This window comes from Ambystoma mexicanum, chromosome 6p (assembly GCF_040938575.1).
Source record: "Ambystoma mexicanum isolate Mex_15411 chromosome 6p, UKY_AmexF1_1, whole genome shotgun sequence".
NCBI classification, from domain to species: Eukaryota; Metazoa; Chordata; class Amphibia; order Caudata; family Ambystomatidae; genus Ambystoma; species Ambystoma mexicanum.
In genome coordinates, this window is record NC_090935.1 from 987714589 (window position 1) to 987786677 (window position 72089).

At 45.0% G+C, this 72089-nt stretch overlaps 1 long non-coding RNA gene across 1 annotated transcript; it reads left to right on the plus strand.

Annotated features, from left to right (window-relative positions):
* Positions 1 to 20625: 20625 nt before the first annotated feature.
* Positions 20626 to 47167, plus strand: LOC138510999 (uncharacterized). Its single transcript, XR_011280525.1, has 3 exons — positions 20626 to 20865; positions 31817 to 31995; positions 46362 to 47167. It is a non-coding gene; the product is annotated as an uncharacterized lncRNA (long non-coding RNA).
* The last annotated feature ends 24922 nt before the right edge of the window (positions 47168 to 72089 follow it).

The following is a 72089-nucleotide window of genomic DNA, read 5'->3' on the forward strand; positions in this document are numbered from 1 at the left end:
GTGGCGTAGAGGATTCCTTACAGAAGACGGATCCCCGGTACAGCATGCTGAGTTACTAAAAGAGTTTATAGAGGCACTAAAGGAACCTACAGTTGTGGCCATAGTGAAATCCTAGGCACATACAAACAACAATGACATCAACTCTTTAGGAAACGCAGCAGCCGACGCTGACGCCAAAGAAGCATCATATTTAGTTAAGGAAACATATTGCCGAAACATGTGGAAGAGGATCGCCCTGATGGATATAATTCCATGCCCATTTCCCAGATATTTGAATTGCAACAAGAAGCGACTGTTGAGGAGAAGGAATTGTGGTAAAAAAAGAGGGTGTAGCCAGTCATCCACTGACCTCCTATGGTGTCAAAACAATACAGGTAAAGTAGTAAAGCCCTATAAACTACTAGAAATAACGTTCCAACAGCTTCACTTCCCAGCTCATAATACCAAACCACACGTTGCATCAAAGATACAGGAAAATTGGTTTGCACAGGGGTTGCAGGAGCAAATATCAAAAATGGCCATGGAATGGACAACAGGTCAGATATATAATTCAGAGATGATACTAAGAACACTGCGAGGAACACTGCCAAAACCAACTGGCCCATTCAGAGAGTTGCACATAGATTACGCCGGCACGGGCGAAAGATCCAATGGATCACGCTACATGATAGTGGTGGTTTGCCCATTCTCAAGATGGGTGGAGGCAGGCCCCTGTGCCCACCCGGACGCGAAGTGCACAGCAAAGTTCCTAGTGCAGGAAGTTTTTCCCCGCTGGGGAAACTGCGATGTAATATGGTCAGATAACGGGACACATTTTGTAAATGATCTGTTCAAAGAAGTAACAGCAATGCTGGGAGTAAAACATAAATTGTGTATGATTTATCATCCACAATCGAACGGCATGGTTGAGAAAATAGACGGCCTCCTGAAGGGGAGACCCTCAAAATTATGTTACTCCCTAAAGAAAAATTGTGTATACTGTTTACCACTGGCCTTGTTTGAACTGAGAAATCAACCCAGCAAGCACCATCATTTGTCCCCCACGAGATTGTGACAGGAAGACGCATGCATAGAGCACACTCCCCACTCTGCAGACACTCAGATGCTCACATAAGTGCAACAGTACTAGGAGAAGAATTCAATGAATACTTAACAAAGCTCACTAAAGCAGCCTGTATGATTGCCAGGCAGTTAGCACCCCCATTCACACAAGAAGCAACAAGTGACACAATTACACCAGCAGCACACAGTCCGACAGGTCAGCTCATGCCAGGGGAGATGGTATATGTGAGAAGTTTCGTACGTCGGTGGAACTCTCCAAGATTTTATGGCCCATATGAAGTTGTGTATTGTACACCCACCACGGTGAAAGTAAAAGGGCTGAGATACTGGATACAGTTGACGGACGTACAAAAAGCTTATTATAGCGTAAACCAGGAAACAGAAATGGGAATGGCAGAAGAGGTAACACAAACATCGACGGGGAAAAGTGGAAGTTAAGAAGTACAAGTGTGAGACAAAGAGGAAACATTAAAAGAGAAAGCAAAATAATGCTATGATAAAGTTAATGTGAAGAAGAAAAATTGCTCTCTCTTTCTCTCTTCCTTTTTCCCTCTCTCTCTCTCTCTCTCTCTCCCTCTCTTAAAAATAATTAGAAAATGTCATAATATGCTAACAAAAAAACGGTAACGATAAATGCACAAAAAGAAGAAGAATGTAAGTAAGAGAAATTGTTATGAGTATGAGTTGCTTAATACACTTTTATGTTTCATCATGTAGGAGAAACCATGGCAACGGAGGGGGCCCCCGATGTAAACAGCATTAGAATAGATAGGAATGGCAATAGAAATGTTGACTTGAGTAGATATAGTTATGAATGTAGTTTGTTTATGTGTGCCGTGATATTCTTTTTCAATGATGTTTGGACTGGTAATATATTGAGCAATAGCATTTATATCAATAGATATAAATGAAGGAGAGGCAATGGGACATGCGGAATGGGTTTAAACTAATATGGGGACACGGGACAAATAACGGTGGCACACGACATACAAACAGTACAAGTGATATACGTGCCCCATACAATGCCTCTGAATATATTTACGAATTAAATGATCACAGTTTTTCTGAATTACCCTGGTTATATGATGACACAAAGCCAACTGCGACACAACTATCTGAAACCACTATAGGGAAACCATCCCCATAAGTGTGGAAAAAGAAAATGCAAAGCCGGCTGAAAGGTCTATTGCACTCTCCAATGAGTGGGAAAGGGGGGCGGGAGGATACCCTTAACCCATCATGAAGCAGGGAAAGGAAGAAAACATCCTAAAGGCAATAAAAGATGGAGAAGGGGGCGGGGAGGAGAAAGTATGATGAATATTCCAGGTTAGGACTAAACACAATAGAAGATCCACAACACCCGCACCAGTCCAATAAATGGTACACAGACATGAGCTCCACTGCAAAGCAAACAACTTATGACAGCTGTTATGTGTGCTCTCTAATCCCCCATGCCTCGGGTACCTCCAAGGTACTCCTGCCACAAGAATCACCTTTTGCAGATGCCCAATGTCTCCTTCATCTTGCATTATGCAGAATAAAGAACATCTTCCAGGCACACACTGTCTCTTTTGAAATGCTACAGAACGAAAAAACATGCCACTCAAGACCCAAAGGAGTGGTGTGCCTGAAGGAACCATTTTTAGTGATTAAAGGAACATTGTATTCAGATAATAAATGGAAAGACAAGCAAATCACATGCAAGGCAGAGGCACAACGAGGGTTGGCAGTCGAAAAGTTGCAGCGGATCGAGAAAACTTGTGCTCCGATATCGGCCCAACCATCACAAAGCTCACTTGTGTAACAGCCCTGGAAAAGCCCTTCAAACTGCAAAAAGAAATTACGTAAAGACTGTGTTTTCCCGGGGAAGGAAAAATAAACATGGGCACAAACAAGAACTGAAACAAAACGCTCATCATCCCAGACATGAAGAAAGGTACAGCAGCATTAATGGAACAAACTGGGTTTGCGGTAAGCAGGCATACTTTCACCTCCCGCAGTCATGGAGGGGCACATGCTCCCTGGCAATGCTGCATTCCGCCCTGATGGTGGTCCCTGAAAGTCATATTCAAGATGGGGAAGGGCTGTCAGCTGTCCAAGAACCAGCGGCTCACCAACCAACCGATGAGGCCCCAGTGTATGCCCTATCGGCGGAGAACATGCAAAGCTCATTATCCAGAACATTTGGTGCAAATTCCAGACAGGTTCAAGTTGTTCAATTCCGCGGAAACATTTTTTGCCGCCCTCATCCCAAGTATCCAAGCACGAGCCAATGCAAAATGGCTCCAAATTACACACTAGGAGCTGATCCAACTGGCCAACGACACAGAAGAAGGATTCAATGTAATAAAGGTGGAGCTAAGGGCCCTACTTCTCATGACAATGCAGAACAGGTACATCCTAGACCTGTTGACGGCCATGGATGGAGGTGTGTGCCGAAAAATTGGGAGCGCATGTTGCACTTTCGTACCTTCTGCAGACGCAGACAATGGAACTCTGTTGCACGTCATTGCAGACGTGCACAACCTTGGTGAACGGATGAAGGAAGAAGGAGGGGTGCAGCCCTGCTCATGGCTCCATGAACTTTTTTCGTGGGTACCTTCCTGGCTCGGGATGGCCATTAAACTATTGGTACCTATCATCGTTTTCTTGCTTCTGATTTTTTGTGTGTGCCAGTTGGGCCTTCGGTGCTGCACAGACGCAGTACCCACAAGTGCCATGATGATGGTGACAATGGGCAATGCTAAGGTAGCGATGCAGATGACAGACGAGGCACAGGTACAAACAGGAGAGGACCCGGGACCTAAATATAGAATGGTACCACTGTACTATGATGGGTACATAGTAGACAGATTATATCACACTACAATAAAGGAACCCTGCACACCAGAGTGGTATAAGGAAGAATGGGTGGACTTGGAGGGAGATGGGGGGTGTATATATATATGACCTGCACTCCTGATTAATATGCTAGAGCTGGACAGAGCCACCGGGGAGTGTGCAGGGCCTGGATGCCACGAAAGGGAACACCTACATGGGACCAAGCGGTGGCTGAGGAGGAAGAATGAAAGAGGTTGAGTGAACTACAGTATGTTTAACTTAAGTAATGTAAGGGGGGAATGTATGGAAGGAAGGGCCTTCAAGACCCTCCTCCCCTTCATTCTCTTCAACGTTCAGACTATGACTCGTCCAGCAGCCACCAATGCGCCTGTGGCCAAGGATGCGGGATGGCTGCAGGTTGACACATGTGGCTGCAACACTCAGCCAGCAGCATGGTACCAGACTCCATTTTGTGGCACACTCAGACTCCATTTTCAATATAATAATTTAGGCCTCACAAACACAAATGGTCTGCAGAGCTGCAGCTCTCCTCTCCTGATCGCACACAGCGAGTCAGGCATTTCCCTCGTCCTTCTCCCCTAAGGCGTCCTTTCTGCAGGCCTGTTCTCACGGAAGACAAGGCGCGAACAAGTTACATGACAAACACTGTATCTTTCACCTTCCCCAGTCCATCGATGACCTGCAGATGACCGGGCCGAAGCTGGGGTTTGAGAAAAACAAGCTATCTCCATAAAACTTGCCCGGTTCCCTCGCAGACCCCACATGTATGACATATGCTGTGGATAACCCCCAACCGTGTTCCCAGTTTGAAGTGCCAGATACATATACATAGCCTGTGTGCCACCCTGTTTCACCCATACAGCTAATCCCTCGGAAGGGACTATAAATTCACTTCCGTTGTTGTATGCTGTAAGATTGATTGTATAAATTGAAATAAGGTGAACCTCACCCATCCCAGATTGCACGCAGAGCCATTAATTATATGTTTAAGCCTTACATCACCAAACAAGGATTATTGGTTGTTACAGAATGCACAAAGCAATGTGTGATATCAATATATACTCAATGATTTTCTAAAAATGTACGTTTTCGAATATATTTAATTAGTATCGAAATATGTATGGTTTATTATGATGTGTCGACTGTATAATAGAGTGTCCTTTGTAGCATATGTATAACCCCTGAGCATTGAATCATGCACCCCATATTGTGAGCCGAACTTTGCACACCTTTTTAATGTACCAATACACACACTAACCTAGTTCTACCTCGTTTGTATGCTCCATGTGTGCCCCCTGCAACATAAACAATATACGGCCCAACAGGCTACATAGCCTTTTCTCCCCCCTCACGTAACACTGCATGCTCAGCCCTCCACTTCCCTCCCCGTCTGGCCAGGCTGAGATGTAAAGTCATTTGCCCTACGGATTATGTGATGTTATAATTGTAACCCCTCGCCCTTCCCTTGTGCCTGCACCTTGCGATCACCAGCCTAAGCCCCAAGACTCGGATGGAAAGAAATATGGGCGACAAGCCTCTCATCCCACCACCTCTTGGTGTACCGGTTAAGTGCCCTCTGACCCGATAGTATCGCAGTTCACCCTAACCCCGACTGACCATAGAGGCCATATATTTTCTTTTGTATTAACATACTCTAAAGGTGTCCCCCACTAGATCTAACACAGTGGAATGATAGATGTATCCCTGCCTGTGCCCCCTGATAAGCCGCCTAAACCCATGAAAGCTGCTCACCTATTGCTCACCCCGTGTATAGTATTTTCTTTGGAATGATGAAATACTCACACCTAGAGTTATGTGTTATATTTCTTGTGATGTTAGAATAACGATTTGTAGGATTTACAGGGCATCATGAATTACAATTAACACTGAATGGGTATGTGTGGCCACAAGGGCAAATGTTAGTGTAGTCAACATGTATCAAACAACCATCATCTGACCAGAGCTCCACCCTGATGAGTCCAGCGGACCTGCAAGCATCACTATGACACCTCAAGGAACCTCGCCAATCCTGAAGCTTCACCCCATACATCCATATGTGCCCTTCCCCACTGCCCAGTCTCATCGATTCATGTATCCCCTAGCTCCCACGTCATAGGTGACGTGGTTTTGTAACAAAATGGGAATGTTTGCTGATGTTTGGCAGAGCGCTCTCGGAGTTTGCAGAGTTCTCTGCTTGCCCTATATTGCTTTGGATAAACGTTTACTTTTTGACTTCACTCGCACTTGGTCTTGGTCTCACTCCCATCCGGGGTGTGTCCATCATTGACTCTCATTGAGGAATTATAAGTGCCTTTTTGCGGGATGCTCACTTTCGGGCTCCTGGTTATGGCCAAATGCCATGCCTACACAAGTCAGCACTGACCACAGCCACAGCCCTGCTGCTCACTCCAAGGGGTGTTGGGTGTCCTGACCCACGTTTAAGCTACCCTGCTACAACATTTGGTGCTGTGGGCTTAGAAAATTCAAGATGGCGGAAAACCCACATGTGCGCTGAAATCCAGGAAAGCTGCGCAGTTTGTGCGCCCACCAAAATGGTTGCCTCACTTGCCACCCACCAGTGCGAGAATGAAAGGCCGGGTTGCCATGAGGGAAATGGGTTGCCAAAGGAAAAACAGTAGCGCCGGTTAGCTTCAAAGCGCTTTAAAACCACCATTGGACTACCCGCACAGTAGTCTGAAACCATTGGGAATGGCAATGCTGATTGCCAAATGCAACCTAGAATTGTGGGGAATTCATTTCTTAAATCCCAAAAATGGGTGCAGTACCAGTACTCACCACTATCCAAAAGCCGGCGTTTTAAAACCACTCTGTGTGTTTTTCTGAAGGCAAGCAAAATGCCTATTTCAAACCTTGCAACATGTGCAAAATATTTACTGAACACCAGCAGACATTTGGCAGAATGGAGTTTTGTGTGCCTACAAAATCTGGGAAATGAAGAGCCCAAAAACAATGCTTATAACAAAAATGCTATGGAGTCAGCAGCTTAAGCCTAACTGCAACTGGATTTAAAGACACTAAAATCGAAAATGTTAAATTAAATGAGTGACCTATGTTTGGTGTCACATGCCTTTGTAACTGTTGAAATGTCATAGTTTTGCACTTAGAATCAGCATTCTAGCTGCAGGTGTAAAATTACAAGTTATTTTAAAAGCAACAAAAAGTTAGCTGAAGGTCTGGCTTAAGGAACTTGATTTGCCTAGCAACGGACCCCCATCAGCAGTGAAACTTGAGTCACCACTGTGTTCCCAGGCCAACCTTCCTTTTGCTGCCCACAAGAAGGATATGCCATCTATCTGATAATTGAATTAGCTGTGCTCTGCCAGAGAGTGAACAAAGCCCTCTCCACTCAGGCAAAGGTTTTTTATTACAGACGTCGTAAAAAGTGGCTTCCTCCTGGAGAAGCTGGGAGGAGCACTGCCTGTGAGAGCAAGCTGGCTTGGCAGAACTGGAAAGAACCAGAAATTCAACCTTGTGCTGAGGGTAAACCACACCCCTTTGGAGCCAGAACATAACTTTAAAAAGATGAATAACTCATAGAGCGGACATGTGAAAATTTTATAAATGATACCATAATTCTTGTGATTTTTCTGCCCACAGTTTAAGACGTGGTAGGAACCGGTGGTATGTTCAGGGGGGTTTTAGCGGAAAAGTGGATATTACTCTAAATGTGTGCATGTTAAAAATCTGAAACTTCATCAGTTAATGTCCCTACCCCCTGCACACATGTATGTAAAGTTGGGTCCATGTCGGAAATTGAAAAAGCAGTTAAAAAGTGAAATATGTGCCAGTTCTGAATGCAAGCTCCCAGGAAGAGCAGAGTTTGAACAGGGGATACCTCCTGTAATGCATGATGGGTGCATATGATTTTAAAACAATATGTACCTCTGCAAATATGTATTTGTTTCAAATCTAGATTTGTGTGTAAGTTGACAGGAGGAGTGGACTTTCTGCAGGCTGTAAAATGACATCAATCTGACTCACAGTTCAGTTTGCCAATCAAGCGGAGGAATGGAAGTTTGACCAATTAGAAGCTGAGAGAGAGGTAGGGTCAGTGATGCTAGAACACACCCACATTCTAAACACATAAAAGCAGACAGACAGGACAGATAGGGGCTTCAAAATCCATCTGCCGCTGGAAGCCCTGCCGGAAAAATCCATACTTACCTCCATCAAACTCCAGAAAGCCAAACTAGAGACTTCAATCTATCCAGAGCAGAGAGACCCAAAGAACCGGTGCCTAGCAGAGACCAGACCCCTGTGAGCAGTTCCAGAGGCCAGGCGCTGTGAGCAGAACCCGGAAAGACCTGACCAGACTGAAGTCCGTGACCAAGTCGCTTTCCTGTTCAAAATCTCTTGTGAGTACTTAGCAAAACTCAGAACACATCTCTTAGTTTAAATTCATCTAATTCAATCTATTTAACCTAAGTAGAACTGCCTCCTAGCTGTCACCTGTCATTCTAGCTGCAAAAATTTGTCACTTGTCATTTTGAAAAAGTGTGCGTTTAAAATTTACAAAACCAAAAACGACCTTTACTAAATTACTCATATCTCCGCAACCGTTTGGGCTAGAGACTTGCAATAACTTTCATTTGGAAGCTGAGATCCCAGGCTTTTCTAGGACCCCAAAACGGTAGAGATAGTCCTTGCGGTTCCTTTGTAATAGCGCTCGGCGCATCCGCGAATTTTACCGCGATTTGCAATTTCTTCACATGTAAAAACTGCTGCTGTTTGCTTTCCATTGGCCAGAAATTCGTTTAACCTGCTAACTATCCCTGCATCATTGCTAGTGTGAGCCTGGACTAATATTAACTAGATACCACTCACCCTGAACCTCTATAAGGGAATTAAAAGCAAATTTAGCATATTTCTCATTCATTGCCAGCACATATCCAAGCATTGCCTGTGTTTTCAAAACTCCTATCTGTTTTCTGTAAGCTTGCTGGGATTGAACTGAATCACATTTGATTGCATTTCTGAGAACTGTGTGTTTCCTTCCATTTCCTTGCCTTGCATTAAGGGGGGGGAGGGAATTACCAGAGAAAAGTGATTACATTGTTTTGTTGAAATCATATTGAGTATTTCTATACGGCATTTCATTCATTCAACCTTGCCTCCATTTGAACTCTATAAAGCATTTTGTACCACCTTCTTCTTTTGTTCCTATTTACCAGTGTGCTACCTTATCCATTTCATCTCAACTCCTTATTGATTATAGAGAAGCGTGTTAGTGCCAGATTCTCCGTTGTTGATTTTTATCATATCAGATTAAGTGTGCTATTCAATTATTAATTTATTATAAAGTGTCATATATATATCTATTGTTTAAATTGTCAAATAAACCTTTTAAACTTGCAAAACAGAACTACTTCTTGGCTCAGTGGGGTCAGGGGGATTCCAAGAGAGGGGTGTTATATAGGGGTAGTCATCCAGAACGCATGAACTGGACCTAAAGATATATCAATAAGGGTTTTCATTCAGTATTATAGACTAGGCGTTGACTTAGCTGTAGTGTTGAATTGAATCCTCTTACAAATTGGGGGCTCGAGCCGAGACGTTGGGTTAGATTTACCACTTGTGCAGCTTAATACAGTGTGCTAACTGACGGGATACATATATCCGGTCGGATCACCACGCTGCATTACGCTGTGAAGCATTCCTCAAAAGGGACACTCCAAGAAAAGTTCTGTTCTGCAAAAAAAAAAAATAAATTACTAACTTCTGTAAGTCAGGACAGAGACCAATCTCTAGAATGACGACCTTAGTAGACATGAAAATAGCCAGAGAGCACCTCTTGCATAAGCTATTTGTGAGAGGTGAATGGACCGAACAGGGCCAGGATGTGTGGTTGCAGGCCATCACACAACAGGTCACTGAAACAGGGTCAGATATATATAGAGATCAGGGTCCCTTACATGTGGCCCTGAGTGAACTATATATGGCTCCTAAAGCCAAAGAGGAACACAATAAGATCGCCAGGATAGCAGCATACCTGTACCTATATATGGGAGACGTGCAGGATAGATGTGCTGAAAGCCAAAATCTGGCAAATAGGCAACAGATGGCATTACAGAAGGTCCAATCTGATCTGGACTCTTCTGAGCAGAGGCTGCAGAGGAGCCAGGAGTCAGAAAATGACAGCAGACTGTACATTACTAAAATAAAGGAGGATATGGATGTGCTGCAAAAGGAAAAGTCAGAACAGGATACCAGATTTCTGGCCCTGCAGAAGGAGCACCAAGACAGTTTGGACTCCTTACTGCAGAGCCAGAAAAAGCTGGAGCAACAGTTAGACTTTAACAGGGCATGCACGGAGCAGGTAGCCACCCTGCAAAGTCATCTAGATAGAGTGAAGGTAGAGAGCAACAAGCTGATCTTGAAAGACCTGGATACCCAGGCAGAGTTTGATGAGGAGCGCCAAAAAGCTGGTGCCCTTCAACGGCAAAGGGACGACCTGGCGGCACAAATGCAGGCTCTTAGTCAGGAAAGAGACGCCTTAGGCCAGGAAGTCTGCCATTTAAAAAGGAAAATGGAAGAAAATCACCTGGCCCACCAGGGGCTGGGTGACCTCCAAAAAGAAAACCAGAACTTGGTAGAGCACACCAGAAGGGTGGAGGATGCTCTAGCAAGAAAGGAGCAGGCCAATAGGGACACAGCTCAGGAGGTAACCCTCCTGCAGCAAAGACTGGCCCAGTTCTCCAGGACCAACCAGGAAGCACAGAGGGAAAATGAGGCCCTCTGTCAACACAATGATAGGCTCCAGCAACAGGTAGCGATGCAGGAGAAACTGATAGAGTCGAGTAAGGCCTTAACAGAGGAACTGAAAGCACAAATGCAGGCTCTTGCATTGCAACAGGGAGCAGGGGCGGATAGAGATGAGGTCCGCTGGGAAAGAGAGACTCCTGACCATAACCGCAGGAGCCCTAACACCAGGGGCCTTCATCTTCCCCAGTCCCTGGACTCTACCACCCCCGTGTCCCCTGGCGCACATGAGCACAGGGCCACAGGGATGGCAGATTACTATCCAGCTAAGAGTATGGGGCTCATAGGCCAGTACCATCCAGGAATGGAGGGGTGGGCATCCGGGTATGGGCACCCAAGTACAATACAGTTCAGTGGGGAACCCCAGGAGAGTAGGCCCATTAAGGGCATCCTGAAAACCTCTGCCCAGTTAGGTCAGTGGAGGGGGTACCCATCAAATCCTGACAGCAAGGAGGAATCTGAAGACTCCTCTGAACTGCGCAGGACACAGGAGACCAGGTCCCCACATTCTGCCAGCCATTCCCAGGCTCGCAGAATCCGGGAAAACCTGGAAGAACAGACGGGAACCTCTGGGAGCAGTGCCTCTGAGTCCGACGAAGAATGGACAAGGGTTACCCGAACCAAAAAGGCCAATAAGGCAAAAAGGGCCTTGCTCAAGGACCCCTTAAAGCAGATTAAGGCGATCAGGAGCGTCATCACGCCTTACCATAAGAACGCTAAGTATTCTGTTTGGGAGCACTTAGAGTTGTTTGAACAAATGATGGAGACTTTCCATTTGAAGGACAGCCAAAGCTGCATTCAATATGTAAAGTGGACCTTCTCCCCGGAATACTCCAGTTTCTTGGCGGGGCTGGAGGACCAAAATCATTTAAGATGGTCCACCTATAAGGCGGCCATCCTGAAACATTTTTCTGTTCACAGAAATCCTCAAGAGGCTCGCAAGGCAGCCTACAATTTGCAATGTGGGGAGGATCAGGCCCCACAAGAATTTGTGCAGGAGTTAAAGCGGGCTTTTGCACAGACCACAAGAAGGGTGCGCACGGATAGCCGTGAATTTATAAACACGTTTTTCCATGCCTTGCCCAAATATATCATGACCCAGCTCGTGAGGGATTTTCACGAGAAAAGATCTTTAGACTGGGTCATTGAACAGGCTACCCGCATCTATGAGGTGCAGAAGCCCATAGAAAATAAAAGCAATGCCCAGAAAAACCCCAAAGCCAACAGCACCCCTGCTGCTGCCAAGGTGGCAGAGGTAAAGGTCACCCCCGTTTTGGATTTGGAGATGGGGGGGCCTAAAAACCTACCTGCACCTAATAATGCTAGGCCCAGAAGGTCCTCGGGCCAGTCGCAGACAGGGAGCCAGGGAGGCAGCCCCACAAATGGGGTCCCTCGCTCTCCTGACTATGTAAGTCCTCGCTACAAAGGTAATCGACCCATCCTGGGTTATGTGTGGACTCCTCCAGCCCAAGGGGGGGGATCCAGACAAGCACCTAACCCAGGGAACTTCCCTCCAAACTTCCCACAGGAGGGCAGAAATTTACCAAACCCTGGGCAGAACTTTTTCCCCAGATATCCACCCGACTTCCAACCCCAAAATCATCCATCCTTCTTTCCTCAATTCCCTGAGCCCAGACCACTGAATCCGGGAGAGGGGAGGCCAAGGGTGGAGGGGTACTAAAATCTTCCCAACCAGGGGTACTACCAGAGGAGGGACAGCTACCCTTCCCGGGATCAGCCCAGGGGAGAAAACAGGGCCCCGTATCAGCCTGAGCGGGTTTCCCAGTTAGAGCGCCAGGTTCAAAACATGGCGCGGGATATGGGTCATATACTGAGGGCACAGCAGAACCCTCAGATCAGCATGCCGGCGCAGAACGCACCCAACTCTGGACCTGGTGCTCCAGAACAATGACGGGGGCAGCACCCCGATAAATCACCGGTTCCCAGGGAGGAGGCACAAAGGGAAGGGGGGTGTAAAGCCTTGGAGGAAGCTTCCTTCCTCACTTGTAAACAGCCCCTGGAAACCCAGGAACCGGAAACAAAATCTCTTGCCCCTGAAAGTCTGCCTCCTAAGGAGCAGAGGGGGGGTAGGAGAAACAAAAGACCCAAACAGACTCAGTTTGAGGAGGAGGTACCGATCTTCCAATTTGAGGGAGAGGGATCCTCAGAGGATCCTGGGAAAAGGATCTTCTCCTTCAGAGAGGGGGGAACTCCTCCCAAAGAAAAATGGGTCCCTAGGGATGCAAATCCAGACTGGGGAGATGTGGGGACTGAGCTACCGCCGCCCACCATCTCATCCCAGAACCAACCGCAAGAAAATCCCCTGGTTCAAACCCATCCTGGGGACTGCCTCCAAAAAGGGGGGGGCAGCCCAGAACCGGAACCAGGGGAACCCACAATGGCTCTGATCTCCAGTTGCCAACTTTTTCTTTCAGATTCCCAAGACTCTCCACAGAATTCTGCCCAAATCTCCTCGCTAGCGATGTCCAAAACCAGAAAATTAGCCCACCAGTTGTCCAAAAATGTACATTATCTGTGCCCCCTTGAGGAGAAGGAGGGAAGATATTATGCCCCGGTACAAGTACAGGGGCAGGGTACAATCTCAGCACTGGTGGACACTGGATCCCAAGCTACCCTTCTGTCCAGAAGGGCCTTTGACGAACTGAATGCAGGAAGGGGAGAGAATTACCAAATTCCTCTCACCTCTCTTCCTGGACAACTGCAGAACTTTGACGGGAAGGAAATTCCCGTCGAGGGGACGGCAGACTTGGACATTAAGATCGGGCGACACAAGTTGAAACACCCGGTCATAGTTGTGACCCCAGAGGGCACCCCTTGTTTACTAGGGAATGACCTCCTGAGAAGGTTGTCACCCCTAATAGATTGCGTAAACAAGGTCCTCTGGACCCAGACTAGCCGACCAATAAAATTAAAACAGAGTGCCAACCATGTTAGTTTAAACGGCACATGCCACATGGTTGAACAAAAATCTGACCAAGTAGAATTTCACTTCCAGAACAACCAGATTCCAGACGTGACAGTAATAGCAGTAGGACAACAGACTGGTGATGGGGGGTCCTCTCTATTTCTGAAAATCAACCTTCCTTCCAGTCTAAAGTGGTATTCCACGCTGGAAGGAAACACTCTGAAATTCTATACTAATCCACAATCAGAAACCCCCACTCCTATAGTCCAGAAAGATGTGAAATCAGCTCAGAGCCTGGCTGAGATTCAGCATATTGGAGAGCAGTTGTTCATCCCTGTTCAGTTAAATGATGGGAAGGACTCTGTTCTCGCTCGAGTGTGTGTGAACAACGGTAAGAGCTTCATCAGCGAAGCCATGTTCCGCCAACTCCCAAAAGATCCAGCCATTCCCACCTTCAAACTGATAGACAAGTGGGAAATGGACCTGGAAGCACCCAATTCAAAACATCTCCTGCCAAGCAGGTGTATGCTCCAAATCTCCATTGGCAACAAGAGCATAGTCCATAATTGTTGGGTCGTGCGAGACGTCACTGCCGCCTTTTACTTAGGCAGTGACATTCTCAATCGCTTTGCCATTAGTTTGGACCTAATAAACTTCAAAGCTTGGTCCCGATTAGCGGATAATCCCATGGGCTTTGATGATCCAGAAAAAGCATTTAGGTCAGCTCAATTGCTACCTTATGCAGTTGAAATTCAGGTTAAAGAGGAAGTCACCATCCCAGAAAGGACCCGACAATTCTCCCTGGAAGTGAAAGTTAAAAGGGGACAAGAGTTGAAAAACCCTGATGCTTACATACATCTAAATGCTTCTCTCCAACAGCAAGGGTTGGGGGTAAACCCGACTCCATTAGTCAACATAGAACATGACCCCATTCTAATAGAGGTGGATAACAGCGACTTAAAGAGTATTACTCTAGCCGCAGGCACCATTATTGGAATGGCGGTTGATGACCGACATTTCTCCATTGATCTTGTAAATGAACTGTTAGGACCCATCCCCAAGGACTGTTTTGACAGTGACAGTGATGACAACGCAACACCAGACAGGATTTTTACCCGGCATGGGGGGAACTTCCTGGTGTACACTTCCTGCCCCTATGGTAAGGAAGATGTGACTTGTGACTTCAGGAGGGATGAGGTGATTTTCCAGGTACATGAGGGCTGCCTTTCCCACCTGAAGCCTCCGGTCCAAATCAGCACTCTGACCAGGGACTTCTCCACCCAGTTGGAGGAGGCCGCTGAGATAGCCAAACCAGAAGTCTTTCCAGGCTTCAGGCAGATGGTGGAAGAGAGAGTCAACCTCGCTGATGCCTGTGTGACTCTGGAACAAAAGCAAAAGTTGAAACAAGTTTTCTTGGATTTCCAAGATCTCTTTGCGGTAGACTCATATGACTGTGGTCGCACTGACATCCACACAACAACAATCCCCACGGACCCTGGCATGACTCCTGTGTTTGTGAAGCAATATCGTTTGCCTCTCGCATCCATGGAGTCCCTTACTGAAATAATTAAGAACCTTGAGTCCCGGGGAATAATCCGTCCCGTCCACAGCACCTTCAATAATCCGGTGCTGGGAATATTGAAGCCAAACGGCCAGTGGAGACTCTGTGCCGACCTCAGGGAGCTCAACAAACGGGTCCATACTTCCCGATGGCCTCTGCCCTACATTGACCAAGGGCTGGCCCAGATCCAGGGGTCACAGGTATTCACTGCAATAGACCTGACCAATGGATACTGGACTGTGCCTGTCAGCAGGGAGGACCAATACAAACTGGCTTTTACCTTTGGGGGCCAGCAGTACACATGGACCCGGACTCCCTTCGGATACCTCAACTCCGGCAATGAATTCAACATTTTTCTACACAAGGCCATGCCCGACTTGGGTGCAAGGGGTAACCTGGCTTATGTAGATGATGTCCTCATCAAAAGTTCATCTGTGGAGGAACACATAGCGGAGATCCGTTATGTTCTGACACAGTTGAGGGCCGCCGGAGCAAAACTTTCCTTTCAGAAAGCACAGTGGTGTAGAACCCGTGTTAATTTCTTGGGGCATGAGATTACTCCGCAGGGTCTTTGTCCCCAGGAAAAGAAAGTGGAAGCACTTCAGAAACTGAAAGACCCCACAACTCTGCGGGAACTAAGGAGCCTCCTTGGACTGACTAATTACAGCAGAAAGTTCATTGAGGGCTACGCAGAGATCACCAGACCCCTGATTCATCTCCTGAAGGGGGGGGTCAAGTGGGAATGGGGTCCAGAACAAGCCGAGGCAGTAAAACAACTCAAAAGAAGCCTCTCACAAGCGCCTTGCCTAGCTTACCCTGTCAGAAACAAGGAGTTCTTCCTGGAGACGGGGTTCTCTAATACGTGCTTGACGGCAGTATTATATCAAAAGCATGACAAGGTCAATAAAGTAATCTCCTATGCGAGCAAAACTTTATCCTCTGTGGAGGAAAAATTCAACGATTGTGAGAAGGCACTCCTGGCAACGGTGTGGGCATTGAAGAATTACCGCCCGTTTATCCAGGGGGAACACATCATAGTGGAGACTCCACACCAGCCTCTGCAATATCTCCAAAGTGACAGAATCCGGGCCGGAAATGTGAGTAATTCCCGAATTACTTCCTGGATTCTGTCAATGCAAGGCTTTCCTGTGGAGGTCAGATATGGCCAAAACAAGAAGAGTCCCCTCGCGCAAGGTCTGGCTGACTTGCATGATTGTGCCAGAGAAAACTGTCTCGAGGACGAAAGTCTAAAAATAAAGGACAACATGGAGGCATACCTTAAATCCCCCCACAAAGTCTTTGAAGAAGACAAGTGTGAGGGAATGCCCACTGTCTATGTGGATGGATGCTCTTACCATGTTGACAACGACGGGGAGAAAGAACTGGTGGCTGGCGTAGGGAATGCATGGGTGAATGAGTCCCCAGAACCCTCCGCTGGATACAAAATTGGTCCCCGAAGTAGTCAGGTGGCAGAATTGATGGCTGTGCATCAGGCCATCCTCACTGCTGTCCAGCATCAACTCCACGAACTGGTCATAATCACAGATTCGGATTATGTACGGAACGGGTTCGTGGAGCACCTGGTTCATTGGAAAACCAGAGGCATGTTATGTGCTAACAACAAACCCTTGAAACATGGGAAGTTGATCCAAAACATTGATGATCTGGTCACCTCGAATGGGATGACCATCTATTGGAAGAAGATCAAGGGTCATTCCAAAGTAGAGGGACCAGACAAAACTGGAAATGACTTAGCTGATCAGCTGGCCAAAACCGGGGCCATCCAAGGGGATCTAATTGAGATTGAGTCCCTGTTGGGGGAAATCCAGGTCACTGCTATCACTAGGTCCCAGACCAATGCTCACAACGACCTTTCAATTGCACAATGGAGTAAGGAGACCCCTGATGCTGATTTGATTACTGCTCAGAAGGGGGATCCAATAATTGGTAAATTTTACCAGCACCTTGAGGACCCTGAGAACTTTCCCCTGACGGATACCGATTACATTGGGAAAGAGGACCTAAGAGTGTTGATGAAATGTCCCAAAATGTTCCGGATCCAAGACGGTTTGTTGGTAAGGAAATCCAAAGCTGGCCACGATCAGTGGGTGGTTCCTACCTCATTCCGAAGCCTGATGTTAAGTCACGCCCATGATGCGGCCACTGCCGGTCATAGGGGGTTTCACACAACATTGGAAATTTTAAGAGAGGTTGCATACTGGCCACACATGGGGCAGGACCTCGACCAGTACCTGAAGGGTTGCCTTGTGTGTGCACAATTTCAGCCATCATCCCTCACACACCGGGCGCCTTTACAAAAGAGGGGAATGACCCTGCCATGGTCAGATTTACAAATCGACTTTGTAGGCCCTGTGATTCGCTCGGCTAGGGGGAATAAGTACATGTTGACTGTGACATGCTTGTTTACCAAGTGGGTGGAATGTCTCCCAGCCCCAAATTGCAAGGCAGAAACTGCAGCTGCCTTGATGATTAACCACATCTTTTCCCGTTTTGGTCTACCTCAAAGGATTGAGTCAGACAGAGGTAGCCACTTCACCAGTGAGGTAATGACAAAGATGTGGGAGATACTGGGGGTCAAGAGAAAGCTGCATATTGCTTACCGGCCAGCTTCTTCTGGGGCAGTAGAGAGATATAACCGGACAATTGTGAGCATATTAAAGAAGTTTGTGGCAGATTCTGGGCCAAGTTGGGATATCCGATTACCTCTGGTCCTAATGGCCATCAGATCTACCCCTTCATCTGCAACCAAAATGTCACCATTTGAGTTGATGACTGGGCGCAAGATGGTGCTTCCTCAGCATTTGCTCTATAGGACCCAAGAGCAGACACTGATAAATGCCTCCACTACTCATGAGTATGTAGAGAATTTAAGGAAACACCTTCAACATGCTTTTGCTTATGCTCAGCGGAATCTAGAAAGATCGGCTGATAGCATGAAGACCCATTATGACCTGAAAACTTCCAGGAAGGAATATCAGGTGGGAGACCGGGTCTATCTATACAACTTCCAAAGGAACCAGGCCAAGCAGCGCAAATTTTTGCCTACATGGAAGGGACCCTTTGAGATCGTCGATAAGATCTCCCCTGTGGCCTACAAGATCCGCATCCCCAAAGGCGGTTCGGCAGAGGGGGAAGACAAGTGGGTCCACATAAACCAGTTGAAATGTTGCCATCCCAGGCACACTCTGCAACAACTGGAGGAATCCTCTGGAATCCTAGCAGGCACTGTCTCAGACTAATTCAGTTCCAACCATAAAACATACCACATCTAGTCTCTAAAATATTGTGATTTGCATGAAACTGTCTCTTAGTTATACTGTTTTTTTTTTCTCAAAATAAGAATGTAATGTTTCGTTATGATAAAATGCATATGCTGCCCCACTACCTCAACAGTGGTGGAAAAACGTCTATGAGTAGATATTGCCGCTTTTGCTTTATCATCCTAGGAGAGATGAAACCATGAAGGATGACAAAGAAGAACGATCCGGAGACCGGGAGCAGAGACGCAACGGGCCCGGGGTACCGCCCAATCTTCCCATCAGGACCGGCGAGGAGAACCGATCGATCAGTACCGGATGGAGAAGAAAACGCTGAACTGTGTCATCTACAGAAGAGGAAGAAGATTATGCGGACAGACCGGTGCATGGGTCAAAACCCTTGTGCACGCGACTCCCCATCGACTCAAATTCAAAGTGCAGTCGCGTGGGGGGGACTTGTTGGGTGTCCTGACCCACGTTTAAGCTACCCTGCTACAACATTTGGTGCTGTGGGCTTAGAAAATTCAAGATGGCGGAAAACCCACATGTGCGCTGAAATCCAGGAAAGCTGCGCAGTTTGTGCGCCCACCAAAATGGTTGCCTCACTTGCCACCCACCAGTGCGAGAATGAAAGGCCGGGTTGCCATGAGGGAAATGGGTTGCCAAAGGAAAAACAGTAGCGCCGGTTAGCTTCAAAGCGCTTTAAAACCACCATTGGACTACCCGCACAGTAGTCTGAAACCATTGGGAATGGCAATGCTGATTGCCAAATGCAACCTAGAATTGTGGGGAATTCATTTCTTAAATCCCAAAAATGGGTGCAGTACCAGTACTCACCACTATCCAAAAGCCGGCGTTTTAAAACCACTCTGTGTGTTTTTCTGAAGGCAAGCAAAATGCCTATTTCAAACCTTGCAACATGTGCAAAATATTTACTGAACACCAGCAGACATTTGGCAGAATGGAGTTTTGTGTGCCTACAAAATCTGGGAAATGAAGAGCCCAAAAACAATGCTTATAACAAAAATGCTATGGAGTCAGCAGCTTAAGCCTAACTGCAACTGGATTTAAAGACACTAAAATCGAAAATGTTAAATTAAATGAGTGACCTATGTTTGGTGTCACATGCCTTTGTAACTGTTGAAATGTCATAGTTTTGCACTTAGAATCAGCATTCTAGCTGCAGGTGTAAAATTACAAGTTATTTTAAAAGCAACAAAAAGTTAGCTGAAGGTCTGGCTTAAGGAACTTGATTTGCCTAGCAACGGACCCCCATCAGCAGTGAAACTTGAGTCACCACTGTGTTCCCAGGCCAACCTTCCTTTTGCTGCCCACAAGAAGGATATGCCATCTATCTGATAATTGAATTAGCTGTGCTCTGCCAGAGAGTGAACAAAGCCCTCTCCACTCAGGCAAAGGTTTTTTATTACAGACGTCGTAAAAAGTGGCTTCCTCCTGGAGAAGCTGGGAGGAGCACTGCCTGTGAGAGCAAGCTGGCTTGGCAGAACTGGAAAGAACCAGAAATTCAACCTTGTGCTGAGGGTAAACCACACCCCTTTGGAGCCAGAACATAACTTTAAAAAGATGAATAACTCATAGAGCGGACATGTGAAAATTTTATAAATGATACCATAATTCTTGTGATTTTTCTGCCCACAGTTTAAGACGTGGTAGGAACCGGTGGTATGTTCAGGGGGGTTTTAGCGGAAAAGTGGATATTACTCTAAATGTGTGCATGTTAAAAATCTGAAACTTCATCAGTTAATGTCCCTACCCCCTGCACACATGTATGTAAAGTTGGGTCCATGTCGGAAATTGAAAAAGCAGTTAAAAAGTGAAATATGTGCCAGTTCTGAATGCAAGCTCCCAGGAAGAGCAGAGTTTGAACAGGGGATACCTCCTGTAATGCATGATGGGTGCATATGATTTTAAAACAATATGTACCTCTGCAAATATGTATTTGTTTCAAATCTAGATTTGTGTGTAAGTTGACAGGAGGAGTGGACTTTCTGCAGGCTGTAAAATGACATCAATCTGACTCACAGTTCAGTTTGCCAATCAAGCGGAGGAATGGAAGTTTGACCAATTAGAAGCTGAGAGAGAGGTAGGGTCAGTGATGCTACAACACACCCACATTCTAAACACATAAAAGCAGACAGACAGGACAGATAGGGGCTTCAAAATCCATCTGCCGCTGGAAGCCCTGCCGGAAAAATCCATACTTACCTCCATCAAACTCCAGAAAGCCAAACTAGAGACTTCAATCTATCCAGAGCAGAGAGACCCAAAGAACCGGTGCCTAGCAGAGACCAGACCCCTGTGAGCAGTTCCAGAGGCCAGGCGCTGTGAGCAGAACCCGGAAAGACCTGACCAGACTGAAGTCCGTGACCAAGTCGCTTTCCTGTTCAAAATCTCTTGTGAGTACTTAGCAAAACTCAGAACACATCTCTTAGTTTAAATTCATCTAATTCAATCTATTTAACCTAAGTAGAACTGCCTCCTAGCTGTCACCTGTCATTCTAGCTGCAAAAATTTGTCACTTGTCATTTTGAAAAAGTGTGCGTTTAAAATTTACAAAACCAAAAACGACCTTTACTAAATTACTCATATCTCCGCAACCGTTTGGGCTAGAGACTTGCAATAACTTTCATTTGGAAGCTGAGATCCCAGGCTTTTCTAGGACCCCAAAACGGTAGAGATAGTCCTTGCGGTTCCTTTGTAATAGCGCTCGGCGCATCCGCGAATTTTACCGCGATTTGCAATTTCTTCACATGTAAAAACTGCTGCTGTTTGCTTTCCATTGGCCAGAAATTCGTTTAACCTGCTAACTATCCCTGCATCATTGCTAGTGTGAGCCTGGACTAATATTAACTAGATACCACTCACCCTGAACCTCTATAAGGGAATTAAAAGCAAATTTAGCATATTTCTCATTCATTGCCAGCACATATCCAAGCATTGCCTGTGTTTTCAAAACTCCTATCTGTTTTCTGTAAGCTTGCTGGGATTGAACTGAATCACATTTGATTGCATTTCTGAGAACTGTGTGTTTCCTTCCATTTCCTTGCCTTGCATTAAGGGGGGGGAGGGAATTACCAGAGAAAAGTGATTACATTGTTTTGTTGAAATCATATTGAGTATTTCTATACGGCATTTCATTCATTCAACCTTGCCTCCATTTGAACTCTATAAAGCATTTTGTACCACCTTCTTCTTTTGTTCCTATTTACCAGTGTGCTACCTTATCCATTTCATCTCAACTCCTTATTGATTATAGAGAAGCGTGTTAGTGCCAGATTCTCCGTTGTTGATTTTTATCATATCAGATTAAGTGTGCTATTCAATTATTAATTTATTATAAAGTGTCATATATATATCTATTGTTTAAATTGTCAAATAAACCTTTTAAACTTGCAAAACAGAACTACTTCTTGGCTCAGTGGGGTCAGGGGGATTCCAAGAGAGGGGTGTTATATAGGGGTAGTCATCCAGAACGCATGAACTGGACCTAAAGATATATCAATAAGGGTTTTCATTCAGTATTATAGACTAGGCGTTGACTTAGCTGTAGTGTTGAATTGAATCCTCTTACAGGGGCTAGAGGCACTGCCAAAGTGTACAATGGGCATTGCCTGCATGCTCCATATGGTTGGGTTTGAAGAGCTGGGGAAATGGTTGTAGGCTTTATAACACAACCACAACTGTGCCAGCACCATCCCAAAACAACCGTGTCTCAGCCACTCACGTGCACTGCTCATGACAACACATATGCCCATACAAAGGGCAAGCACCCATCAAACTTTTAACTCGACTTCAACAATGCAAAATACCTAAACAAAAAATGTCTCATTTTTTTTTTACTTTTCATGTGAACGGCAACACACACACAAAAAAGCATTCTCACAATGATCACATTGCCCAAAGGGTCATCCGAAGCAGTGCATGCTGGTTGCCAAATTATGGTGGTTGCATGATTGTGGTGGCACAGTTATGGTTGCTGTAGAAACCATAACTTGATATTTTTGAGAGTTTTGTAATTTTGCACTGCAACCAAAACGAGGGAAAGCAACAGAAAAAGAGAACGTTACAGAAAGAGAGAGCTGTATGTACTTCTGTATTTACCCAAACAGATGGTGTCTTGTATACACAGGTGCAGCTGTTTTTTTTTGTTCAAATAAAGTGTCTTCATACTAGATTGTGTACTTATTTCAGAGTCTGGAAAGCTGACTTTACATTGCGTACATCTCGTCCACCCTTACATAACCCATACAGAGGTGCTCATATGTAATTAGTAGCTGCCATTAATGATCATTTCAGTTTACTGCGTTCAATGGGAAAGCATCTGCTACACAATTGATTATTTTCCTAGTTGAAGCATGTCGAATGTTTTATGTTGTAGTAACCCCTCGTACTTCCTCCGACGCTGAAACCATAAAACACAAGAGGACATTGGTTAAAAAGATACTGGGTGCATTCTGCCAATAAATGTGTTTCTAGGGGGTTCTGTGGCTCACTAAATACAACATGGAAGCGGCTGCTGTTTTCGGAAGTGCCACATTTAGCTATGGGCGCGTAAGCTTGTTTTCTGCTGCGCCCATGATCCGGTTTCAAAGTGAATGGATTCATTTTTATCAGCAGCCCCCTGGGGGAAATGCTCAAATGTATTCAACCTTCGCGAGAGAGAACACATCAATACCTTCATAAAGGCACTTTGATATGTATTGACTAAGGCTGTGCGGCTAATTCACGTATATCATTGTTACTTCGTAGTGCTTTTAACACGGCTTTTGATTTACACAAAGACGGATTCTATTTCCTCAAAGCAGCCGTCGTCCGTGACCTCCCGAGCAGGCCGCCCTTTTCATTGCTTTGGTAAAAATTAAAAGAAAAAAAAAAGTCAAATCTTTTGCCACACACATTATCGTCGTGCTTTCTGTCAGGTCGAGTGCTAGGGTGCTTGTGAAGTAGCCCTCGCTGGAAAGGATAATGACTTACCTAAGCACGTTGCTAATGGTGATCACCGAGCCAGTAATTTACGCTGCACAGGGCAGAATTATTCACGCGCCACTTCACAGGGCACAGTCTTCCGGCTGCACCCTAGCAATAAAAGGCCGGCGTGTGATAGTGATATTCGGGGCCTTAGTTAGTCTTTGATGTCTGCTTTGGTTCAGTCACGTTGTTGAAAAGCACCCCCACCCGGAAAAGCACTCAAGAAACGGCATTGGCAAACAAAAGTATTGTGTTTAAAATTATGAAAACGGAATTGGCAAACACAAGCATTGTGTTTAAAATTATGTTAAGTAAAGTTTTAAATGTGCATACTACAAATGAGCAGTAATTGTAAGCAGAGGCATTGCTAGGGGGTGGCTAAGGGGGCTATAGCACCAGATCTTTTGGTTGTATCCCCGGATAGAATCTCAGGAGCTACAACCAAAAGTCTTGCTAGCTTGCTAGCCCCCAGTCCCGACAGTTCTGACATCAGCTTAGCCCCGGGTCTTTTCCAGACCTAGCAACTCCCCTGATTGTAGGTAAACATCCTTTGCTAATGCAGTGGATGACATCGTCAATACAATAAAATGTGTAATCATGCAAATGGTGCACATTGCATTTTTCCCCATGAGGGACATATTTTCAGTCGCATCATATTTGCGTCAGATCATATTTGCTACCAAATATTACCTTTCTTGATTTGATTTTTGATTTTTTAAAACTTTTTTGTGTATTTATAACACGCACCAGATGAAATTAACTGTATATTGGTGCAGATGACACAAGTAGTGGTAGACGAGAAAGATCAAAACAGTGCCCTATTAAAACAAGGGGTCATCTACTTAAACAGGAAGGTCTTCAGTGCCTGGCGAAATTGAGGAAGTGAGCTCATTGTTCTTAGTGGTAGTGGCAGGGAGTTCCACAACCTGGGACCAAGGAGTGAACATCTTCTGTCACCTCCAGATGTATAAACCGAGTGAGGAATAATCAAAAGATGGCTGTCGCTAGAGCACAATTGTCTCGTCGGATGTTATGGCTGAATTAGCTCTTGCAAGTACAGGGAGGCAATGCCGTTTATGCATTTGAAGTCAATACAAGCTGTCTTGAATTTAATGCGATCAGCAATTGAGAGCCAGTGCAACTCTCGACAAAATGGAGACACATGGTCATCTTTTCTTAGCTTGAATATTAATCTAAAAGCCACATGCTGTGCTTTCTGAAGCCGCTTTCCTAACCTTAGCAAACTCACTGTGTCTGTTCCTTCAACATGGGTCAAGGTACATTTAGCGGGTATATTATTTTGTGATGTTTTTGTAAATTTTAGATAAACACTGCTATTTATGATGAAGATTAAAAACATGTTTTGAACAACCGGCATCAGAAGGGAAATGACACGTTATCCTGGCCGGCCTCGAGATTTGGAAAGTGAAGGCCTCAGCCATGCAATGACATATGCCTTTCCATGATTCAGACGGGTTGGGAATGAGCCCTTCTGCTCTGTCCGTTCTGAAATCGTTCTCATATGTGCGCTTGCAAATTATTTCCTTGTGGGTAATTTAATCGCAGAGCTAAATAAACCACAAATAATGAATGTGGCATTGTGAATTAAGGGCCTCGTTAACACAGCAGCAATTTCATGCACCACTGCTGTCCGAAGAGTGCACGGCCCTGAGCTTGTAAACAGCCTACAATATGAGCCTCCTGTATTTCTGCAGCTGGAGCTCGGTGCACGGGTGCATGCAATGCAGTGCCTCTCGAGATCAGTTTCTGCAAGTTACCTGCATAAAAGCAGCATCATTTATACAATAGGGGCAGCCGCATTTTTCCCGCACTTGCTCACAGATTTGCTCGGCCGTAAATACCGTCCTGTTTCTTGAATTGGACTGGATTGTGCAGTTGCATACTGGCATTAGTAAATAGAAACTGTTAACATTGCCTGCTTGCATCCCCTACGTGGGTAAATGTGCCTTGACAAGAAAACTTTTATTTCACAGCAATTCCGCCCAGCTGGAGCGCCTTTAGAGCGTGGACTCTCTGGAGGATGAAATCGCAGGATCTAGAACAAGTGGATTCATCCTGCCGAGTTTTGCTGCCGTTGCACTGCCTCACACTTCGCCATCAAAGGTTGTTTAAGTTCAGATGCGTCACCTGTGAAGGCGCTTCTCATAAGCTGTCTTGGTGTCTTGCTGGGAATTTGTGCGTGTGCAGAGTCTCATGCCAACCGTAGTTTCCCTCTTTCACAGTTGCACATTTTTAGACCCGTGCAGTGTCAAGTTGTTACATATTTTTTAAAGTGTAATTTTGTTTCATAATAAACTTTCCACAAGCAAATAAAATAGCATATTAACAGAAATTGAAAAGGAAGCAACAAGATTCCACATACATGTAGCAATTTTAAATCCACATTCTCTAAAATTTCAATTTCATCAGCTCATATCTTATATTTAATTTCATTTCATTATCATCACCTTTCATTCTGTACAAATAAGCAAGACAAAATAAGCTTAGTATCTTGCTTTTCACACATTATTTCTACTCCTGGGAAGGTAATAGCAATTTAAATTGGCCTCTTATATTCATCCATCTCAGTGATCGAAGTGAGCGGCAACGGTCGGGAGCAGTGTTCCACTAGTTTTTCCCAACTGCATGTTTTGGTAGTCCATGGACTACTGCTCTGTCTCCGGACTTTGCGGACTGCACAGGGGCCTGCACCATTTCATTGGCACTTCTATTTTTAAATTGTGAAAGGTGGCTCTGAAAATAGATGTTTTTTTCAGTGGCGGCTGCTATTATAGGGCGGCCGGGCGTGGCCCCCACAGAAAAGCAGAGAAGCTAAAAAGAAGATGCACATTCCATTGAATCAAATTCGAGATGCATCATGCATTGATGCATTTCCTTTGCCAACAGCGTGGGGGTGCTGTGGCAACTGGCAAGGCAACAATACAGTCCTCAGGCAGTGTGTGGGCCGGCCCCGGCTTTCACAGTGGGGCGCGTCCCGTTTTAAGATTTTTTTCTCAATAATAGAGTGCGTGGAGCTTGCAGCTCCACGCACTCTACGTAAGCCCCTTCAATTAGCAAGCTGGCGGGGTGCCTCAGGGGTGGCCCCGCCAGTATAAAATGTGCGCAAACAGCGCACTAATTCCCTCCCTCGAGTCGAGTCACCTCCTCCTACATGGATACAGTAATGTCATTGGCAGTTTGCCAGCCAATGACAACCCTTGCATTGGCTGGCAAACAACCAATGACATAACTGTATCTATGCAGGTGGTAACTGGTGCAGCAGGGACCCTGACCCTGATTCTTTCGACTTTGGATGACGAGCTGAGCTGCTGCCCTTTCCTCCTAGACCACACCACCAGCCCAGCCCAGCAGATATGACGGCCTGGTCCATGTGACGCGACTCGAGCTTGCCGGCGGACCAGTAAGTGTACCGGCAGAATGATGTTGTTTGGGGCTGGGCCCAGGGAGTCTAACACCATGGCCCGTCAGCACTCACTGAACGACATGTAGGCCAGGGCCTACACATCTTTCAGTGTTGCTGACTATCGTGTATGCTGGGCCTGTGACTGTCCCACTCCCCAGGCCCACTACTACAGGCGGGAGCCCCCTTGCCTGGCCTTTCTTTTTACCCACGGACCGTCCGTAATAAAGCAAGGCCTTGTTTTATTACGGTCCGTGGCCCAAGGCCCTTGGGCCACGGGCCGTGGGTAAAGAAACGCATGCTGCTGCACATAGAATCTCCAAAAAAATGTAGGCCCAATATAAAATGGCACAGTTATTTGGACATTCTATGTACAGCAGCACGCGTTTCTTTAGTAAAGAAACACGTGCTGCTACATAGAATGTCCAAAAAAAGTGCCGTTTTATATTGTGCCTTGTAACACAAGGCCCAATATGTCTGGGTGCGTGTTGGGCAGTCAAACTCAAATGATAAGACAATAACTTACCATCCAAGTTGGGTGGTTAGTTATTGGGCCTCATTACACGGATTGGCGGTGGACCAAGGTGCTATTAGCACCTTGGTCCATGCCGGTAAAATACCGGCACCGCCTTGGTGGAAAGGGGAATTGCCGCCCTATTCCACGGTTGGTGGGGCGGTAATTCCCCCTTCCCCCATTGCCCTTCCCCATTCCCATTTTTGCCCCATAGGGCTCTATGGGAATGGGGAAGGCGCTAATTACGGTACCGCAAATTGCGGTACCGTAATTAGCTCCCTGGTCCCTTTGCGGGTTGGTTTTTAACGCCTGCAAAAAGCAGGCGTTAAATTCCCCAACCTGCAAAGGGACTTCGTAGTAAGGCGGTAAGGGTTTACCGGTACCGGTAAAATACCGGTACCGGTAAACCCTTACCGCCTACCGTGTAATGAGGCCCATTTTTTTATCATTTGAGTTTGACTGCGTGTTGCTATGAAGTGGCGATGTTGTGACGCGACTCGAGCTTGCCGGCGGACTGGTTAGTGTACCGGCAGAATGATTGATGTTGTTTGGGGCTGGGGCTGGGCCTGGGGAGTGTAACACCATGGCCCGTCAACTCAGCACTCACTGAGGCCAGGGCCTACCCGTCTTTCAGTGTTGCTGACTGTGACTGTCCCACTCCCTGGGTCCGCTACTACAGGCGGGAGCCGCCTGGCCTGGCCTTTCTTTTTACCCACGGTCCGTGGTCCAAGGGTCTTGGGCCACGGACCATCCGTAATAAAGCAAGGCCCAGGGCCAGCAGGCATGCAGCACGGCTGCTGGCCGTGGGCCTTGCTTTATTACGGTCCGTGGCGACTGTGGGTAAAGAAACGTGTGCTGCTGCACATAGAATCTCCAAAAAAAGTGCCGTTTATATTGGGCCTTGTGTTTCAGACACAAGGCCCAATATAAAAGGGCACATTTTTTGGGAGATTCTATGTGCAGCAGCACACGTTTCTTTGCTAAAGAAACGTGTGCTGCTCCCCCCCCCCTCATCTCCCCCAGCTCCAGGCACAGTGTTCGGGTCAGTGGGACCAGCAGGGCTACAGGAAAGAGCACTGCTATTATCACTGCCCACTTGTGAAGAGGAAATGTAAGGCAAACATGCTCCTACACATTTGCATTAATTACAGAGTTCAAAGTATTATGAATAACAAGGAGATATGTTTTATCGTTTGCATATATTGATTGCGCACCCTAAAAATCATTTACTGTAACCGTCAAACTTCAAAAAATAGGGAGTCAAATTCACTGTTCTACTACCAGCATGAACTGAGAGGGAGTTAGAAGCATCGGCAGGTTAGCTCAGGGGCAACATGCTCACCTTGGAAGCAAGAGGACACTGAGCACCACAGGTTTGAATCCTCGGGTCCGTGCTTTGAAACCTCTGGGTATTAAGCGCATTATAAATAATCTATCCTATGACAGAAGTGCGCCTGCTGGCCCTGGGCCTTGCTTTATTACGGTCCGTGGCCCAAGGCCCTTGGGCCACAGACCGTGGGTAAAGAAACGCGTGCTGCTGCACATAGAATCTCCCAAAAAATGTGCCCAGAACCTTAAGAAAGTGCCCAGCCTGAAGTGGGCCCCTGCAGCTCTTCGTGATGCCCAGTATGTCGCCCAGCGTCAGTCTGAACATGGGGTTGCCAATGCCATTCACAACAAAAGGGGTGCACCTACTACAATCCGTGGTTCCATGGGCAAATATAAGAAGTTTATAGCAAACAAGGATGGACCAGTAGATAGGGATGACACGGGTATGGTTCAAAACAAAATGTTACACATTTTAATCAATAAACACATCTTTCATTGTTACATGCAATGTTTTAAAAACCATAAATAACAATTCACCATCATATATTTCATCTATACTGCTCTCATTCCCAACTCACACACTCATTCAAAATTTTTTCTTAAAACAAACAAATTTGGCTCTTTCCAGAAAATGTATCATACACTTAATACATATATTTCTACACACAACATTTCAGTGATTGTCTGCCCAGTTTCGCTTTCAGGTGTCGTATTTTTCTTGGTCAAATAATTAACCCAAGTATCTTTTATAGTCGTCGACACGTGTTTCAGTCCAATACAACACTATTTGCTGTTTTTAAATCTCAAGACCTTCTTCAGGACGTGAAGTGCAGACAACTGCGTCTGCGCTTGTGTTTTGGAAACGTATGCGCCAAATGTCAAATCTAAAAAACATACATAAAGTATCGTCAGTATCAAGTGTCATCCCATATTCTTTAAACTTTTGTGACTGTTATTGTCATATGTATAGTATCTCAACACACAGACCTACTCACCACTATGTGTCAATTCACAAATGGGCAACTAGGCATATGGAATCAATTCTTCACAGGGTCAATGGTATAATCCAGACCTGCGAACCAAACAGAGACACGTCTTAGTTCTCTGTACAAGTAAAAAATTACTTACAGAAATAAGTGATTATATGGACATAAAAAGTCTAACTTACAATTCTTCAATGTTAGTCAGCACCTCAGATGAATATTCAATGCTTCAAAAATCCTGGCGGAAAGATGAGAAAAACATTTTTTCTCAACACTTTTACTCCACAGATCTGTGAAAAAGAAACAGATCTGTTGTATATGCTGTCATGAGTTTCTGATGATATTTGCCTAAAATACTAGATTCACAATGGGGGAGATGTGCACTCACCGTGAAGTTTCTACGGGCTGTACAGAAGTTATAAGTGTCAAACAATTCCTCAGCAACCGTCTTCATCGGTTAAATACACGAGGCTGTTGGGAATGGTATATAGTAGTCACAAGAGTATTTCTCTCAGGTTACATAACACACTGTATTAATTACATTCCCTCCATATTCAAGAGTTAACTAAGCACCTATAAGGCTTTTGTGGTTTTTACAGGCTACAAAAGTAGCCATCTCAAGACAACCAACTGTCAATGGCTCAATCGAGTATCTCTCAAAAGAGAGATACCGTCCTGGAACAATGCATTCATAATTCAATACTGCCTGTGCATGTAGAGCATTGCACGGGTAACGCTAATAAGAAACCGGTGAATGGAACACACATTTAAAAAACGCTGTGTCTGCAGCGTCCACATGCAGTGAACCAGCGACAATGCTTCTGAACTGTGCTGAGGATTGTGCAACCTGCATTTATTTCAATTCAAATTGTGTTTCAGACTTTGTAGGTATTTTGTTACATATAGGTATAAGGCCCCTTTCTTCATTTATTTGTTCTCAGTTTTGTATCCTTTACAAAATAAATGTTTTATAAAAAGGGGTAATATCTGTGGATTACCAAATGGTTATGAAGGCACGTAAACATAAATTGTGCTTGTGTAGTTTGTACCCATGAATTGCAGTGTACGTCACTTAAGAATACCACTAAATCTAGACTGAGGTGTCAAAGTGTGTCTATAACCACGTGATTGGGAGGGGGGTCTCTGGTTTCATAACCATCTTATTCTGTTAGCAATGGGAAAATGTAAACAGGGAAAGCACCCAACAAAAACATCAATGTTGGCCCTATTGAAGCCAAACAAGTGCATTAAACAAAGGGGTGGATTTCAGGTGGGACCGGCCCATCATTTCTGCTAAATGAACGTCTTATCCATCCGTGGGAAAAGGCTGCTGAAAAGATAATTACGGGGTTCGGGGGAAATTAAGGGACAAAAAATGCTTTGAGCTCCAAAAAAATCTCAAAGGCAGAGAATGTGCAGCATGTGACAGGTAACGGGTTCTGGAATGAAGGGTGGAAGGCCGGGATGAAAGATACTGGGAGATGAGGGATTGCGGACGCGAGAGGCCGGGGAGTTGAGGAGCACTGCGACGACACCGGAGGGATGGATGAGGGGCTCTAGGGGAGGGAGGCCCATGGGTAGGCTTGTGTAAGCACGGGAAAGGCACTTGCCAGGCACAGCTGTAGCAGAATTAACTACCCATTGTTGTAGAAGCAGAAACATGGTGCAAGTTCCTGGACATCTGATAGCAGTGCCTGGCAGAAGCTTACACTGTATGCACAAGGCCAAAATGTTGGCTTTGTCAATGCTTGTGTTTGAACAGGATCTCAGTGCCTTTGCCAATGATGTTTTTAACAGGACTTCAGCAAAGGACACGCAGAGTGCTTATAAATCGTGTGCCTGAAGGGCTGCAGCAAATTAATTTTGTAATGTGAGCTCCGCAAAGCGCACTTTTAAAGCCCCAGAATGAAAACATTACAAAAATGTATATATTGCAGCGTTATACAACTGATGACTGGCACATGGTGGTAGTTGCTGGTACTTTCTTTATACATTGTACTAATGATTATTCTGGTGCAGCTTCAATGGTACAAGCAGTGAACTCTCTCTCCTTCATGTGTGAAAACCATTTTAATACTACTCTGAACCTATGTTGCCCTTTCTCAGATTAGTCTCTCGCTTTCTCTTTACAGACCATCAGCAACACCTTACATGAACAAATCCAACCAGTCCTGGGTAATTGTGAATAAAAACATCGGACTTCAACCTCCACAGTGCACCTTCTGGATTTGGATTTCCCATAACCTTCCGGGATTTGGATTTCCCATAGCCTGCGAAGGAGTTCATTGCAGTGACCATTCTCCAGAACGAGGTGAGCTAGCATGAGTCTTTTGTAAGGTTTGGTGCTCAGGGCACTCCAACTCTGTTTGTGTTCATCTGTAGTAAAGAAGGCACACAGCTATCTTGTTTACATTTCTTTTAAAAGAAGCCCATGTTTGTGGTGATCAATTAGGTGGGGGGAAATCTGATGAACAGTACAGACTACAGAATGGCATCTATGACTAGCTGAGTGGGTGGCATGTGAAAATGGAAAGTCATACATATAATGCAAAAAGGCCTGCTTATGGTTCAACGGAAGCAAACCTGTCCATTTGGAAAGTGTTTTTCAAAGGATAGGATTGGGTGGTGGTTCCCACTTACCTCATGATGTCCTGGTATCTTCCAGTTGAATGGTATACAGTAATTTGTTTTACCACTGAAAAATCCCACAGTCTTTCAAACATCAGAAAACCTTCTTTCTAATCTTCACCATTGCTCCCACAGTGCTTGGGAGGGGTTGGGTGATGCAGTCAGAAAAATCTCCCTACATTGTAAACAATGTTTTTTTAGAACAGTATTAACAGAACAAATTTGCCTCATTTCTTCATTTGCCAAACAAGTTGCAATACGTGCTGTGTGGCTCGTGTCACATTTGCTAATGGGCATGTGTGTTAACGCATGCATAGATAACATCTGCAATTATACTCAACTGTACTGGTCGATGATAAGTACAGCAGAGTTGCGTATAATTGCAGATGTTATCTGTGTCTAGTACCGACTAATTATACTTATGTGTTATTGAAGAGCATACCTAACAATGACTACATGATCCCATATACATATACATGTACATAATCATTTTGCTTATTGACAGGTGTCACTGTTGCTGAAAATGATTTTAGTGGACCAGTTACTCTCAAAACCATTTTCCAGACTTGCACGCAGTGAAAAACTGGAGGTGAAAAGACTAGGGCCTGATCGGCCAGATTTAAAAATTGAACAGTCCGCAAAAGATAGGGGAAAAGCTTACACACGCACATTTTCCATGGTGTGGTATGAAAAGAAGACATGGCTCACTGGTAGCATTGCTAAGCAGTCTTTGTTCTGCTTCCCTTGCCTAATATTTGCAGGTGAAACGGCCTGGACATAAACAGGAGTCACTGACTTAAAACATTTGTCAGAAAAAAGCAAGAGACATGAATCGTGCAAATCTCATATTGAGAATATATTACAGCTGCGCATGTTGGGAAGTGTAAATATTGCAACACAGTTGGATGATGCCTATCGCCGGATGTGGATCAAAACCGATACATCTTGTCAAAGTTAATCGACTATGTGCGTTTTTGCGGTGCGTTTGAATTAGCTTTACGTGGCCATGATGAAACTGAAGACTCTTTAAATCCTGGTGTATTTAGAGGCCTGGTGGATTTTGTATCCAGCATAGACAGTGCAATGGAACTATACTTAAAAAATGCAACAGTATTCAAGGGCACTTCAAAAACAATTCAGAATGAACTGCTGGACTGCATGCTCACGGTCACCAGAGAGATCATTGTAGAGCAGTTAATATGCACAGATTGGGCCTCATTACAACCTTGGTGCTAAGTGCACCAACTTTACCACCATGGTGTAAACTCCGTTTACACCATGGTGGATGGCGGATTTACCGCCCCATTCCAAGGTGAGTGGGGCGGTAAATCCCCATTTCCCATTTTCCCTTCCCCATTCCCATTTTTGCCCCATAGGGCATAATGGGAGTGGGGAAGGCGCTAATTACGCCGCCGTAAATTACGGCTGCGTAATTAGCACCATGGCAGGTTAGCGCCATGGATTTTAACGCCTGCTAAAAGCAGGCGTTAAAATCAGAATCAGGCGTTAAGGGTTAACGGTGGCGTTAACCCTTAACGCCTGAGTTGTAATGAGGCCCATTATGTGGCTATTCAGGCAGACGATACAACTGATGTTTCCACTAAGACTCAGTCTGTGCTAGTCTATCTCTACATTGATGAACGATACAGAATTGTTGAAAGGTTTTATGGATTGACTCATCTGAAAGACTCTAGTGCGCAGACCATTGCTACTGCCATAATGGAAAAATTGGACAAAGTATTCTCTGACGATTGCCACAAAAAAAGTAATTGCGCAAACATATGATGGTGCGAGTGTAATGAGTGGGGTGTCTGGTGGAGTCCAAAAGAAAGTAGCTGAAGTGTATCCAAATGCACATTATGTACATTGCTATGCACACCAGCTTAACCTCATCATTGAACAGGCTGTTTCAAAAATCTCAGAAGCTCGAGTTTTCTTTGTGATATCTCTGGCTTCTGTACATTTTGTTCTCATTCTCCAAAACGAAACGCAGTTCTAGATGAGGTATCAGATAAAAGACTTCCAAAACCATCTCGCACTCGCTGCAGCTACCATATTGGGGTAGTAGAAGCCCTATATCAGCACAGGGCAGCACTCCGTACATGCTTTGAGATAATTATTGAAAGACGGACTGATTTTGAGGGGGTTACTGTGCATGAGGCCCAGGGATTCATTCGAACTCTGAATGAGAAGGAGTTCCCTTTCTTCCTTTTTTTGTTCAATGATATAATGCCCCATGTTGACATTCTATATAACCAGCTTCAGAAGTGAGGCATTGACTCTGTGTATGTGCAGAAAGCTACTGCAACTTTTATCAAGTGCATTGGCAGAGTACGTGAAAGCACTGCCAATCTGGAAGCTAAACATCCATCAGAGGCAACTTTTTCAGGTCGCAATGTAAATATGAACACTTTGAATCGTTTGGCTAAAGAAGTATTTGATATTATAGTTACACAAGCCCAGGAATGCTTTGCATTTACTAACCACTTGGAGGGGGCCAAATTGTTGCAGAGTGACCTATTTCAAACACATGGATAGTCTTTTCCCAATGATGCACTGACTGCTACTGTCCAAGCGTACCCCATGTTAAACCAGGAAAGACTGTGCACTGAGCTTTCAATTGTTTATGAGAGACCAGAATTCTCTATTTCAAGAGGGGCAATTTCTTTATTAAAATTGTTCATTGAAAACAATCTCGAAGAAGCATTTAGTGAGACAATGCAGTTATTAAAGATTCTGATTACTACACCCATGACAACAGCTGAGTCTGATCGCTGTTTCTCCACCCTGAAGCGAGTTAAAACATTTTTGAGAAACACAATGGCCCTCATTACGACCCTGGCGGAAAGGGAAAAACGATGGCGGAAATGCAATACCGCCATCGAATAGCGCTCGGTGCGACTATGACCCGTCACCGCAAAGTACGAAGCCATTAGCGACACCGTAGTGAACGCCAACGCTAACTGCACTAAGCACGCGCGCGCGCGCCATGCCAAACCGCAAACACCACCATGGTGCAACGGTACGCCAATTCCGACCCTAGCGGACATGTACCTAACGCCATCAGGCATGGCGGAATGGACCATTCCGCCATGGCGAGAAGTCCGGCATCGCGAATCAACCGTAAACGGCCCCACTGAGTGCCTGTACACCGCTCCCTGCCCACAAAGTACAACTCCCTGTAGGTGCAATGAAGTCACAATGCAACCATTGAAATGTACAAAGCACCCATGCATGCCAACGAACAAAAGAAACACAACAGGGGCCAATGGGAGCCGCAGGGCACAGATGGCACGAATACAGAAGCCATCCCAATGGACATGACCACAGTCCCCCCCCCCGAAACGCACGCAAACACAGGCACCTGTGACCAGCAACATTCCGAAAATAACAACATTCCACCAGTCCACCTGGCTGACCGCCATCTGTCACACAAAACCCAATCCCCCGCCCCTGAGCATGACAACATCCAAACTGTCATATAGGCAGCCCCCATCCCTGACCTCACGGGCTCAGTAGGCAAACGCGCCCAGCACAGTACCACGCAACTAAACCCCGAAGCAGGAACCCAATGCAGATCTCCTCACAATACATCGCCCCACATATAGGCACATGCCACATCACTTGCAAAGAAAAACGCTACACGGCCCAAATCAGAATAGAAATTTAATGCACAACAAAATCACCAAGCCCATACAGCCATCAGGCCATGAACTCCAAAACACATTTCACCATTGTGGGCTGCATCCGCAAGAAAAGACCAGCCACTACTTGTGTGACGCCCTGTCCCATCATGGTACACAGAGCCACAATCACGTACGAAAAGGCAAAAAGGAAGCGCACACAACCGCAGGGCCGTCCCAATGGGGAGGCACTAGTCCAGCTGAAAGGCCGAAATGTTGCTCCGAGCCACCAGTACTGCGTAAGGGCATGTGGGCCACTGGCGATCGTCCCATAAGATCGTAATGCTGCTCCACCGATTAACACGAAGCAGCAGGTGTCGGGAGTAAAATCCATCTGCAGGAGTGGCATACAGATGGCAGTGGCAAAAGGGGAGGAGATACCTGTCAACCAAAAGAAAAGAACAAGAACAGAATGGCCATCAGAACTACATTCGAACAACTCACTTCAATGAGCACACGAAATCCACAGCCATATGCATGCCAGCCCACTCCAAAGGATCATCAACACCCCAAAGCCACTTGCGACTCATAACCATCTATACCTAGGTGTAAACACCATCACGAACGAGTGTACCTGTGCATGCGTCTGCCAAAACAGAATCCATCAGATGGGAATGTTAACGTGCATGGACACAAGTGTCTGAGGGCGCGTCGAGACAGGGAGGGCTCAACAAGGCCAGATAGACGATGGTCCCACTATGGCAGCCCTGCATCACATAGCGTAGGGGAGGCGGATAGATCCCAAGAAGCCCTGTACATGGCAAACTCTGCACCAAATCACCTGCCCATGCATCCATTCATCATTCCCTCATCCCGGGATCAAAACGCCTGAATTATTACTCACATGACATTAGAAACGTCCATTGAGTCTGTGCGTAATGCAGCCTGCTACATCCACAGTGCCCCAGCCCGTAAATCCAGTGTTGTGAAGTAACATGTATTTGGGAATGGCCGGCCTCATCGCCCACGTAGCTATTGCGCATCCCAAACTATTCATATCAATCATTGCTCCCTCGCCATGGGCCCTGTCTCAAGGACATAGAACAATAGAACGTTACATTTGCAGTCAGACCTGTGGGCATCTCCTCGCCGCTAGCTGGAAACCGAAAGCTCCGCCCTTCGAATTCCTCATTTGCAACATCACGTCGAAAAGGCATCTGTGGCCGTTTGAAATCACTAATTATTCCATCGAGTGCGGCTGTGTGTGAAAATGGCAACTGCCTTCACCCACAAATGGGACGCCCCGCCCGTCGTTGCAACTCGGTACAGTGATGCATGAGGGCCCACCGTTACTCGAGTACTACGTTCCACTGACCCTTCACAAGTCCGTTCGCGACTGCACAGATAGTATGGGAAACAATGGGACCACAGCAGAATGAACATATCAACCAATCTTACACGCCCATCGGGTACAAATACATGATTGCAATAGCAAGATACCATTACCCGAATTGCAGCGTAGTGCGCGGGACGTGCTCGGCCAAAGGGGAGAGCCGTTTGCACAGGTGGAATCAATCACCACAGGTGGAGGCCATACAGCCTGAAAACACATAAATTGCACAGCCAGTCTCCTCCCACAACCACAGCGAAATGCTACCGGCAGGACTCGCGATGTTGGCCCTGGGGGACCTGATAGCACTGCAAGTGCTCCGACTCCAAGAAGAAGACGAACAACAACTACAACCAGCCGCACGGAGGAGACGCAGGAGGAGGAGGAGGCCAAGGCAGGGCCAGCAAGGCCCAGCAGCACAGCCACTACCACCACGCAGGCAGCCCGCAATCCCACGCCTCCGAGCACATCCGTTCAACCTCACTGATGAGCAGATCCACACCCTCTACCGTCTGGACCGGGACACCATAGCCGCCATTGTGGACATGACACAGGCTGACCTAGTCAGCATGATAGATAGCCCAACCGCAATCCCACCCCTACTGAAGGTGGTGTCTGTACTCCACTTCCTGGCCACAGGCACCTACCAGCACACAGTCGGACAGTTGCATGGCATATCACAGCCACTGTTTTCACGGACACTATTCCAAGTGCTCGATGCCCTCCTGCAGCACGCAGACGACTACATCTCCCTACCACGCTCGGAGCAGGAAATTACGAACACAAAAGTGGGATTCCATGCACTTGCCGGCATACCGGGTTGCATTGGTGCCATCGACTGCACCCATGTTGAATTGGTCGTCCCACATGCCATGGAGGCCCAGTACCGCAACCGAAAACAATTTCATTCCCTGAATGTACAAATGGTGTGTGACTCCAACAGGATCATTACGCATTGTTGTGCCCGATTCCCTGGATCAACCCATGATTCCATGGTCTTGAGGAACTCTACCATACCACGCTACATGGAGCGACACGCAGGGTACAGATCCTGGCTACTCGGTGAGTCTCATCTCATGCATGATGATGTGGGGTATGTGATTTGGCAATGTACTGGCAGGAAGGGGGGGGGGTGTGCGTACGTATCAATGGCATTCCACATCCTACGTTATCGTCCACATACAGGTGATGCTGGATATCCACTGAAGAGATGGCTCCTCACACCAGTCCGGAACCCACGGGACCTGCATGAGGAGGACTACAACCATGCCCACTCACGTACCCGTGTAGTCATAGAACAGGCATTCGGCCTACTGAAGACTCGTTTCCGCTGCCTCAGCAGGTCTGGCGGGGCACTCCTGTACCGCCATGAGAAGGTTGCAAAGATGGTCATGGCATGTGTCATGCTCCACAACATGTGCGTACGTAGAAATGTGCCCATGCCCCCTGACGCTGAACTGCAAGCACCGGATGATGGTCATGATGAGGGTGGGGATGTGGCAGCACCTCAAGGAGTCTGCGAGGCACCGGAGGGCCGTGACATCCGTCAGCATCTCATTGATGTATGCTTCTAGCACTCACGCCTGGGGGCTGATACATGGACACGGGACTCGTGGCACTGCGTGTGTCTGGGACATGCACAATATGGACTGTACGCCTATGATGGCCTAGTACACAAAGATCAATGTCCACACATCTCATTGGGTGATCGTGCACTTTTTATGGCATATGTGATATCATGTTGAACACCCTATCGACCCGCCACCCAAGTGAGCCCAACACACCCCCTCCACCCTCCTACCTCCCACCCGAACACCAGTGTCCAAAGATGCTCATTGTCAGTGGCCTGTCGCTATTGCAAGCCCCCTCTGCGGGTATCAGGGGCACCCCTGCCTGTGGAGCGCAGGTTCCTCCCTGATCTACGTTGGGGGCTGCCCTGGACGGAACTTGCAACGGATGATGTGTCTGCCTGCTCACGTCCATGCATGTCCCTAAGGGTTTGCGAGAGCTCAGTGAGCACACGGCGCACTGCGGCAAGTTCGGCACATACGTCTTTGGACGTCGCATGCTGTTCCCCCCTCAGGCTCTCGGTGCTTCTCTCCATTTGGACTCTCAGGCTCTCGGTGCTACTCTCAATTTGTGCCCTTAGCGTCTCTGTACATCTCTCCATTTCTGCCCTAAGTGTCTCTGTTGATGTTTCTATGTCTGCCTTGGTGCCCCCACATTCATCGGCATGGTCCTTGAGGAGTGTGGCCATTTGCTGCTGTTGGACGATTAACTTGTCGAGGGACTGTTGCCTCTGCTGGGCCATGCCCATTTGCGGGGGTGTCACAGAGGGGCTGTTGTCCTCATGTTGCCTTGCCACAGGGCTTGGGGGGGATGGCCAGTCGTCGTCTTGTGGCTGCCCCTGCGTGGTATCCTTATGTTGTACGGGATGGGACAGACAGGGGGATTGGGACAGGTCATGGATGGATCTGACCTCGACATCCCCGTCTTCTGTGTCCGAGCATGCTGCCATCAATGGGGTGTCACCTATGGTGCTGCTGCCACCAGAGGCAGTGCCTTCTGTGGCATCCATTGGGGGGACCTGTGGTGGTGGTGTTGTGGCCATGCTGGCTGCTGGGGTGCCTGTTGATGTTCCCTCCTCTGTGCTACCACCTGATTTGTGCTGCTGCCGTGTCTTGATGCGTGCAGCTGAGGTGGAGGGTCTCTGGCCGTTGGTCTTGGCCCTCTTTGCAGGTGTGCTGGTAGGGGTGTCCTGTGGCTCGTCGTTTGGATCGGACCCTGTGGTGGAGTAAAGGAGGGCGAGGGTTATTGATGGGTCTGTGGGAATTGGAATGGCATTGTATCACATGCTTTGGGGTGGTACCTGAGGGTGATTTGGGTCGGGTCCTTGGAGGTGCTTTGATTTGTGTGTGGAGTGAGGGTGCAGTTGTTTGGCAGCCTGCAGTTTGGGTGTGCCTGCTGCACGTGTAGTGCGTGTATTAGGGGTTTTTAATTATTTATGTATTTATTGTGGGTTTTAACGTGCGCTATCAGGCCGATGTGTGTGGACCTTATCCTGGACATGTGTTTCTGTTGCACTATGTGGACGCATGGTGCTTCACATGGATGGACTGTGTGGCTTGTTATATCTGGCCCACCTACCTGAATCTTCGGATGTCTGCACTCCTTTCTCCATCCCTCCGACTCCCTCAATGCTCTCCATTCCGATGGTGGAGGCACAGATTTCTTCCCAGGGGGTCAACTTGATGGGTGATTCAGGACCTCCCCCGGTGGCTGTGGCAATGTTGCGGTTGGCAGAGAGTATGCTGCGGACGCGTATCCGCAGGTCGTCCCATCGCTTGCGGCATTGCTGTGGGGTGCGGGGTGCGGTCCCCACCGCACTTACCCGCTGTGCCACCAGAGCCCATATGGCCTTCTTGTTTGCAAGTGCCGTCCTGGTCATTTGCGTGGAGAAGACCACGGCAGCATTCTCCTGGAGGGTCTCTGTTAGCACGGTGAGTTCCTCACGGGAGAAGTGGACCTGCCGCTTGCGGTCGCACGCTTTCTTCGCTGCTTTTCCCATTTTTCTTGGTTTCGCTAGGGTGGTTGACGGGGTGGGGTGTGTCTCAGGGTAGTGTTTTTAGTGGTTGTGTGGTTTTAGTGTATTTATAGGTGTACGCCGGGATGTTTCCCGTTCCGGGCCCGTGTTTTAACTTCCGTTTCCGTATATTTCCGGCCACCGTACTTTGCGGTAGGCGCACACTGCGGTGACCGCTAGGAGGGGTGGCGGTATTGCACCTGGGGCCCCGTACGGCGGCGGTGTGGGCCGTTTTGGGGTCTTTTCCGCCATCGCGGACTTAGCACTTCCGCCATGCCGTGGTGCTCGTGCCCGATGGGTCGGAATGGGCCGCACTTTGCTCCTTCGTGCAATGGCGGAAACGCTATTTACGCTGTGGCGCTCCGGTCAGTCGATTTCCGCAAGGGTCGTAATGAGGGCCAATGACTGAGGATCGTCTGAATGCTTTGGCCATGGCGTCCATGGAAAAACAACTAATTCAAGCGATCCCTGACTTCAGTACACGGACTATTGATAAATTTGCCTCTCTGAAAAATAGACGTGCACAATTTGTGTACAAACTTTCAATGGCCTTATATATGTTAGGATTTTGTGCAAGGTTGCAGTGATCTATTTGACAGAAAAGTGAGAAATGTGAAGTATGTTTTGATGTTATGGTTGTTGGTTGATAATAAAGCACTCAACATAATAAACTTAGTAAACTGTTTCTGTTGCATTTTTCTCCATGCAATATGTATGTGCTGCTATTTCTGAGACCTGTGCATTCCACGTGTTGCAACTTTGAGCAACTGAAGCAATGGCAACTCAGCGAGGCAGACATCCATTAGAGGTAGGACAAATGTCACATTAATTAAGTGGTTAAAAACTTAAGTAATACTTTAGCTTAGTTTCCCCCTTTCAAAAAATGCCTGAAATCCCACCTTAGTAAGAGGATGAACGCATGTGAATGCCAGTAACAGCATGACACACATATGTTTCCATCATTACTGACTATATAATGAATTTCTTTATGCATACACCATAGTACCAGCTATTCTCAATACAAGCTGCTGTAAAATACACCATCACACTTGCACACGTAAGAATAGTGTACCACCATTAATATGTAAAACCGAATGCTTTTTTCATATTTCAGTGGGTTTTTTGGACAGTAAATTGCACATTTTGTAGGCCATTTTTCAAAAAATGTCGTGGGTGGAGAACCCCCCGCACCTCCCTGCACCCCCCTTGTGGGGGTGGGCTTGTGCGCTGCACGTGCTCGCTACTAAATTTGCCCTGGGAAATTTACGTCCCACCAGCTTTCAAACTCACCAGCCGCCACTGCGTTTTTTGTGTGTGTTTTCTTGTTTTATTTATTTTTTTATATTTTAACATGTCACACAAGGAAGGGAAGAGACGGTAGGGAAGGGGCACCAACCACAGGGAAAAAGGGGCAGGTGGAGAGAGGAAGATGTTGGGTGGGCCTCATGGAGGTAGGGGGCAGTTTCCTTCTTGCTCCCAGACCGTAACCTCGATAGCACTCCAGAATTGCTCACCCTTGCAGTGCATATGGCCTGTGAGGCTGGATTAGGGATCAGCTGCCCCACAGGAGTGTCCCTTTTGGTGACAGGAGCAGATGCTGAGAATGCTGCAGAGGAACTGAACCTACTACCCTGTTCGAAGGGGATGACCCTACAAACTTCTGCCTTGTGGCTCAACCTCAGGTGTCGCTGAATGGAGGTGGGGCCATAGCTGTACAGCCCAGGTCTGCCACAACTGCACTCATTGCAGCAAATCTTTGCCGCACAAGCCTTGGGTACCTCCCATCGGTGGTAAAGAGCCTTCACACCCAAGACTCATGTTGGCAGCTGGCAGTGAGGCAGCAATGGATGCCATCCTTCAAAAAATTAGAGTTCAGCAAACAGGAAAACAGGAAGCAGAAATCAGGTGCAAGCAGCAATCTGGCACAGTGCTCTGTCCTGGAAATCCAGAAACAGAATGAGTAGCAGCACCAGAGTGTGGCCTTTTATAGGGATTCTGGGGAGTGCTCCGCGAACCCTTTGCCCACCAAGCTTGGCTCAAAAGTTGCAAAAAGCCTCTAGATCGCCAGGGGCATGGCCTGGGACATCTGCAAGGGTGTGGTTTCACAGAAAAAAACCTTGGATTGCTCAAAAAAGCACCTTATAGGTACTAGGGGGCCGGGAAGTGTTTGCGAATAAGGACCAGCGCTCAGCGTGGGTGCGGTCACATGGTGACGTCTCAAACATTCACGAATGGGACAGCTGTCCGTAGGACACCTATTGCATGGGATGCAAAATGTGCAAGCGCCTATGTGTCTGTAGGACAGGGCCAGGATCCCCAAACTAATTAAAAGTGTGACACCTGCTGTGGACCTTGCAGACAGATGCAGTGTTCAGAGGGTATAAGAGATGAAATGCACATGTGCCCAGGTGTCTGTAGGACAGGGGCAGGACCCCCAAATTAATTAAAATTGCGACACAACTTTACAGACCTTGCAGACAACTGCAGTGTTCGGAGGGCACTGGGGATCAGGTACTAATGCGCCCAGGTGTCTGTAGGACATGGGTGGAACCCTGAACTAAATAAAATTGCAACACAACTTTATGGATGTTACAGACAAGTGCAGTGTTCGGAGGGCATTGGGGATCGGATGTGTCCGCAGGACAAGGCCTGGGCCCCCGAATCATATAGGACACATAGGACACCGCCATTTAGATTACAATCAGGCTGGAGAGTCCAGGGCTCCGCGGACTCCTAAAAAAAAAAAACACAGCAACAGTAAACACATACAATTTATTAAGTCACATTTAAAACATTCCATTAAGAAAGGGAAGGGGTAGCGGAATGGGAAACATACACAGGGCAAGTGGGGTTTTCCACAGGCTGGTTATCAGGGGACGAAGGGAAGGAGATCTCAGGAGTGCAGGACATTTTTGAGGATGGTTGACTGGGTCAGGGGCAAGGGGTACAGGTGCAAGTGATGCAGTAGTACTTTACATTTTCGATTACATGTCTCTCTACAAACACTTTCAAGTCGGCAAAACTGTTGTTTAATTGGTCAATGTTTGCCACCAGGCTCACCAGTTCATTTCCCACAGTGGCAGTTTGGGTTTGTATGTGCCCATCCACTTGTGGAGCGGCTGGTGAATTCAGGCCATTCTCTTCATGCGTAGTTTCTACTGTGTAAAAAAAAGAAAATGTTTCAGTTACATGTGAAGCAATGTGCATTAATTGTCCTACTTTTTAAATTGCAATGTAAGACCATCCCTGAGCTTTTGGGCAGCGTAGATGTTGCCCAAAGCTCGCGGACAATCGCACAGACCGCAGACTCTGTGGCTATTACATTGGGCCAGGGGGGTTAGTATGTTGCATGGTACATGTATACAGATTAAGGGTATCCTGATAAAAACCTGTGAGATTCAGTGAAACAACTTTGTTGAAGGGATGTTATGGTTAAGTTGCACTAATAAAAACCTATCAAATTCAGTGGAAAAGGTGTGTTAAAAGGACATTATGGTTACAAGTAAAATCGAAAAACACCAGAATTTTGCCAGTTATAGTAATAAGCAACCATAACTCGTGCCACCTCTGTGAACTGCTAAGACTAACACCGATGACATCAAAGATGATATTACAAATGTCATTGATGACATCACTGATGACATCATATGTGCATTTACTTTTCATGAAATGTCCCTACAAGAGGTTGTGAGTATCATGTTGGCAAAAAAGTGTCAGGGGTGATTGGAAGACGTTTCATGTACTACATACTTCAATAAGGAATGTACTGCTACAAACAACATTCCATTGCAGTGTTCTTTTTAGTACAGCAACCAACCAATACAGAAACATAGGCTTTGGCTGCAGCATGCACCATAGATGTGAAATATTTATAATGTTGCAATGTTCAATAGTAAAATGGTGAATTATTCCGTATCAGACATTTGCATACTCTGCAACATGTAATAACTGGCTAATAATGCACCACTTACTACATACTAGTACTGGTACAAACAAAACATAACAAAACCACACTGCATACGAATCTGGAGCATATTGAGGAAAAATAAAGTAACCCAAAGAGAAGTAGTATCATCATAAACTGTTCATAACCTAAATGATTAGCTTGATGTGCAGAAATGATAGCTGTGTTTCAGGTCTGCTTCCTCCCCTGTGTATATGTATCACAAAATGTGGAAGAACCCTAAGGAAAGTACTGTAAGAACATATGAGAAGGGTCATGTCTGCAAATGTGTTTTGAATTTTCAGTTTCTGACTGACAGTACAGAAAACCACCTGGCCTAGATATGTCAATGAACAAGAAACAAGACGCCAGACAGGGGGCACGAAGTTAAGGTGGCTTTAGCTGAATTCCCAGGGTTTGTTGCATTAAGTTCTCACCTTAATGCCCCTGCAACTAATGTTTTTTCCTTGAATTTCAAGGGTTTTGTTACAATGTTTTGCTCACCTTAATGTCCCTGCAACTAAAGATTTTTCCTTCAATTTCAAATGTTTTGTTACAATATATTGCTCACCACAACGTCTCTGCAACTAATGTTTTTCATTGCTTGTGTAGTATATTAAATTAAATATTAAAAATACAAACAATGACACTAGGCAAAACACTGTATTATGTATACAAAGAAAAATAAAAGGCAATTTAACAAGGACGTTTATAAAATAGTTACATGTATGTGTACTGCTCATGCATAGTTATTAAAATGTTACCCCTAACTGCCACTATATTTAAAAATACATATTTACAGCACAACTGTCCATATAGATGCAGATATACATATGTTTACAAAAAATGTTTAGCCACATCTACCAAGTTTATATACACGGCTGCATACAGCAAAGACTGGGGAAAAGGGGTCAACCCGGGTGTGCAAAATGAGCCAATAGAATGTCGAAATCCTGCAACACAGCTATGCATCTTCACACATAATATATTAGCCAATCAAACTGTGCTGCGGTTCCGCACTTACATGTCACTCCTATACGCATCAACAAATTATCCAAACAGACGCCAATACATGCTTGTGCCGTTTGATGCAACCCGCACATAATGCATCAGCCAATCACAATGCACGCAGACACTCTGCATCTGCATGTGCGCTTTATATGCATCAACAATGTATGTCGACACCCACGCAAGCAAGTCTGTCCAATCAGATGGCGCAGCCGTCTGTAGCTGCGAATACTCACCACAAAAAATCACTTTACATTAATCATTGCTTTTTTTACTTGCCAGTGAAAAAGTTTCTGAGTAACTGCAAGCACCTTTGGCACTGTAATCTTTCAATTGTTCATACTTTTCACCCAATTTTCCTCTACTTCTATTTTCCAATGTCTTGTGATTTGTTTGACTTGTCTATTTTTTCTTTGTTTCTTTAGTTTATTGTTTTTTTTTACTTTTTCATTTTTTGCAGCATTGTCATTTTTTTCCTATTGTCATTTTTATTCTTTTATAGTTTCCTCCCCGGTTGGACATAACAACATGTGTGACCAGGAGAATTGGAGCAGTGAGCACATGTGTCACCAGGAGAATAGGAGCAGTGATCATGACATCATCATTTAGGTTCTGAATCCTTCACCACCAAGGAAGAGGCAAACTGGTATGTAAAAAACTGCAGACAGTTGGCGCTTCTTCAAAGTAAAGGAACACTGTTTGAGAAAAGAGGCGGAAGATGTACTGTGCACCTTTTGTAACAAAACTCTACCCAGTGGACCTTCCGATATCCCGTCTCAAAATCTAGCGACATTGGTAATGATAAAACATCTGGTGCGAGTAAACTGGGATGAGGTTGATGATGATTACTGGAAAGCCCACGAACACCACAAAAGAAGGATGCAAGGGCCCATTCCTTGCACAGAAGAACATCAGCAGTACCTGCGGAGCCCGCCTCAACCAGTGCATTGCCAATGCCAACTGGAAGTGCACTGTCTACATCGGCAGTGGTATCCACAACACTGATCCTATTTTACCGACACCTGATCTAAACTTGATGAAAATCATGTGTAAAAGATGCTGCGAATGGCTCTTCAAGGGAGATGCCACAATTGAGCAATGGCTGCAGATAATAGCCCAACATCAGACTACCTGCCATGCTTAGTTTGTATTTTAAGTGGCAATTTGTTTTCTCCCATTTTCTCTTAAAAAATATAAACAAAAACATTTTTACAAAAATTATGTGTTGAATTTTATTTTAATTCCCTTTCTTATATATTTGATCCTAATGTATTTTTCTCTCCTATTCCACCCCCACACCCCTCTTTCGAGCCCCCAAAACTGACCTTTTAAGGGCTACCTTTTATGTTACAAAAATAGATAAAATTGAACACAGACTGCAAAAGTATATTGCAATATCTATTGCAATGTCTTTTATGCAGTTCCAGAACTCAAAATTGCAATTTCTTGCCTGTAGCCATGATTAATAGAGGCATTTATGCAGGGTTAAAGAACTCCATCCGCTATTCACCTTGGCCGCGTAAAAGCACTGCCACTATTCATTGACTAATACCGTAGCCATGGCTAGATGTTTTAAAAAACAAAATATTTGTTTGTGCACATATGTGCATTACACATATATATTTATAAAAATTCTTACCAAATACCTTAATAAATGCTCTTTCTTTCATATTTGATCTGTAAAAGAAAATCCAATATAATTCATACTAATGTTAAATGCCATTTACAACGGACACTTTCACCACCAGGGTTTTCATGTAGTGACACAAAATAAATACAAAATTATTTATGTGTTTTTTTCTCATAATTATACTAAATGAATACTGATTGGATTCCAAATACACAACCATTACCAAGTTGCATTCATTAATCATTCTGCAGAGGAAAAAAATAAAAATCTCATTGGAGAAATACACCCTCTGTTCTGCTAGTTTAAATATTCAACAGTTAAGATATTACAAACTATTTTTTGCACCAGCAAATTCGAAAAAGAATTGCCTACAACATCCATAGTTCGTACACTAATAAATGCATTTAAGTACAATGCAGAAATGTTACGAAAATATACAAACATGACTTTATGCTACATTCTGCAGATTAATTTATTCAACCTTCACCAGGAAACCAAGACATATAGCATAACTATGTCTTCAGTTTTACAAAGAAATAAATTAAGACATGCCAACATTGTAACATTATTTTGAGTATTCATCTTTTTAAATTACAGTCATACTCATATTATAAATAATAAGTAGTCGGTAAACACTGTTGTGAATAGAGATATTAATAATTAGCAAAAATGACACTAATTACCTAACAAATGTAATTTCCATACTTCTTATACAATCTCTGCGTGTCCTTTGTTTGGCCATCTACACACATAAGAAGTTCATAGTGACATTTCATATTATACACGCCATATTTTCAAAAATTGTAAAACTACAAATTATTATATAAACTTTTTTAGTGCTAATACTGCTACAGAGTGTTCACCTTTTTTTACTACGCCATAATGTATTCTAACTTATACAAATTATATCTACATTTGTATTTCTTAACTTCTTTTATAATTTGATGTGTGTCCTTTTTCTAGCCACCTACACACCTTAAAAACTAATCACAATAATCTTAAGCCTACCGTACAAAATTAAAGAACATACATGATTTAATGACTGAATAGATTATCCAATTTTTCTAGAAACTCCACACTGCACATAGAACATATTTCTTCATTTAACAAACTAACCTGTTCAGTAAGTTAATTTGATTTTGTATTTTAATAGCACTATACATTGTTGTATCTAAAACCTACTGTTTACTTGTTTCATATGTAAACAGTCAGCAGTTTCCATATTCCCTCACACTCAAAATAATGTACATGGAACCATTTATGTAACCTTGTGCATATTAAAATAAAGTGAGTAGCCGGTCAAGTGGCACAGTGAGTAGAGCACTTGCTTTGACATCAATGCAGATGCTGCTAATGCCGGTTCAAATCCCGGCAGGGCCAAACTCAACCTTTCATCCTTCTGAGGTTGATAAATGAGCACCACACACCATGGGTAATAATAAGCAGTGCTCAGATACCTTTGTAGCATTATATACATGCAAAATTATTATTATTATACAGTGTTTACACAATAAACCAAAACTAGAAGATAGCCAAATGCTATTTTCTCTTCTAAATTATATAATCTTCACAATTTTGCCTCTACATTTATTTAGAACTGTTTTTATGAAAACATCCTCGTGACAATCCATATCCTATTTTACATAAAACACTTATTAGCCTATTTTTCTATTTCAAATTTTCATTTTGTATGTTTATATTGACAAAGAATATCACACAAATATTTTAAAACTTTGCTTCTAACAACATTAAGTAAGCATTCTTTAAGCCCTTTGGAAATCTAGCTTTGTGACTATAGAGTCATTACAAACAAGCCAATCTACTTTTGTACGCACCCATGCTGTGAAATGCCCAGATTCATTATATGCCCTCTCATTAAAAATCATGTTCTAAAAGTTTTCTTACTAACAGAAACTTGACTATTTACAAAATTAATTATTGACGTGTTAATTTTCCTACCATCAACATTGTATCTCTGGAACACCATCAATGAATACTTATTAAAAACTAGATTTTGCAGTGTTGATTGTAACTTGCAACAACAGTCACTGGATTGCATGTCATGGAATGCTTTAGTTACAAGATCAGAAAATGTTACACTTTGCTGATCGGGCACCTCGAGATACATATATCTTTCACAGAGATCTGTAGTAGAATAACCTTTGTTACATTTTGGACACATGTGATTCCACTCGTAACTAATTCATACATTCTTATCTACATTCTTATCTACATTATCAGTTTCTTTCACTAATAACTCAAAGAAAGTCATTACAAATTCTTGACTATCTTCCTGTGTATTTTGAGAAAATTGTTGATTTTCACTTGCAACAGCTACTACATTTCGGATTGACATTGCTGAATGTAAACTGTGTGGATTTTCATTTACAGATGTTTTAAGGTTTGAAAGTCCCACACAAAGCTGCTTCTCTGCTGTGGAAGCTATTTTTTACATCAATTAAGTCATTTGAAACAACATACACAAAGCGGCATTGCAATAGCCTTCAACTCCTGTTCCATTACTAAACCTACAAAATCACAATCAGGGAGAGCAAGATTGTAGTTTGTAGTTCACCCTGAAGTGTTAATTAGAACATAGTTTTCACACACAAAAACACTTTGTGGGGTCCACTATTTGGTGTGGAAGCTTTTCATTCTTTATATGCCATTTAATGTGTGGCCACAGTGGCTATTCCTTCTGGGGTAGACCGCGCAGCAAGTGCAGGCTTCTGTCCTTAGGTGTGGGATGGTGGAGTCTTCTGTCTGTTTGGGGGTAGGTATACGGGTGGTAGAGATCCTGTCCCTAATGCTGTAGTGAATTGGCTATTGACCACATGCTGCTTGGTGATGGTCATAGCTAGTCAGTGTCTCAGAAGACATTGGGGCCACATTTCTAAGAGGAACTGTTTCTATGGGTCACGCAACCATTATTCTTTTATTGACCTTCACAAGAAGTGTGTGGTCCCCAAGTCATAGATCACTTGCTGATTAAAAAGTTAATAAAAGCCAATCATTTGTTGTGGGCTCCTCTTGGTTATTTGAACAGTTCTGGATTAGGTGTCCAGTGTCTTTTTTGGTGGTCTGGTTTCTTGGGTTATGACCACTCTATTCTAGTTCGAGTGTTGGAGTCCACAGAGCAGCAGAATTTAGGAGGGTCCTTCCTCCAAAGATAACATTCTCTTCCTTAGTGGTATCCCAGCTGGTTTCTTGGGATATCCCAAGTTTTAAATAGTCGACCGGTTTCGATGATACTCATTTGTCATCTTCTTCAGGACAGTATATTCAAGCTTGTCTCAATAGGATCAGGATATCAGAGAGATTGAAGAAGCTGTCATCCCATCTGCCTGAGGAGAGAGAAAACCAAGAAGAGGTCATGATTACTTTTATTCACCGTTAGTGTATGATATATATTTGTTCATTTATTATAGTTTTGCGTTCTGTTTTAAAACAAGGTGAGTATAGACAGTCTTGAGTTTCAGTTTACCTTCTGCACAGCTCTAGTGGTTAGAAGCTGTGTGCCTTAGATGGTCATTCCAGCAGGAAGGATTTGTCTGCAGTTTCCTAAAAGACACAATAGTAGGTTGTGTCAGGGGGATATTTGCTGCCAAATAGGGATTTGTGTCCACTAGTCCCGGTTTGGCCCTTGAGACGTATTGCTCCCATTTTTGATGTATAGGGGCGCATTTGCGAGCATTCCTAGTATTTTTGTGATGTAAAAGTGCTCCTGCCCCGCTAGTTGTGCCCTTGTTGGTACTACAATTCATATCACACTGGATACTCTGTACTGTGTGGTGCCATATTCGAGTTGACACCTATTGTACTATTCATGAGGGCCTATAACCGTTTGGTGAAGGCACTCATGAATATTCATTTCAATATACATTTATTGTAAAACAGTTAGGCACGGGCTTGGCCGTACACTCATCCCAATCGTGCCCTTCCCGTGCACTAATTGCACTTGGATTGTGCGATTGGTCATGTTTATAGCTCTGCCAGGGTGTGCTGCGCTCGGGTGGGCCACTGACTGAGAGATTTACAGTATCACGGCAAATGCGGTGATCAGTAGCGCAAGGTGCTGCAGAGTTAATTGCAGCGACTTTCTATATGGCGTCAGAATCGAATTAACATTGTTTTTATCGGTACCATTTTCGCTGTTATTCAGTACGTTTCAGCGCTTCTCGCATGTCACGTAGAGGTGGTCTGTGCGCTTACCGAATTAATCAGAGGGGCCACGCTCCCATGGGAACCTCAGGATGCCAGGGCTCGTGCTCTGTGTGTCTTGTCCAAACAATTGATTGCCTGGCAACGGTTATGGGTTTTACATGTTGTCCATCTTTTGTGTTTGTGTCCCTAGGTTTGCTGGTGGCCATATTGGAGTAGTATAGGTGCTATGCTGTTTCTAGCTATAGTGTAGAGAGTGGATGCATACTAGTTTTGTTAATTGTTCTACCTTTTGCACAATCAGTTGGTTTCATGATAATCGCATATTTCACCCTATGGGGTCCGCAATAGATACATAATGGTTTGAATATTGGTGTATTCAGAATGTTACATATTTCAGACATCTGATTACTCCATTCGTTCGCATGTCCACTTTCCCCTTGCATTTCGTGCTGTGCACGGGGCAATTTTGTAGGTGCAACGAATGGCGGGGAAGAAGTAGTTGGGTGGAGGTTGACCCTGCATTGGTGATGTGGGCAATAATGATCGAGTGCACAGTGCTCACAGAAACACAAGGGGGACAGTGGTGCCAAGTGAACCATGCAGAAATATTAGCCCAGCTGACCGCAACAGGACCCTTTCAAAACCTCCAAGGGCAGGGGTGAGGTACCAGTAATGTGTGTTTTTTAGGCCAATAAGGAAACCAACGAGGGAGACCACACTGGCAACCCTTCTCACCAATGACAGCTGAGGCTGAGGGTTCCAGCAACCCAACTTTCACTAGTCATGAATATGTCAACACATGCGCTAACTGAATCAGAAAGAAGCATTTTGGGAAAGGGGCTCTCATTTGTACCTACAGCCCGATATTATCCGTTTCAAACCAGAATTGAGATTACACAACAGATCAGAAAAATAAGACTGAAGCAATTCTTTCAGAATGTAGCAGAAAAAGACAATGGAAACTTCACAGATTTACGCCCAGCATGTCAATTTTTTCCACCATCTGAAAGTAACACACCTGAGTGTACCACCTTTGAACACGCACTACTGAAGAGACTGGGAATAATGGAAAAAGACCAAAAGTATGTGCATAACAACTACAGTAGGAATGAAGCGGAAGCACTGACGACACTGTCAAGCAATGACAGTATCACAATCAAACCAGCAGATAAGGGAGGAGCCACGGTTATAATGAACACCCATGAATACACTGGTCCAAGATCAGAATAGCTACCGAGCTCTACCCTCTGATCCCACTCCATCATTGAGAAGACTCATTGGACCGATTGTGGAAGAAGCACTCAATGAGGAATACATCAATGACAAAGAAGCTGCATTCCTCACACTCACACATCAAACGTTGCCAGCATTATATGCACTACCTAAAGTGCATAAGGGGATAACACCAATACCAGGCAGACCCATAGTGTCGGGCATACATTCAATCCTAGAACCTCTCTTTCAATATGTGGATAGGTTCCTATTGGACAAAATACCAAAGATGACATCATACGTAAAGGACTCAACAGCAATCCTGAATTTACTCACCACCCTGACCTTTGACCACACCAAACAGTGGTTGGTCACTCTGGATATCGAGGCACACTACATTAACATCCCACAAGTAGAAACAGTGGAAATGGTGAGAAGAATCTTGATAAGTGATCCAAAAATAACACCAGGGCATGCGGGTTTCATTACCCAGCTTGCAGAAATCACACTGACCAGAAATTTCTTCATCCTAGAGAAGACATTTTTCCAACGAATTTCTGGAACAGCAATGGGTGCAACTTTCGTGCCCAGTCTGTCAAACCTCTATGTCGAACATTTTGAAAACGAATTCATATATGCAAATACAAACCCCTTTCTGAATAACATAGGAGTAAGGAAGAGGTATATCGATGATGTCCTCATGATCTTTCAAGGCACAAAAGAGGAACTCACAGATTTCCATCACTGGCTCAATACGTGCAACAACCATCTTGAATTCACCCTCGACTCAAGCAGAATGGAAAAACATTACCTAGACCTCCATATCACTGCCCAAGGAGAAGGACTAATAGCCAAAGTCTACAAAAAAGACACTGATAGGAATTAATTACTGCAAAACAACAGCTACCATCCAAAAGCCCTGAGGGATAACCTGCCATTTGGCCAATTTCTCAGGTACCGTAGAACTTGTACTAGAATAGAAGATTACAAGGAAGAATCGGGAGCACTCAAGAGACAATTAATCCACAGAGACTACCCAAAGAAAATTGTAAATGACACATGCAAACAGGCAAGAAACATACCAAGGGAGATCACATTGCAGGAACATGTGAAAGACACAAAAAGAGAGGAAATAACGGCTGTAGTGAGCTACTCCCCCATGTTCAACTCTCTGAAAAAAGAAATAAAAAAACTCTGGCCAATCCTAAACACAGGCTCCAGTTCCCTGCCCCAACCATCCTTTGCCATCAAAAGATGCTGAAATCTAAGAGATGGCCTTGTGCACACACTGAAAGAACAAGACCACCACCAAGAGGAGAATACGATCTGGGAGGCAAGTAAACCCATGGGACACACATCATGTGGAGGCCGCTCAATGTGCGCCCAAATCTCGAGGAGCAAGAACATACACCGTGGGAACAAATACACCTAACTAACTGCAAATCCAAAGGTGTCATATACCTCATCACATGCCCATGTAACCTGTGGTACGTTGGTATGACAACAAGGGAAGTTAAGAAGAGACTCATTGAACATAAATCCTGCAACCGCACAAAAAAAATGACTGCACCCCTAGTCAGCCATTTCACCCAGAAAGGACATACACAGGACAACTTCATCTGGACCATCCTGGAAAAACTAAGACCACCAAGAAGGGGCGGGGACTTTGGAGAAATGCTACTGAAACGAGAACAACTCTGGATCTTCAGACTCGACACAGTAAAGAACGTCTTAAGTGAAGAAATACAATGGCACAACTTGGCCCTAATGAAGTAAGCCCAAAAAACAAATGACTAGGCAAAGACAACATGGCCATGAAGAACCCCTAGGGTAACCTAGGGCACAATCTGGCCTTAATGAAGTAAGCCGAAAAACAGATGACATAGCCACAAAGAACAGCCATGAAGAACCCCTAGGGTAACCATACCAAAAGGAATGAAATCATACCACGGAGAACACCCATAGCAACATACAGCCATGCAACAAAGACAGGACAGAGAGGGACCACCACGGGGGAAATGCCCCCACAAGATTGATGGACAATTGTAAATACTTGCATATGTGCATGGTTCACTTGGCACCACTGTCCCCCTTGTGTTTCTGTGAGTTCCTTGTGAGTGCTCATGCACTGTTTTAGTCCACGGCGGTTGTTTCTATGATCTGGCTGATGTCCAGTAATGTGTATGATTTCATCCTGTCACCGTTGATGTCAGCCTCATGATGATCTCACTATGCACAACAAATGGTGACATGCAATTCAGTTGGACCTCTGTGTCAGTGTAGTGGTGTATTGATGTATTTGACCCTCATGTGACTCCTTTGTACGCAGTAATGGGGGACTGTCCTTTGTTCTTCAGTTGATGGTATTTGGTGCTGTGTATTGGCCATAGTAATTGCTTGTAGCTGCATTGTGTTGAGGGGGATGCGGTCTTATTTGGTACAGTGCACATGCAGATGGCTGTGGAATGGTTGTGACACTGCATCATTTACATGGTAGGGCTGCTTACGTCTTGCATTATGTGGTCAGGTGTCAGGTCCAGTCTGGGCTGCTTTGGGGTATGAGCATGGTCCATTCCCTCAGGCACTCGCAGCCAGGTGAAGTATGCATCCCCCCCATCTCAGCCAGGTGAAGTATGCATCTCTACCCCCCCATCTCAGCCAGGTGAAGTATGCATCTCTACCCCCCCATCTCAGCCAGGTGAAGGATGCATCTCTACCCCCACCTCTCAGCCAGGTGAAGTATGCATCTCTACCCCCCCATCTCAGCCAGGTGAAGTATGCATCTCTCCCCCCCATCTCAGCCAGGTGAAGTATGCATCTCACCCCCATCTCAGCCAGGTGAAGTATGCATCTCTACCCCAATCACCTACCCACATCACATTTCCATGGGCCTAACATGCGACTCACTGAGAAGCCAGGATCTCTGCCCTGCATGTCGCTCCATGTAGCGTGGTATCATGGAGTTCCGCAGGACCATTGAATCATGGGTTGATCCGGGGAATCGGGCACAACAATGTGTGATGATCTTGTTTGCGTCAAATACCATTTGCACGTTGATTGAGTGGTATAGCTTACGGTTGCGGTACGCTACCTCCATGGCATGTGGGACCACCAATTCCACATGGGTGCAGTCGATGGCGCCAATGCAACCAGGGATGCCGGACAGTGAATGGAAATCAACTTTGGTGTTTGAGATCTCCTGGGCAAACCGTGGTAAGGAAATGTGGTCGTCTGTGTGCTTGAGGAGGGCATCAAGCACTTGGTTCAGCGTACGTGGGAATAATGGTTGTGAAATGCCATGCATGTGCCCCACGGTGTGCTTGTAGGTGCCTGTGGCCAGGAAGTGGAGCACAGACACTACCTTCAGTAGGGGTGGGATGGCGGTGCGTGTTTCAATAAGGCTGACAGTGTGGTCATGTATCATGTCCACAATTGTGGTGATGGTGTCCCGGTCCAGACGGTACAGGGTGTGGATCTGCTCAGGGGTTAGGTTGAATGGACTGGCTCTGATGCGAGGGATTGGGGCCGGCCTGTGTGGTGCCACTGGCTGCAGTGGTGGGGCATGCTGGCCCTGCCTTGCCCTCCTTCTCCTCCTGCGTCTCCTCTGTGCTGCCTGTTGTTGTTGTTGTTGTTGTTGTTGTTGTTGTTGTTGTTGTTGTAGCACTTCCACTGCTATCATGTCCTCCAGCCCCAGCATTGCTAGTAGTATTGGAATCATTGTGGAGTGTGACTGGGTGTGGGAAGGGGTGGGGTGTGCTCCTTTTGTGCTGGCCCAGTCTGTATTGCCTCCACCTATGATGATCGTGTTCACCTGTGGCAGTTGGGAACACTGCACATGGCCGTTTACGGTTGGTCCGCGATGGCGGAATTAGCTCCATGCCGGTAAGGTATTTTTCGGGCTTCAGTAGGGCGTTATTTGCATGTCCGCCTGACTTGTGATGATCCTTTCTTTGCGTCATGCCGGTATTTGCGGCATGGGTGGTCGCGTGCTGTTACGTGGTACATTTCTGATTCTGCACTTTCTTTTGGTTCGAGATACATCACATCTGAAGCAGGAACACTGGCCTAATGATTTGACATAAGGACTGGCCTAAACATCTAACAGCCATGAAAGCAGATGTCGCAGAGAACCACCAGAGCACAACCAGCCCAGCTAGCTGTGGAATGCCGCAGGCCTCGCAGAGACGGGCATGAACAGCCCTCCCTTCGAGAATGTACACAGTTCGGATGCTGCTGGCTCAAGTCCCAAGGTTGATAAGAGCCTGACTTGCAAAGACAATCTGAAGTTACGAAATGTACTTGATTGCCTTTTCTTCGGCGAAATGAACTATTGTTATGAATACGTACGGCTAATGGGAGGAGATTAATATGTAGCTTTGCATTGTACATAAGTATGAGCCAGGCCTGGGAGGGGGCAGAGTCGATGCAGCCCTCCAGAGCCTGGTGTGTGTGTTAACATTACAGCACTTTTACAACCCCACTTCTGGGTTTGTGGGTTATTTGTGTCCGAGTGCCAAGTGCGTGGAATGCCTGAGACGGTGCGAGGGAGCTGGATTTGCACTAGTATCGGGGAGAGCAGGACGAACGATTGTAACATATGGTGCCGAAACCCGGGAGCTCTTCTGTTCATCAAGTGCACAGAGATAACAGCAATACAACGGGTAAGTGAAAACATTTTCGCGGACCCTGTTGCATGTTGCGGTAGTGGAATTTGGGGAATTTGGAGTCTTCAGGGACTCTAGGAATAATACAAAGATAGGGCAGAGCATTCTTAGGCACCTGTAATACAGTCAGAGCACCGGGGCGTGGAGAGTGGGTGTAGGGTCGATGCTGTAGAGGGCACAGAGTGGGAGGTCTGTCTGAAGGTTGAGTAAAAGAGGAATAAAAAGAGGAATAAAAGAGGAATAAAAGAGATTAAAGAATACAGATTACAGAATACAGTTTCAGTGGCAACATGGCAGATGCCGGTCCACTGACAAGGCAAGAGGCGGGTGAAGATCTGTCATATAAGTCGGGGGCAAGGGCTGTGCTGGAAAGGCTGAAGAGCATGTTGCACAATTGGGATGTGATCCCCCAGTCGGTACAAAGGAAGAAGGAGTTTGGGGCTGCCTACGAACATCAGTTACAAAGGGTGGTGAAGGGAATGGACAAGGGAGGAAGTGCTGAATCACAAGAAAAGGTACAGAGTGATCAGAGACGCTCAGATTTTGAAGTAATGCTTACACAAAAGTTCATGATCGGCACAAGATGGCAGCTGCTAGTAGAGATAAGGAGGGTGGTTGAAGGGAATGTGGAGGAAAGGTTAAGATCCGCCAAGGGGTGGGCAGACATTCTGAATGCAGCTGATGACGCATGGCTGAAAATGAAAAAAACAGTGTTAGTAAAGGAGGGGGAGGAGAGAGGACACAAAGAGGGGCAGGAATGTGAGGTGCCAGCACCAGTGCCTTTGGGGGTTGGGGTGGATGACGCACAACGCTGTGGGGATGGCTCTATGTATTTCCGAGAAAGGGAAGGAAGTGGGGGAAGATACCGGAGGGAGGACATTTTGGAAGAGAGAGATGCAATGACTGATTTGGCAAACGGGGTCCTGACAAAATGGGGGAAGGCATGTCCAGACAAAGGGGCAATAAATAAACTGAATTTCAGAAGGACAGGTGACTGTGCAGTGTGCACCTTAGACAAGGAATTGAACAAGATGATAGTGAAAGGTGTAGTGTCAAGCGAATACATGCCAGAGAATGTCAAATCACAACAAGACGCTTTCAGGGCATGTGCACCAGAGAAGCACATTGACAGGCCCACATATGAAGTTGGTGGTCAGTGTCAGCGTCACTTAATAGTGTTTGGGGGGGAAAGAGCAAAGCATGGTGAAGCACAATCAGTGGTGCTGCATCTGGGAAGAAAGATGGTAACTGCATCTGAGCGAGAGTGGCCCGTGGCACCTGACAATGATCCACAGCCAGAGCTAATGGCATCCATAGAAGATAAGGAGTGTCATTTGATGGAGGGGCCACAGCTTGAAGTGGTGGAGATTATCTTACAGAAGAGCAAGAAGCAGGATCAAAGGAAATGTGAGCGCCTCCTGGGTATTTGGAAAGCAGAGGATGAACTAATGATTCAGCTTCTCAATGCAGAGAAAGGGCAAGACAATGCATTTCAGTGCCCGACAGAGAGGGCCTGGGGGCCCACAGCAAAAGATGAGTGGCAGGAGCACATGGACATTTGTGTGGCTCAATGGAAGAACAAACAGAAAGAGGTGCCCAAGAAGGAGCAGTTCAAACAGATGGATGAGAAAGACACACAGTGGCAAGACTGGCTGTCATTTGTTCTCCATGGACTGCTGAGAGAGTTTTCAGCGACCAGGTATTCACCATGGAAGATGCTACTTGGGAAAAATATGACAAGCACTGACAAGTGGCTGCTGACACTGACTGCGGGTGCACCTAGGGAATGGGAGGTACTAGAGGGTTACTATCTATTGGAAAGTAAGGGAGAGTTTGACTTGGACAGTGCAAACAAACATGACAGGCACATGTATGTGGTGTTGCTGAATGTGAGAGTGACAGGGATGCTCAGAGCTGGAAAGGGCGGGACATGTAGTTATGTTTGTTTTAGATGCACTCTAGATTATGGCTGAGGTTAATAGGTGGCAGTGTTTATGCAATACAGTACAGTGAAGGGCTTTAGATGAGTAAAGACATAAATAAGCTGTCTTAGTTTGGTAATGTTTTTTGTTATTTTTCTGCTTCTTTATTGAGTAAGAATAGTTTTATTACAATGTGCTTATGTAGAAGTAGTGCAAGGGTTTTCGTTAGTGATTGATAGATAAAATAAGAAGAGATGAAAAAAAAGTGGGCACATGTTACGTGGTACATTTCTGATTCTGCACTTTCTTTTGGTTCGAGATACATCACATCTGAAGCAGGAACACTGGCCTAATGATTTGACATAAGGACTGGCCTAAACATCTAACAGCCATGAAAGCAGATGTCGCAGAGAACCACCAGAGCACAACCAGCCCAGCTAGCTGTGGAATGCCGCAGGCCTCGCAGAGACGGGCATGAACAGCCCTCCCTTCGAGAATGTACACAGTTCGGATGCTGCTGGCTCAAGTCCCAAGGTTGATAAGAGCCTGACTTGCAAAGACAATCTGAAGTTACGAAATGTACTTGATTGCCTTTTCTTCGGCGAAATGAACTATTGTTATGAATACGTACGGCTAATGGGAGGAGATTAATATGTAGCTTTGCATTGTACATAAGTATGAGCCAGGCCTGGGAGGGGGCAGAGTCGATGCAGCCCTCCAGAGCCTGGTGTGTGTGTTAACATTACAGCACTTTTACAACCCCACTTCTGGCTTTGTGGGTTATTTGTGTCCGAGTGCCAAGTGCGTGGAATGCCTGAGACGTTGCGAGGGAGCTGGATTTGCACTAGTATCGGGGAGAGCAGGACGAACGATTGTAACACGTGCCCGCGCACTTGGCGCTTTTAATGGCACCGTTAATTACGGTGCCGCTTATAGCGGTCTATCAGGTCCTAAACGGCCGGAGTGGTAAGCGATGCCGGTAATCCTTTACTGCTATCGTTATTCACTTACCGCCGGGGTCGTAATGAGGCCCTAGGTCACTTAAAATTGAACTTGTTCACTTTTGCCAACTACCTGTCTTTTTCGATAAGACACCAATGGGCCTACAGAAGAAATTAATCTCTTCTTTCATTACGCAACCAGTAACAATATTTTAGTTAACAGCACAAAATCTAAGATCATTATATCCACTACCAAAACCAAACCCAAGACCATGGTTTGGGCATACAGTGACCAAATATTAGGGCTTGTTTTTCCATTAGATATTTTGGTTGTAATGTATCTAATACTATGGGCCTCATTACGACCCTGGCGCTAAGTGTTTAACGGCGCCGTAAAAGGCTGCGGCGGCGTTAAACACTTAGCGCCTTACTACAAGGTCCCTTTGCGGGACCCGACCTTAACGGCTGGTCTACACCTTGGTGCTAAGTACGGTACCGCAATTTGCGGTACCGTACTTAGCGCCTTCCCCATTCCCATAGAGCCCTATGGGGCGAAAATGGGAATGGGGAAGGGCCATGGTTCAATGGGGAATTACCGCCCCGCCAACCTTGGAATGGGGTGGTAATTCCCCATTGAACCATGGCGGACCCGTTACAACACCGGCACCAACCATGGTGCTAATAGCACCATGGTTTAGCGCCAGTGTTGTAATGAGGGCCTATGTCTAAAACTGTGTTGAAGGATACTTTGAGTACAAAATCCAAACCATTCATTTGTCAGTTAAGACGGGCATATTTTAATCTGTGTAAGTATTTCCTGGTTTCTATAATTCGTTTTTAGCAGGTTAAAGTAGAGCCCATTATTCTTTATAGCTTGGATATGAACTTGCTTGATTTGAGTTTTGATTTAGATACCCTGCACGGTGTAATCTAGAAACAAAACCTGGGATTGTCGTTGTCTATTCCTAATGCTGTGGTTCGACACAAACTAGGGTTGACCTCGCTAACCTGCAGGGCCTTTTGGAGACAGCTAGTGACATATGCAAAAATCATCAGTCCTCTTCCAAACTCATTATATGCTGATATGGGAATTATTTAGCATACTCATTCTCTGCATTCCATTAATGTTTTTAAAGAAAAAATGGTGAGGCTCTTGGATAAAATCCAATTGAGTGAAGAAGGACTCATGGGGAATCCTGGTAAGACAAAGTATAAATTGCTTGCCTTTGACTGATGCGTAACCCTGCAAAAGCTAAGTACATATAAAACATATACAGAAATTGCCAAATTTCTTAGGAGAAGGGAGGCCCTACTAAAATGTGTCTATCTTTTTCCTTGTGGTAAGGCTCTAAATTCGCTTTCGTATGAACCAATTCCTGACCTTTGAATGTATAGGCTCCTGGGCCCTCGTCCTGGCAAATCACTCTTCTGTAGACTTTTTTTTTTTTAAACAAAGGCATACAAACGTATGACAATTATCATTTTCAATGAACTAGAGATAATACAACTATGATCAGTTTACTTTCAACCCGTCAAGTTCAGTAATTTCTTTCTTGCCTACGAGTGTTTTCAAAGGAGAAAAGTTTGCCCCACCCTACCCTCTTCCCCCCTCTCCCATCCCATCCCCCACTCCCTCTCCCCTCATCTCCCCCTGTTTTATTCCAACATTTAAGAACCAAAATTCAGGCATTATGGAGTTCGTTCCTGGAAGTTGTGTCTGGGTTTGGCCCAAGTTTGGGGCTCAGATGACATGCATATTTTTGAGCAGACGTGGTTTGAAGTACTGGGCTTCTAAAGCACTCACCAACTCATGAAAGGTGTTCTAGATTGTTAGAAACTTTAGGTATTTCCCTGTGCTGAGGGCGCATATCTTTTCCATCACCATCACACTCCAGATCTTGACGCACAACCAGGCTGTTATCGGACCTGATTCACATTTCCAGTTCTGTGCAAGGGTCATTCTCGCCGACAAAAGATGAGTGATTAAGACGGCTTTTGACCCCGACATTACATATATTCCCTTTACGGGTGTTCCCAACAGGACTGTTTTTCAGGGACATCCGGAGATCCACCCCAACAATGTCTTTTATATGCCCAAGTATTTAATTCCAGTATGCCACTGCTTTGGGACACCACATATGGAATAAGTCTCCTCTTTCCCCACAGTTCCTCCAGCATGTAGGTGGGTGTCCTTTATTGATTTTATGTAGGCGGTAGGGGGACATGTACCATCTGAAACATAATTTGTATGCAAACTCTTTGATTATGGTGCATCTGGAGGTGCTGTGTGCTCTTGCACATATTTGATGCCACTCCTCTTCAGTTAATGTCTCTTCCATATCTCTTTCCCAGTTTGCTTTGTATGGGAGATTATCCAGTGGTTGCACATTGGATAGCAATCTGTAGAGCCTAGCCACTCCCTTCATTGTCAGGCCCTCCTGCATGGTCAGTTTGAGACCCGAAGGTTGCCTCATGCCCACCTTCTTCACTGCCGGGTGAGTTATCCAATGTCTGATTTGTGAGTCTGTGTAGGGCTCCCTTTCTCCTATTCTGAATTTCTGTTGGCAGTCTGTGTAGACCAGGGGGGAGCCATCTCTATACATGTACCTTATGGTCATTGCCTCTCCGCCCCTCCAGCCCTTCCAGAATTTTGGGTGGAGTCCCGGGGAGAAGTCTGGGTTATGCATTAGTGGAGTACAGGGGCCCAGACCACGAGGAATGCGTTTCCAGCTCTGAGCCTTGTCCCAGCTGTGTAGGAATATCTTCATTGTTTCCAGGAGGGTTCCACCCTTCTCCTGGCCCTCCCTCTTCAGCCCCAGCAAAGATCTTAAAGGGATTGACGTGGCCGTCTGTTCAATCCTACACCACCCTTTGAGGTTTTCTTGCCTAGCCCATCTCAGCATTGGTGCCAGCTGTGCTGCCATTATATATCTACCCACTTCCGGGCCTCCCAGGCCTCCGAGGAGTGGAGGGCAATTCAGTATGCACTTTTGAACCCTGGGTTTCTTTCCTTGCCATATAAAACTGAATGTTGCTTTTTGAAGTTCTTTGATTTTGGCGGATGGAATGGTCACCGGGATCGAGCTCACCACATAGAGAAGGCGGGGGAGGATGGTTATCTTTACCACTGCAATGCGGGCAACCATGACAGTTCCCTGGTTACCCACCTGTGCATGTCCTCCTGCAGCTGTTTCAATAGTCATACTTTATTTGTCTTGTAAAGCTTAGTTAGGTCCTTTGTTAGACATATCACTAGGTATTCTAGAGATTCGTGCTCCCAGATCAATGGGAATGTCTTCTCCAGGTTCTCGATCACTTCTCTTTTCTGTGTAATGTTCATTGCCTTAGATTTACAAAAATGAATGGAGAAGCCCGAGACCTTTTCAAATTCCTGCAGCTTTGTCATGGCTCTAGGCATCATGTCCACCGGGTCCCCCATAAAGAGCATGATATCATCCGCATACAGTGCGATTTTATGGGTCTCCCTGCCGTGCGTCACTTCCTTAATCCCCGCTTCTTGTCTGATCTGGATCGCGCACGGCTCCACTGCCATCGCAAAGATCAGAGGAGAGAGCGGGCAACCTTGCCGCGTACCTTGCTGTATTTCGACGTATCCTAAGCTTTGACCATTGATTGTGAAACTCGTTGATGGGATCTGGAAGTTGGCAAGCACCATTTTAGTGAATTCTTGACCGCATCCAAAGCTCTCCAGGACCAATTTCAGGTATTGCCAGTCCAAGCTATCAAATGCACGTCTGGCATCTAGGGCCGCGACTGCGAACATTTGGTGTGTGCGCCTCCCCATGTCTATTACGTCTATTGCTCTCCTTTCTGTAGACCTTTTAATCAAGAGTCGGTCCTTGAGACGCTTAATCATTTAACTCTTTATTGTCCTGCAATTAGACATCTTAGTACTTTGCCTGTTAGTGGTTTTTTGTCTCAACAGAAACCTCAGTCAGGTGAGGCGTTTTGGTCTTGCTTAATGTAAGGTGACAGTGTTTCCTTAGTTTTAGCTTTATGTAGACTTTTGCGAGAACTCAAAGTTGTTCTTGATGAATTGAAATTATTTAATTTATGTTTTACTGTTTATTGCCTAAGAATTGTTTTTATTATTGTTCAATTTTTCTCACTGTTGTTTGTGAAAGGTTTGCTCATTCTAAACCATACCACAATAAAAAATAAAAAAACAGATATACAGCAGGGGTAGGATAAAGAGGGGAGTAGAGGAATGGTACAGCATTACAGGGTGGCGAGGAAGAGAAGGGCAGATGGTGTCTAGTGAGTCAGGTGGTGTGGGGGCGACAAGATGGTCTAGGTGTTGAGGATACCTTTGTGTCATTTTATACTTAAATTATGAATTGCCAGTCATTGATGCATTATTGGAAATTCTGTTTAGCAGAGATTAACAGATAGAAACGAACTATGGCAAGTGATAGTCCCTGGTGTTGTCATTGAACACAGCTAAGCCAGAAGAAATCAGAACATATTGCGTCCAACTTGTTCACAAACCTTCTAAAAAATCTTACTCTTCCTAAATAAAAAAATGGACAGTACAAATATACTTGTTTTAAAGTTTCTATTGCATTGTTTATTTTACACATATGACACTGTAATTCAGCCCTGTTTACTTCCAGCCTAGGTCCAATAACCTCCAAAGATTCCAGTGCATTAAATATGAATTTCATAAATGTGGGTTGTAGCAATTTATTAAGGAAACATTAAATGTGTTTTAAGCATGGATCATCATGCTATACATAAAAGTCTAAAAGCTTCCTCTGATATTGAACCATTAACCAAATATTATATCGGTCCCATAGTTCGGCTTTTATTTCATTTGAATTAGATTTATTCTATGGGTAATTCTGTAGCATATTTAAAGGCAATCATACTCAAGCAACAGTGTTTAATCTCCTTGCAGGTCACCATCTGTTTCATGTTTAATTTCTCCATTGCTATATTTAGGATATATATTTATGTCACCCGGCTGCGTGTTCAGTATCTTTAAATAACACCCTGCTGATCTCATTTTAACCACTGTGCTCATTACCATCAAATTAAGTGCAGTGCTTAGTAGAGATATTGATATGTACCACGACTGCCCTAATGTTGTTTGCCAGAAATGTCCCTCAATGCAGTTTAATGTCTCCTCAATATTAGAAGTAAGGACTTCCACACAATAAGTAACTGTAATTTGTGTTTATATAACGTGAGTAAGTAGGTTCCATGGCATTTTGCTTTACTATCCCTTTGCGACAATAATGTTTTATTTGAGAGTTGATAAAAACCATATATTTATAGTGATTAACTAATTCTTAAACTCTCTTATCTAGCCAACATTTCTTCCTAGATTTATTAAGAGTTGTATTTATTAGAAAATACCATAACCAGGGTTTTATTGGTGTTTATAGATAGGAAGTTTTGTGTGGCACAGTGTTCTAAAGTCACCATAGAACGTTGGAGACCCATCGCCGTGCGGTCCATTAAGATTGGGTCATCAGTGTATGTTAGAGATGTCAGATGGATATTAGCGAATTTGGGTGGAAATATACCTGGCTTTTTAAGGGATGATTCTAGATCTGACTTATATGTGCTAAGAATAGAGGTGTCATTATGCAGCCCTCTTTAAAACAACGTTATGTGTATCTATGGGCAAGGACAATATGCCATTATAATTGAGCCTAATCCTGCTAGTGTGTTGCTGTGTAACCCATAACTACAGTTCGGCCACTCCAGGGATAAGCCCAATTTCTGATGTTTCATTAACAGGCAGTCTTGGCAGACTGTGTCGAATGCCCGCGAGAAGTCTGTATGCATCTTTTGTTAATGCATTTAGTATCACTATATTATGAAGCGTTGGGCATGATTCTCTGAAACCTATGTGAGAGTAGCAGAGAATCTTGTTGGCCCTGACCCATATGTTTATACTCTTAAGCAAGGTTTTAGAAAAGAGAAAAGACCTTCCCCAGGACGTCCAACAAAATATATCGCATGGTTTGCACCAGGGTCAGCTCAATTACACTTTTTAACGATGAGAATCAGTATTGAGCCTTTCCAGAAAACTGGAATAATTCTGGTGATCAAAATTTCATTAAGCAGAGGATATACATAAGACAGACATGTTTCTAGTTGCTGAATGTGTGTGATGTTAACAGCTCTTTATCTTTTTAACTCTTTCAAAGTTGCTACAATTTCATCAAAAGCAACCCCTATTCCCTCCACAAAATCCTCTATATCTGTTCTTACCCTGAAGTTCTTGGAGTGTGCTTTAGCAAAATTTGACACAATGTATTTAGACAAGATTCCCTCAGGAATGGGCATAGTTTTTTATGTCCCTCCAGGTTATTCTCACCAATTAACCATCTTGCAAATACTCTGGAGTCCTTATGTTTTATAATATTACACATATTTCCCAACGTTTTTCAATTAGATGTGTCTGGTATAGTCAAAGGCAATTTTTGCATCTTGTCTGAAGAGATGTTTACCTTGTTTTATAAACCTTTTTAGTATTGATCTTGTATCTTAAACTTCTTATGGTTTTCCTAAAGGCATTTTTTACTTGAATTAGGCGATCATAATGCTGTGTTGGTCTTGTACTTGGTGCCAGAATCAGTAGTGAAGAAAGCTTCTGTCTAGCATCTAATTGTCAGACTCAAGTATGAATGGGCACTGTAGTTAATTTTCTCTATCTTTAATGATGAGATATTATCAAAAAAGTAATCTATCATTGATTTTGAGCAGATGCATAGTTCCCTGGAATGTCATCCCCCAGCTGGCCATTCAATTTAATCAAGCACCAGATACTGAAAAAATCCTTGCAGTGCCATCCCCATTGAGTCCCTCTGGGTTGTAACATACTAGACGTTAGAATCAAACAAGCACTACAATCATCATCATTATTAAGACAGCTATCATGGCCCATGAATCTAGCATTACAATCTCCTTCGCATAGGATCCACAACCCTGACTCAGAAACTGTCAATTTTTAGAATACAAGAGCCAATGTTTTCTGAAGTATCTTAACGCTTGGGAGCTTTGGCTGTGCAAATACATTAATAACTAGATCCCGTAAACAGTCCAAAGCTAGCAACCCCACTTTTCATGGTGATTGCCATCAAACTATTGCTCCAAAAGGGTTCCATGAATGGTAGAGAAAGCCATTGGTTAGAAATACCCACCAGCAATCCTCCCTATGGCCGGCTTAACAACCTCTGTTGTGCTGAGTTGTTATAAACAAAATAACCATCACACCATTCAACCAGGATTCTTGGATCTTAAAATGCTGTGAGCAGTCAAATTGTCCCTAACATTCACGTTGACTAGGATGTGTGTGTGCCCTCTTGAATTCCATGATAAGATTTTAAAGGTGTTAAAGCAATTGTTAGTAGAAGCTAACCACAGTCTTTTTCTATATCAGCGTAAGTGTGTCTTTGTGGTCTTGAGTATATCATTCTTTTACCCATATCAGATGTCACACAGGTAATCTGTGCAAAAAAAACCCTTTGTGTAATTTGGGTAAACAAGAAGGTTAGTTTAGGTAGATAATGCAGATAATGAAGGGCATGCAATAACTGCAGGCAGGAAACAAAGGCAGTGAACAGAAAGCGGCAGGGACTGCAACCAAGACAAACATGTTAGGTTCCCACTTGAGGTGCAGGCATAATGGGGGAAGAGCTTTCCACATGTCAGGGGAAACTCTAGACTTCTGAGCTGGTTCTTATTACAGGGGCCCACTCCGAATGCTCATGGAAAGGAGCAGCAGGGGTGGGTGTCTGTGTCTGGACCCTGAGGCACGAACAATGAAACAATACTCACAATACTGAAACTGTATGGGTCCAGCAGGAAAGTAACAGTGTCTGTCCCCGAAACAGGAACCAGAACACTGTGTACAAATATGGTAAAATGGACAAGAATGAGATGAAAAAAAAGAGAAGGAGCAGAGATTGTCTGCCGGGAAATCCAGAAGCCAAACTCTTTATGAAGGAATTCCACAAACACAAGTGAGGACAAGAACAGCAACAGGAAAATCCAGAGAAAGAACAGGAATTAAAAGCGGGCATGGTTTAGGACAAAGAACAGGAAGAAAGGGCATAAGTGAGAAGACAATAATCTAAGTGCAGGGGTACACGTAACTGGAACTGCAGACTAGAAACTAAGGACTGGAATCAAGGAGCTTTGGACTGAACTATTGACCAGGGACAAGAACACTGAGGACTAGGATAACAAGGACTGAACCTGAGGATGGTAACAAGAAATGCAAGGAACTGTATCTATGGGCTGGAATACCAAAGGCAGGAATGCAGACAGATAACAAAGGAAATGAGACTGGAATCTAGTAGCTTGGCAGGTAACATGGACTGTCGGCACAGACCAAGGAACTACAGATAGGGAACACTAATTAGTGGCAGAGAGCAAGGAGCTGCCGACGGGGAACATAGGACTGGAAGCTGGGAAGCAGAGCTGCAGGACAGGAAGCAAAGGGGTGTAGGATAGAAGGCAGGAGAGTGCAGGCAGAGCAGCAGGGTAGAGAGCAAAGGGCACTGGAACAGGAGCAAGTTCTGGAAACAGCAGCAACAACCACACAGTAGTAATCAAAGGATTGAAGCACGTGGGGCTGGCAGCAAAGCCAGTGCAAGAGCCCTATGATCATGCAGGAAGCTGCTTAAATACTGATCCACACTGTGCTGAGGCAGGCTCGTTAGTAGCACCTGGAGCACTGCACCTGAAGATAATCTGTCTCCTGCTTCTCTGGAACAGGGAAAGTGAAAGCAGCACTGATCGCTAGGGCTTCTAGGGAATGTTGTTCTAAGACTGCTACAAAGGAATAGCCAGGTCAAGAGAACTGCCGAAAGGTGCTTTATAGGATATGTAGGTTTTTAAATGAAATAGGGGATTACCAAATTCCTGCAAAGGAAAAGTAAAGACGGAAATATGAATAGATCATTTGTGGGTGGATTATGGTGATGAATTTTTAGTTCAATTAGTCCACAATGGCGGCCATTTGGAGTTCCACTGGCACCGTTTTGGCACATAGGAGGAAAAATATCAAAGCCCATCGCTCAAAGGGTGTTCACATTCTCAAGTATCGTGTCAATGGGTAGACTGATTAAAAATCGATGATCATCGTCGCCTGCAACAACTGACAAATCTGCTGAATCAATTAGGGCATATGTTGTTTTATAGAGGATGCTGCAGCGCCAGGAGGTTAAAAGAAGCATGATGACAGAGAAAGAAAAGGGTGAGGGCACAGGTGGTGTAATCCAACAGCACTGCAATCTCAATTATAGTATCTCTACCAGAGCTAAAATATGATAGGTTATTTATAACGCGCTTAATACCAAGAGGTTTCTAAGCGCGGACCCAGGGATCGAACCTATGTTGCTCCGTCTCGTCTTGCTTTGAAGGCGAGCACGTTGCCCCTGAGCTATCCTCCCGAGACTAAAAGCTCTACTTGTCTTACTTGTTTGGAGGAAGTTGATTTTTTTTAATTGCTTCCTCATTAATTATGTACATTTAAATCTTCTCTGAATCACACTTTTAAAACAGCGTGCCTCTTCATTAGACTTTACTGATAGTGAGTCACTACCTTTGCATCTCTAAAATGTCATTTTATCTTGTGTTATGTACCATTGATGTTATGTTACTCATTTTTTACGAGAATTTTCAGCTTCTCTGAATCACATCTTTAAGGTGTCATTCCTCACGAGTCTAGTTTGCTGATAGCTAGTGACTGTTTTTTATCTGCTAAAGTCATTTTCTAGAGTTTTCATACTCTACGTTGTGATACGGATACTTCTTCAGCAATCATCAGTTTTCTTCACTGAAGTGCACCTGTTCCAATGCACCTACTTCTAGACATGCCTACGTGCTCCGAGAGTAATGTGGTGGAGATTTATTGCACTATAAAATATTAGAAAAATGATAAAATATAGTGAATTACTTTCTGGACCTATAAAATGTCATTTTATAGATCTGTATAAACTATGCATACATGTTATATATTGCTACTCAGCTTTTACGGATTTTCAAATTTCTCTCTTTAATCATTCCTCATTCATATCCTTCGCTGATAGTGAGCGATTACTTTTTGGATCTCTAAATTATCAACCTTCAGAGTTTCATGTGCTATAACATGCCATTCACCATTTCTGACATTCGTAATAATCTTATTTCTGTACCTTGTATCTCGTCGCTATACAATGCAAATGAGGCATATACTGTGGTAATCAAGCAGCACCTGCCATATCATGGCAGCACCTCGGCATCTGAAGTGGTACCTTACATATGTTATGTTATGTTATGCTATTTGGCTTTATACCACCCTCCACTGCCATTTGCATGGACTCTTGGCACTTTGGCAGATCTGAAAGGGAGGGTGTCAGAGATTTGTTAGTGAAGAAAGACGTAAATGCAAGATATGGTTACTGTTGTGTTGATGTGGGCATATTGGATGTACCCAGACACTGTATGTGTGGAGTTTCTAAGTTTCTTGTGTGAAGTGAAATGCTGTCTCCGGAAGATTGGCTCATATGCCTATTATATGATATGATATGGCATTTATAATGCGCCTATACACAAGTGTTTCAAGGCATGACGAGGCAAGTGTGGGGAACAGAGGGAAGACAGAGACAACTACCTTACTTGGCCAGGTGACATTGAGATCGCGCAAGTGCAGTGGGGAGGGCGAAGGGGAAAAGTGCGAGGGGGAAGAGGGAGGGGAAGTGCAGTACATAGGATAAACAGTAAATAAATAAAAACAATAAATAAGAACAATAAATAAGAAGTGCGGCCAGCTGGTGGCCGTAAGTGCAGGCATCAGGTGACAAATGCGGTTAGGCCTCTGTAGGGATACAGAAACAGCCACAGAGTGCAAGGGGTGCCAGGGGGGCAGTGCAGGTGTGCAGCTGGCGGGGATGGGACCTGAGCCCGGGAGCAGAGTGTAGCCAGGTGACCAGTGCAGTTTTAGTTTCAGCCAGGAGTTCAGCAGGGGAGAGGAGGAGAGAAAGCAGAAGCAAAAAGGAAGGTCTTGAGGTGCTTCTGGAGCCAGAGATGGTACTCGTCAATTTGCAGAAAGGCAAGGAGGCTGTTTCAGAGGGAGGCCCCAGTCGAAGAAAGAGATCTACCACAAACTCTTTGCTTGGCGAAGCGACTGACCCTGAGGGAGTTGGAGGCGGATGAGCGAAGAGCACGAGAAGGAAGATATTTAGGAAGAGAGAGTTGAAGTTATTGAGGCCCCAGGCCGCAGGAGGCCTTGTGGATAATGCAGAGGGTTTTGAACATTAATCCTCGCAGCCATTGGGAGCCAGTGCAGAGATTTCAGTCCTGGAGGGATACGATCCCTGGGCTGGAGGCCGAGTACAAGTCTTGCAGTCCTGTTTTGGATGAGTTGCAGAGGGTGGAGAGTAGAGGCAAGCAGATTTAGAAAGAGGCTGTTGCAGTAGTCCTGCCTAGAGAGAACCAATGCTCTGGAGACAGTGAGCTTCTGGGGGAAGTAGAGGAAAGGAGGAATACCTCTGAGGAGGTGCAGCTGGTAATGTGACTTCTTAGAGACGTCAGAGATGTGAGGAGAGAAGGAGAGTGTGGAGTCGAAGATGACCCTGAGGTTTTTAGCTCACAACTAGAAGCAGAAAGAGGGCCAAGAGAGGCAGCCAGAGAGTGACAGGAAAGGAGGGAGCGGGTGTGCCAATGAGGAGAATCTCA